Below are 72,089 nucleotides of genomic sequence, written 5' to 3'. Positions count from 1 at the left end.
ATAATGATAATATTAATTCAAAAATAATAATAATAATACTATTACTACTTCTACTATTACTACTACTACTAATACTTGTACTATAAGTACTACTCTACTACTAATAATACTACTACTAATTATAATAATAATAATATTAATACAAAAATAAAATGAATAATAATATTATTGCTATTACTACTTCTACTATTACTACTACTGATACTACTACTGCTACTACCACTGTAATGTTATTACCACTACTACTACGACTACTACTAATAATAATATCAACAATTTAAAAAAAGACACTGCATTTCGAGGAGATGGCGTTTCAGAGTGATGATTCAACGAGCCCATACAGGCTTGATCAGAATTGATCGCAAGTATTCTAATCAATATCTTTCTTTTGATTTCAAACTCATGTCAAGGTAAGGTTTAATCGATTAGGGTCAATGACGAATCTATACCAGACGCGACAATGGTATATGTACCTGTATTTGGTATTATTTTACAGCGTGTTTCAATCAAGGTGCCGCAAGACATGACTAGCTGTACCAACACTTTATTTTAGAATAACATCAATTTCATGAAAACAGTATTAGAAATCACGTGCATGTCTTATTATCAGAGACTAATTCGAGTACAGTCTGTTTGGTTGTCTGTATCTGCAGATGGGGGCGTCTATGGCGTCAATGTGCCCATAAAATCATATGGTTGTCATCTCGCGCTTTTTGTTCGCTCACAAGGGATAGGATTCAGGCCGCAAGGAGTCTGTATATTGTCACATTGGGCGTCCTAATGGGAGCACAATATATTTTATGCAGTGAATATATTTATGTAATGTATTGTTGTATCGAAATTGTTGCCAAAGTAAAGTGTTTTTTTTTTCTTGCTCGCAAATTTAAGAATGTGCTAGTGCATACAAAATATTTTTACCGTTATTGAAGTGTCACTTTCGTCTTGCACGCTCTCAAAACGTTAATATTTGGGGCAAACTGCGCCAGCCCCCGCCCCCCCCCCCTTTTTTTGCGGAAATGTGCCCCGTACGCCTAACATGCACACGTAATTCATGGTTGCTAGAGTGATACGTAGCGACTGTTCTGAGAATTTGGGATTGAACGGTGACGTGAAACTTTTTATTTATTAAAAGAGTCCCGCGATTTTAATAAATGGATTGAAAAACGCAGCTCTATTAAAATGCCATAATGTAATACAAATATTTGAGAACATTAGATAAAGAAAAGACACGCTACTCGATTTGTATTTTTAAAGCCCCTATCAGGGATCTGCGAACCCTCTAAAAAAACTTATGTCAAAATGTATCTGTAGCAGCAAGATGAGTTCTTGAAAGTATGTGCACCATTTCAGATCAAAAGAAACGGAAGTCCTCATTTTGTACATAACAAACGGGGTGAATCAAACACTTCCAGTTGCGAAATTCAAATTTGATTTAAAAGAAATTACTGTAATTTTGCTAATAATGATTACTTGCCTCCATACTCCAATGAAAGTTTCAATTCTGATTTTTAACAACAGTTAGACCCCACTACAAGTTTTAAAATGTTCACCCTCCAACGCCCTTATAAAAAAAAACATCCAGAGTATGAATTTTATGCCAAATATTATGTCATATTATTTAGTGCATGAGCAATAAAACTTTTTAAAGCCTAAAGTGGTATTAAACGGGTTTCTTAAACTTTCATGGCAATGGTATGTTCTGCAATTAAAATTCGTTACAGCTGTAACCTGCTGTTCGCTATATAAAAATAATTATATTTACAAACGATTTAGATATGATGGAGGAGAAGCAGGAAGGCAATTTTATAAGCCGCTAATTTGAAGAAAAAAAATAGTTATTGTAAATAATTTTCTCCACTGGAACTCAAAAGGAAGGGCCGTTTCGCAGCATAAGGGTATTAAGATTGAATTTTTATTCTGGTATCAATTTCATCTCAAATATTTTAACCCCCCTTTTGGGGTTGAGTCTCGACAATCGAAGGAAAGCAGGTACCTTGTTTACAACTTGAGTTTAATTAGTCATTCCTTATTTCGGAAAGCATGGTGATAATATTGTGTTTAAATATTTAATCTGTTTTTGAGTCAGCATTCCATAAGGGTCTTGATTATACCCCCAACCTGTCCTTGGTTTAAACAAAATAATTTTTGTCGTTAAATTAATAAATGAATGCATAAGCGTGTATGCACTTTAAGAATGTATGGTATAAAACATGCACAGGTTAACAAAAAAAGTGAAAAAGAAAGAGAGAGAGAGAGAGAGAGAGGGGGGGGGGGGTCGATGAAGAGGGGACGGTGAGGGGAGAGAGACAGATAGAAAAAAGATAAATCTAGATATATATAGAGAGGGAGCAAGAAAGAATTAGGGGTGTGGTGTCAGAGGAAGAGAGTGAAAGCGGGATAGAGAAGGAGAGAGAGAGAGGGAGAGAAGGAGAGAGAGAGGGAGAGAGAGAAAAATTAAAATATAAGGGAGTGGGTGGATGGGGGTATAGAGAGAAGGGGAGGGGTGGATGGGGAGATAGAGAGAGAGGAGGGGAGGGAAGGATGAATTTGGCCCCTCTTTACACAGATTGATAAATAAAGAGATAATAATAGATTGGAGAGAGAGGGAGAGAGAGAGAGAGAGAGAGAGAGAGAAACAGAGACACAGACAGACAGAGATAATGATAGATTGTATAGAGAGAGAGAGAGAGAGAGAGAGAGAGAGAGAGAGAGAGAGATTGGGGGGGGGGGTGGGATGAGGGGTGACTTTAGACCCTCTCAACACGGCTATCCCAGACAAAGGAGGGTTAGAAGTTTGACAAAGGGGCGTGCGCCTGTTCTCAGCAAGGTCTCGATGAGGCGTGACCTCTTTTGTTTCCCTCCACTCCCGCCTCCGTCTACATTGCATGTGTATTCATTATAATTTCAAATCCAAATTTTCTCCATGTGCAATCGAAATCATGGGAAAATGTGTATTGACATTAAGGCGAAAGCAATGTATCATCTATAGATTTTGTTTTAGGTGTCTGTTTAAATCAGACAATGGGAGAAATAATTTCCTGTTTGGATTTCAAGTCAGTTCGATTCAATTTGCCTATTAAATTCAAGTCAATTCCAATTTCGTTTACAAAACAACAATATTTACGAAATACATTAAATGAAAACATACAATTATGTCAAACATATGAATGTGAAATAGCATTAATGTAATATTATGAATAGCCATGGGCACAGCAGCCAGTCAGAATATAAAGTAATTTAAGATTAATTAGTATTTTCATGAAATACATGCCCGCTTCACATAAGCCAATGTTATTTAATTTGTTACTGTGTTAAGTTCTTGCACAGTGAATCTAAGATGTTATATTTTTGAATGGATATATTATATATATTAAAACATAATATTGTTTGGTATTGTGTTGGTTCGGTAGCTAATGTATTTATATATATATAGTTTGTTTACGTTAATCATGGTAAGTTCATCATTATGTTCAAATTTTTTCAGATAAAGGTAGAAATTGCTTTGACCCTTGCCCAAATCACCCTAAAGGCAACTTAATTCGCTGGATTTTCTAAAAAAAAATGTTCATTTTGATACTGTGTTCTGTTTATGGAATATCATGAGAAACAGCAGCTTAAAGCCTCTCTAAAGAGTGTTGGGAGCCTCAATAATTTGATGGCAAGATTTCACTTAAACTGTATCATAATAATATGAGGTTGTCATTTAAAACACATTTCTCCAAGGATTTTCAAAACAAAAATGTTTAAAGTCGAATATTGATGAAAGAATACAACATATAGGTTACCTGAGAACACCAGAAAACCCAAATTATGTCTTCTTTTATCAATATTTGTCTTCAACACATTTTTTTTTTTGGGGGGGGGGGGGTGAAATCTTTGCAAAAGTTTATCTTCAATGACATCCTCTTTCACATTATGATACAAATTTAAGTGAAATTTTGCCATCAATTTTTTGGCGAATTTAGGGCTCCAAACACTTTAGAGGGACTTAAACTATTTCCGATTAAAAAAAAATCTTTCAGTAGTAAGATAGCTTGTTTGGAACATCAAAATATGTACACGGTAAGGAAACCTTGCTGAAATCAATGGACGTGGTAGAATGACACTTTCTCACGATCATGTTTATGTGACTGTCGCTACGTTGTCAAAAGATTTTGTTGTTGTTGCTATTTTCCTCAAACCATGTTTGATTTATTTATCCTCTGATTACTCCGGACCGTATGTATTCTACTTTTCTTGAATAAAGAAACTATATCAACAACACCTTTATTGAACAATATGAGACCATCATTATGTTTTGCAGAGAGTCGGACTATACTGTTTCAATATCCATACCTCTACGTAACTCATTAATCGCTTATCATACCCCCCCCCTCCCCCCAACAACAAAACTGGTTTGTCAGGCAGTACCATTTTCGTTTGATACTGTGACAATCGAAAAAGTGAAAAAGAAAAATGCAGACTACTTAGATGTTCATTTTCTTTTTACTTGAATCAGGAAGTTTCATTCTAACTCCCTGCTTGAACCGTTTAAGTTTTGCCAAATCATAATCATCGTATGTTTAAATTGAATAAGTAAAGTGCGGTGTGATTAATGAAATCATTTAAAACCTAGTTAATGTACACGTGGGACTTAAATGATAATAACGATGAAATAAATTAGCGCAATTTCTTGTAATAATTAATGAAATAAAGATGTCGACTTTTTACATTGTAGTCTACTGTCTCTATTTTTTAAAAGTCTTCAAGATTCAATTTTTTTTAAATAATAATAATTACAAAAACACAATTCTAAATAAGCGCAGTGATGACTAGTTATGAATGTTTGTTCTGTGAACATGCGACCACAGCAAAAAATTGCCTTCAATTCCGTCTCCTCCTTTTATAATTAATGCTTTGTCCATGTTTAATTACTCGGTGTTTATCTTCTCACCTCTGATATAGTATTGAGGTTTGTGTCGTGTCATTTTCAGAACTTAGATTCAGGCTGTACATTGAAACAAGGCAAATGCCAGCATGCAGTGCATAATGTGGAAACAATAATAATAAACAGTTTCAATTTCAGTTTCATCATCACTGGCGTATCCAGACCTCGACCTCCGGAGGGAGGGGGGGGGGGGCCGGGGGGGGGGGGGGGGCAAATTTTAGGAAAAAAATTGTGTAGTCTTCACCTCCCTGGTTTTAGTAAGGAGGCACCTGGTTAGTGCGTTACAGGAAGGTGGACATTATTATCATCCGAAAGAAGTTCGAAGAAGGAAGGAAAAAGTAAGTCATTTGTGAATATGTATACACACTTCCGTGATTCTCTTGATTTATAGTCTGTTTTCCTCTGTCCTGGTCGAAAATTCTGTCAGGATAGACAAATTGCCCCTTCCCCCTCATTCAAATACGCTAGTACATCGTCTTCAGGTATTACATTTGAAAGAAAACTTCGATTAGAAACCTCGACTCTAAAACCTGTTGGGCAGTAATAATTATATACTCGTATAGTCTTTGTATTTTTAGGTAAACTTTTGATTTTGGTTAGATATATAGAAACTTGTACATTTGAGATTACTTACATTAAATTGATAAGTATAGAGTGGTCACGACAACATATTATTTTTAAGGTAATTAGTTTTTTAGATAATTAGTGAATAATGACGTTTTATCAAATGCCTTACTCCTCGTCAAAAAAAACCAACCTTGTAAATTCATTTCTAGTCTAAACTACTATCCCCCAGGTGACTCGGACAACTATAACCCCCTCTCTTTCTTTCTTTATCTCACTGTCATGGATGTAATAAATTCATTTTCACTTCTAATTAAAATTCATTGCAAACTAATGACTTCAAACGGGTCATCTGGTCTATGGGAAAGGAGATAGGGAGGGAGAGAGGAGAGGGGGAGAGAGAGAGAGAGAGAGAGAGAGAGAGAGGGGGGGGGGAAGACAGAGGAGAGAGAGAGAGAGAGAGAGAACGAAAAAAAAAAACTCAATTACAAAATGAACATGAAATAATTATTTCCCACACAGTAAATAAGTCAATAGCCACAATGTCACCCCCAAAAATAATTCTTATCAGAAGTGATACCATTTTATTTCCAACTTAATCTTCGCATCACAAAATAATTCACTTCGAATAACAAATAATGGGTCACAAAAATCAAATTATAAAAATAACCGTAAAGAGCTAATTCTAATTGCGTAGATATGACTTATGTCCTAAGGGACAAAAAAGGAAATATTAATATATTATAAACGAACCAGTAACGTAAATAAAAAGTGTAAACATAAACTGTGTCATTACCAAAGCAATTATCATTTATTTTCGTCAAATTTGTTTGTGCTTCTCTACAAATACACAAGACATGATTTCCAAAGTCCTTTACCTTTAACTGAAAAACGTTTATATTCGTTTAAAGAGCAGACTCGCAGCGCAAGCAGGCTTTAAAACGACGAATAAATTTGCTTTCAAAATTATACGGGTATATTCATCTCCTTCATCGTAAAAAATACTCTCGTACCATTTGAATTTTTTATAATGATCATTTTTATATTGGTTGGTCTTTCCTATCTAAAGTATAATCTAGGAGTATGACAAAGAAATAAATAAAGAAAAATACAAAACAATTCTGAAAACAAGGTGAACGATAAAAGAAAACATTCATCGTCTAGAATTGGTGACGAATTGCAACGTTGCATATTACTGAACCATTTTTTTCTTCAAAGAATATAATGTTACAACTTCCGATCAATGCTTTGTTTTCATTTGATCAACGTTTCGTTTAATTTTGATTGTCTAAGTTGACCAGATCTTTGTATACATAGTACTGATGTGGAGTGTGTGGAATGTGCATAACGTGCATAACGAGAGTAACTATCACAACAATGACAAATATGATCTCTAGTAAATACCAAATGAAATAGTTTGTTGAAATATGCAACAAAGAAAGCTAGCTCCTAAGCATTTAACTAATATACATCTCACCTAGTAAAGGAGTATTCATAATTCGTACTATAATTTATTACATTTTCAAACGTATGTCGTCGGAAATAACTGACCTATTTTGTGATAGAAAGAAACACTCCTTTCTTTCATTATCCGCTGTGTGAAGCGAATAAAATCAGAACGACGGATTGTCACATTAGCAAACACAAATATTTCGCCTCTCTTAAGATGCACGGATTAAGAATTAAACTTACATGATCATGTACTAAATTGCCTTTACACAAAGGCTAGAAAAAATACTGCCGTATAGGCATTCCTTTACACAATGATTGTCGGCACATGCGCAACATTAAGACATGAGACAAGATCAGGCATCTAGCCTTTTTTTTCTTCTCTATATCACGTAATAATTTTCATAAGATTTCGACTAAACCGAAGTCAAAGACCTACAGGTGTTTGACGTTAGCATCAAAATGAATAAGTCATAAGTTGAGTCGTAATATAATGGAAAAAAATACATTAAATGTGCTCCATACTATAAACAAGAAAGCAGTAATACCAATGGGCAAACCTTCCTGGTATTTGATCTTACGAAATATCTTTTGAAATAAAAAACGAAACATCCAAAATATAAGTAACGCCGTGAACTGCATACAACATGTAGTCCTTGGGTCTCCCCTCAATACTTACTCACCAGAACAAAAATCAAACATAACTTAATAACAATCAATCACTTTAAATATTCACATGTAGATTTTCAAAAAAAGAAAGAGAAGAAGAGGTACCACTGCACTTCGTGCGTTTTTATGATAACTACTCTCTGAGAAATGGGAGGTACTTTGCTTTGTGAACAGCTATGTTTACCGTTTGGAAAAGAATACTTCTTCCTGTGTGTCATGTAATGCATTTGGTGCATAACATGAATAATTATCACATAATTTTGAAGAGCACATAAACAGTACATCGTTAGACCCTTTTCGAAATGTATTCAAATTCATACCCGTTTACCTATCGACGAGCTATTACATTCATCTGTTATATCTCCATAGTCAGAATGCATCTTGCATATATTGTCGCTAGGTAGGACAAACAATATGGCTTGCCCTACCTAGCAACACATAAAGTATACAATTCACATTCTGACTATTGAAATACAATTATTTGTAACAGGTGAATGAAGTATGCGTAACAAGGCACTTATTGACAAAGATGTAATAAGCATTAAATTTGATTACATTGCGAAATGGTCTATTGGATTACATTAGGAAAATGACCTTCTGGCTTCACAATTTGGAACAAAATGATCTCTATTTGCTCAAACACAAATTGTATCTACGAACGTGCTTCTTGTGCTCTGGTGCATGATTTTTGGAATTTATGAACAAATTATCCATTCATGAACAGCTTTTAGCTATAACTTACTTAAAGTAGGCTTTAGAAACATCATTTGAATTGTATTCCATCAGTTGCTTTAAATCTGCAAAGTTGAACGTTAGATCTATGATTTTATCTCCTAATTCAGAAATAATAAAATAAACAAAAGATATTATCCTCAAGAATATTCAATAAGACAACTTTCTTCATCTTCTTAGTTATACCATAGTACTGCTTAATATGACTGTGATAAAATTGATTCATGTAATTGTATATATATATATATATATATATATGTGTATATATATATATACAAATATATAACATAAAATCTAGTAAATCTCTTTAATAATATATGAAAAACAGACAATTATAAAGATTGATTCCCTGGATATGATATATCTTTTTCAAACATAAGCCTATCAAAATCAGTTCATGAGAAAAAATTATACAATAAACAGTGAATTCACAAATCAAGTTTATAAGCGAAAGTTAAATTGTGGCCTCAACAATTTGGAGAAAGTCAAAATTTTAAACAAGCACTTGCTTCTGTTTTCCCCATGTTTGTTTGGTTTTGTTTCTGGTTGTTTTGGTATTTTCGAAAATCAAATTCTGAGCAGTACTCAGGAACTTGACATTAGTGTAATGTTTGCCAACCACATAGGGAACTATTTATTCCATTGTCATTTCATTATCATGGCAAATCTAAATTCCATGATAACACTTCTTACCTTTTGATTATCAAATAATAGAAATTAAAAACCAAAATGCTTGCCGGTGGTAAAGCTCTCATAGTTATTACCAGTGCATAATGAACGGTTACTAAAGTGACAGACTCAAGCAATTAACATAACTGATACAGTAATCTAAATGACGACCTAAGCAATCTCAGAACAAAACAGAACATAACGGAACAAATACAAACAACAACTAAAACCAAACAATGGAAATGTCACATTCCCATCATCAAGGTATAATCTTTTAAAGTCTTGGTGGTAAAACATATTAAGCTGTGACAAAGACCTTAATTCCCACCTATTTTAATTCTTCAATTCATTCAAGAAACCATTTTTGTTGTTACAATAATGCAATTCTGTCATTTCTGTCTTCAAAGGAATCAATCTATTCAACATTTCTCAAAATAGAAAAATCTCCTCATCAAAACATAATGATAATAATAATAACAAAGTATGTAAACAATAAATCACAGAGACAAATAAACAAATACATGAAACTTCATAAGTAAAAACTGGGAAAAAGAAAAAGATATAACATATACTTGTACATCGTACTCTAAATTTTGACCTACCGGTAATGAAACAAATTGGAAAATAATCATGACACCATTAACCTTTACAATTTACAAAAACTATGAATTAAGAGATTAGATTACAAATCATAACATATTAAACACTAATGAAGAAGGGAGAGATAGAGAGAGAGAGAGAGAGCTAGTGAGAAAGAAGTACGAGTGATTAAATATCAAGATTAGATGTATACATATATCATAACATACTAAATACAGAAGGAGAGAAAGATAAAGAGACAGAGCTAGAAAGAAAGAAGTACAGGTGAAAAAATATCAAGGCAATAATATTATAGGGAGAGAAAGAGAAAGAGAGAGAGAGAGAGAGAGAGAGAGAGAGAGTGAGTGTGTGCGTGTGAGAGAGAGAGAGAGGGGGGGGGGGAGGGGGTACATGAAAGAGAGTGAGGTAGAGAGTATGGTACAGAGGGGAGAAAGGGGATATCAGGAAAAAAAGAGAAGAGAGACACAAAAAGAATGAGAAAAAGAGAATATACAAAAAGAAAGAGAAAGAGAGATAGAAATGGGGGGGGGGGGGGAATAACATAAAGAATGAGGAAATCTGTACTACATGTTAACAAAAATCAAATTATGCACAGAATAACCAATACAAATTAAATCATTTACATTTCAGGTGGGAAAACAATGTAATAATTAAATTTAAGATTAAGATCTTTCTACAAAAACATTCTATTTTCCCCTAAAAACCTTACTTACATGAACTTTCATAATTGATAAAGACAGTCAGCATGGTTTTATGTATAATAAGTGTAGTTACCACAGGTAATTAAGTAGATTTCATATTAATGGCACAATTTCATTGTGCTATCATTTCTAATTCACAAGAGGACAAGTAAAAGATGAACATTCTTGAAATTAAGATTATCTAAATGTAAAATTCAATATCAATATGACCAGAAAAAAAAATCTAACAATTATTCGCAATCAGCTATCCATAACATTCACCAAATTTCAAAATTAACAAGAGACCTTTCTCAGTGCAAATCTATGCAACACTATAAACTATGTTTTATAACACGTAAACAAGGAAACAAAAATACAGTACTGATTTCTAATCTCAGCATTCAAGATTGCCAGCAAAGCCTACGACACAAACATTTTAAACAAAATTCAAATCATCTCCACTGTCCAAAAACTATCAAAACATACAACCTCATAATGACCCTGCAAAACGCTTTACAAAAATCTTTTGGTAAAAACAAAATTCTTTAAAAGCCAACACATACTTATCGCATAATGAGAAAGAGAGCTTTTGGCTTAATATTTTGACAATTTATAAAAGAAGAAAATTGCCAAACACAACCAAGAAATAATTCTTCTCTGTAGATGATTCTGTAGAGAGAAAAAAATGAATCATTTTGCATTAGAACTGTGTTGAAAAAAAAAGAAGAAAAAAATCACCATTTTCCAGCGAATTAGTCCATACCACTCCTTAAAAAAAAGATGAAATAGTTGGCACAAGGATCTGGAATGATGGAAAGGTGAAAAGATCTTTTCACCGATTTCAAGAGAATTTGACCACAAAATATAGATTTGATATATTACATCTTTATACAAACTTTCTACGAATTGACACATGATTTTTCTTGGTTCCAGTGGAACAATAATGGTGACAAGACTCTAAAAAGGCAAGACTAGAAAAAGCACTTATCTTTCCCCTAATTCCCCCATGAAGCAAGACCTGCCTGCTACAAACATTACAAGTACAACCTATTATGAACTGTTCATTATATTACTGTAGAGCTAAACAAAAATCGTGATAAAAGTACTGCATTTAGTTAAATTTACAAATCCATGATCCTAACCCACGCTGAATATTGTTTTAATTCAAGAAGCCACATGACATTTCTTTCATCCAAAAAGTGGAATGTACTAGGAGTTCAACCTCGAAAAAATTATTGAAAATAATAGCTTTGTTTTATCATAACAAATCTCATCTTTGAAAGCCATATCATTGGAATTGAACAAAAACAAGTGGAGATCATCTGCTCAAAACAAAGCTGCAAAAGATCATAAAACCCGAATATACTGCAAGAAGTAGATAAAGTGATACTGATAGGAATAGCTTGCAGCTCATGAACAGCTTACGAAGGAAACATAGTACCAAAAATTGTTTGTTTTTCAGACCCCTTTTATACCATACTTACACTGAAGACCCACTCCAAACCGACCCAAAACAGACCGATTCTGGGCTAATGAGGTTATGTACTCTTGGTTTCGGTCTGTCTTCGGTCTGATGTCGGCCTTTAAGGTGGGACTAGGGTATTAGTGAGCTCTAAGTCAAAGTAAACAATTGATTTGAGGGTCTGTTTGTACCAAACCCCTTTCTATATCAAGCCTTGCTAACATGATCACAACGTGATCACAACAAACGTGATTTCTATAGGGCATACAAAAGGGTATCAAAAGGGCCCTTGAATTGACTTTTCAAAAATAAATGCTAAAGTATTTCCTCTAATATCATCATTAAAAATAGAGAAAACTTTCAAGACAAGAAAAAGGATCTGTCCCATCCCATTGCCTTCACCCTGGATCTCTGTAATAAAAGAACAGGGGGGGGGGGGGAAGGGGTGTTTCACAAAGCCTGTTTTGATGACAAATGACCCCCCCAAAATCAGTGACAGATCTGCTGATAACCAATCAGAAGCAAGGATTTCAGTAGCTTATAACACAGACTGTCGTTTGCCACTGATGACAAGTTTTGCGAAACGGGGCCCATGTCTTTGTGTCCACTCAGAACCACGTCATGTGGGCCGTGCTGTCCAGCATGGTCTGAGTAGCGGGCAGCCCTTGACCGTTCTCCCAGTAGTGCTGGCAGGACAGCGGTAGCTCGGTGTGGGTCAGGGCCAGCTGGAAACACTGCTGGTCAAAGAAGTAGCGCATGTCCGTCCCCATCACGCTCTCCAGGAAACGACGGAATACCAGGATGTGGCTGAAATACGGAGCGAAACAAATTTGAAATGCATCAGAGAATAATAGTTCTACAGTATATAAACAGTGAAACCTGTCTATAAAGACCACCCAAGGGAGACAAGAAAAGTGGTCTTTATAGACAGGTGGTCTCTTTGTAGAGGTTCCTTTACTAAAGCAGGTTTGACTGTATATAAATTATTGATTTCAGTATATTTTTGCACACATAAGTAAAGAATTTGGAATCTTTAGTTCCTATCAAATACAGATGACATCATGTACTTAAAATTTATTGGGAAGAATATAAAATTTCCTTGGTAATTTGCCACTTATGACTTAGTAGAATCTTGTTTCTCATTTTAAGAAGTTTACTTATCTTTGGGATTCCCTCAAATAAGAAGGCATTAGCTATGTAATAAATATGCTCTAATAAAATTATATCTAGTGTATATGTCAAATTTGATAGCAACAGATTTGAAAATTCTAGGACAGATATGTTCTTGGCTCCCCCACCCCCCCCCCCCCTCATCTCCCTGGAGTAATTAATGCAAGATGTATATGTGTGCGAATGGGTCAGTATATCATAACAGATAAACCTTGCACCCTTCAGTTGCGAGGAACAACCGACCTAGTTTGAACCTTAAATCCATTCACTTCTGGGACCTGTTTCACAAAGACTTTTTTCAATGACAACTGAAAAAAATCAGTGACTGATAACCAATCAGCAGCAAGGTTTTCAGTAGCTTATAACAAAAAATATCATTTGTCACTGATGACAAGTTTTGTGAAACGCCCCCCAGACCTCTCTCTTTCCCATAGGCTTGATACTGGGACCACTCCATTCCCGGACGCAATGGGTCAAGCTGGTCATCCCATTTACCTTGTAGGCGCCGTCCAGTCGGTCAGGAAGTCCTCAACGAAATGATGGATGGAATCCGGTTTGGGGATGGTCTCGTGTTTTGACCGGCCGTTCATCTCTTCCAGGGTCGGGATGGTCTTGTAGTGGTAGATGACCGGATGAAGGAAGTTGGAGAGGTGGGCATCTTCCGGCTCTCCCACCGCCCTGTCGGATCTGAAGACGTCCTTGCCAGCGCCTAGGTGTGAAAGGGAAGAGGTATTGTAAGACACATGCTCCGGCGACAATTGTTCTGCTGTAATTTTCTAACACTCATCAATTTCCCATCTTCAAACCTGCACTTAACACTATACCAGACCCTAACCCTGATCCCAACCTTTAAAAAAAAATAGGTAATCTGTAGAAAACAGAAATAGAAGAAAAATAGATGAAGAATAATCGAAATAAGTTAATACCTGATGAATAACTTACAGAAATAAGGAAACTGTATTTATAAATATTAAAAATGTACTTTATTGCACTCAGGTACATCTTACAGGGGTCTTCCAATCTGCATAGAGGCAGAAATGAAACAGCGCCATCTACTGATGAAGAAAAGGAACCTCTAGCAAAGTCATTCGAGGCATGATAATCAAGTTACACAAAAGAGAAAGGGTGTTAGAGGGAAAGGGAGACAGAGAGAGCGAGTGAGACAGGGAAAGAAAGAGAGAGAGAGAGCAGAGGAGATGGGAGAGAAAGAGAGAGAGTAGCGGAGATGGGAGAGAAAGAGAGAGAAAGAGAAAGAGAGAGAGAGAGAGAGGGGGTGGAGAGAGGGATAGAAAGAGAGGTAGACAGAGGGAAGAATCATTTTTCTCTGAATCACTTGAAAACTCACCTGAAAAGTTTTTGCCATACTCCATGATCAGCACCAGTACTTCTGTATGGTTGTGACCCGATGCTTTTTGTAACCATGGCAACATAAGAGTTGGGAATTCCTCCAGATATTCAAACTCCATGGTATCCCTGGAAAGAGTGTAAAGTGGTCAGATTTACTGTTTATTCTTTCAGGCAAAATATATAGCGTCTAGTTGCATTCAAACAATAACAAAGTAAAAATATTTTACATAAAATAACCTAATAACGTAAGCGCGATAGCTCAGTCGGTAGAGCAGTGGTCTCGTAATCCGGTGACCCGGGTTCGAAATCAAGGCGATGCGCTAGTGCCCTTTGAGAAGGCATTAATCCTCATTACCAGGTCCCTCGGAGAGGACCTAAAGCCGTCGGCTGTTTGGTTGCTTACTTACAAGCATTTATGCTTTCTTAGCAGTCAGGTAAAATAACCCCCACCACCACCAATCATTGATTGTGGGAAAATGTATGTGTTTGTCACTTTTTCAAAAAATAACGTAAAGTGCATATACAAAAAATATGTAAAACATTACATGAATTTAAACGAGGCATACCAAAAGCTACTTTTACAAAAAATGCAGTAACATATTCTACTTCAGAAATTACTGTTCATTCAATGTCACAACTTAAATGAGAGAGGAGAGAATACCATATACTTATCTGAAAATACTTTTAAAAACAAAAATGGAAAATTATGTGTGAAATTATTATTCTTCAGGTTACAGAGAGAGAAAGTCACCTCTTGCATTCCTCTGTGTATACTTTTATCGTAAATTTCAAGTTTATAAAAACGAGAAAGGTGAATACGATCTACCTATTTAATTATTTTTGAGGCACAATTTCCTCAGTTATCATGCTCTTTATGTTGATTAGTTCAAAGTCATAACCCCCCCCTCTCCTTAAAGCCTGTCTGTACTAGTTTGGCCAGGGGGATTAGTCCTCCCTGCAAGGTCACTGACAGGTGGTTATCTCATCAAATCAGCTCTAAATTAACATAAGAAAAAGAGGATAATTGGGGACCAACAGGCACTGATTAGCCATTGTTTGCTATATAGCGGGTAGCTATAAAAAGTGCAGTGGGACTTTGAGAAAAAGAGTTGGTGCATACTTATGAAGCAGTATGACATCAGACAAGACATAGAACATCTGATAGAGCCCCGACGCCTCGTTTAATCGTCTGACCACGCGATCTAAGAGCTCCATCATCGGCAGTCTTATTGAGGGCCAGGGGACGCTGTGGTATCGCCACTCCAGCAGATGATGTAACACTCGGGCTGTACAAGGAGAAAACATAACCATGACATGATTACATGCATAATCAACACTATCATAGTAGAATAAGGCCTTTTAAAAAGAGATTTTGCATTGTCCTTTAGGTGCGAATACATGGGTCGCTTGGACGGAAATCTTTTTCTTTTTTTCCTTCCTCTTTGGGCTGATATTTCTCAGTGTTTAATGCTATAATACATATTTTTTTTTATTCATTAAACATTTTTTTCCTGAAAAAGGTCGCAATACAACATCTCTTTTTTTAACGCCAAATAATGATGATAATATTCTGGATTTATATACTGCCTAATACCTTTAAAGGGGAAGTCCCCCCTGATATCAAGTTGGTTTTAATAGTGGCAGAACGAGAGTGAAACAGAATGATTGCCTGAGCTATAAAGAAAGGAATACTTTCTAAATTACTTTGAAAACATATTTAGAAGTTGCATCATCATGTGACATGCACTATACAAGAGAAGTATTATTGCTTTCGTTGATATTTATCATTATCATTGTCTCATTTACGGAGCACTAAATCTCAATCTCTACAATGCTGTGACAGAGTGAGTAAATGTAATACAAGGTGATGAAGCGGATCCTAATCAAATGATTGGGTGAAAGCGTACATGTGACCAGGCATTTATTTTGCCTAACACGACATTTTACTAATGACCAGTCGGTAGTAAAATGACCAGTCGGCAAAATAAATGCCTGGTCATGTGTACGCTTTCACCCAATCATTTGATTAGGATCCGCTGTGTATTATTTGTTTATTAACTTCATCATGAATCTACTTATCCCTTTTCATTTTTATTAATGAAGTGAATTCTATTTATATATTTAGTTATGATAAAGATGATCAATCGACTTCTTTAGAGAAAAATATAAATTTGTTGACTTTCTAGTTGAATACAAATGGAGAGCTGCTTGCCAGGAAATCCTAGAGTTACCAAATTGGTTCTGATCAATCATAACTTTTATTCATATTTGCTCATATTTCACTCATCTCTTCTCCTTTTTCTACTTCTATCAAAGGCATCGTTTATCAATGTTAAATCTGAGATGCATGGCTCTACCTGTTATCAGTGTCTGTGATATATGGTTTAATATTGAAGCCCTAAAAAAATTGCGCTTCAAAATAATCATGAAGTGCCTCAAAAAAGTAAAAAATCTTTGAGTGACCGGTTTTACCATACTCATTTTCCTCAATAGACTGTAGTGTTATAAAAACCGTTAGGAAACAATCATAAATATCTTGATAATCAGACAGACGATGTAAAAGTCATGGGATTCCTGACTGACCTAAAGGTTTTAAAAATTATGATTGCACCATGAGCTAAATCCAGGATTTTGTTTCAGAATCTGAGACAATGTTACCGAGTCACTTTTAAAGCCAACTTGATGCCAGGATGGCCTTCCCCATAAATGCAAGTGTATGAGATGAATCACTTTACTTGTATATCGAAATCCGTGGATGAACCCTCCGGCTGACTTCTTGAAGTCGATAGAATGAGTGTTGGTTCCTGCAAAGAACATCCCTCTGATCCCTGCAGCCTCGTAATTGGCCTTTACGAACGGGTACTTCTTGGTCCGTTTCTTCGACCCTGGTTGGGGTGCTGTAGAACTACAGAGATAAAAGGTGTAGGGTAAGGATTAGTGTAAGGGTTAATGTTACTGTTAGTTCGTTTCTTCGACCCTGGTTGGGGTGCTGTAGAACAGAAGGAAGAAAATTGGATGATCTGACATTTGTTCAAAAGGTTTATTATATGAATGATAGAGGGAAAGGTCAGGATTGCAATAGGATTTCAGACTAGGTTTAGAGTTCGGTTTAGGTTTGGTTTTAAGGTTAGTGTGAGGGTTAATGTTTCTGTTAGTGTTAGGGTTGGTGTTAGGGTTACTGTTAGGGTAAGCGTTAGTATTAGACTTAGCATTAACGTTAATTTTAGAATTAATTTTAGTTTCAGTGTTAGGATTAGTGTTAGTGTAAGGGTTAGTGTTAGGGTTAAGGTTATTATTAGGGTTAGTGTTGGGGTTAGTAAATTTTTCACAAAGCTATCTTGGATGTTAAAAACAATAATATTTTTCCTTTATTCTTCCTCTACTCATGCATTTGCCATATTTTTAGGGCTCTGAATTATAAATAATTGAACCAAACCACAAATGTGGTATGATTGTAGCGAAAGGGTTAAAGTACCATGAACTGACAGAATAATGGAAAGATCTTGGCAGAAACAGAGAAAGTCTTAGTAAACATAAACGACTTCTTCACATTTTCTAGTAATCTGATCCAAATTCCATGAAATGAGTATTATACACATACATGTACTGTACATGGACATTTCAATCAGTACAAAATAGGTATTATGAAAAAGATTACGCGCTCCAGTTTTCATCTAAAATACTTGACAATGGTTTGAAATGAAATTTTTCCTGAAAGAAAAAATAGGAAAACTTACTTTTCAAATATTGAGAAATCAAAAGTAAAACCAAGGCACCGGATCACTTTGTCATAAGGGTGTCGTAACGCAAAGTTATCGATCACAAGCTTGTCTGCAATCGTGAGATCCCCATCCTGGGGGATAAGCTGAAGGCGGCCATCTGACCGCTTGACCAGGGAGAGTTCCACCATGTCCGCCTCTAACAGACCGTCCAGAGACTTGAGCTGATAGGTGTCCAGTAACCCATTGTTGATAGCTCTGGATGGATAACAGATCAAATCGTGAGGAAAGTTTTATTAACATTTTAGTTCGGATGTGAAAATAATTTGAATTAGTTTAAATTGTTTATCCTCCTTCTCCTCCTCTCTTTCTTCTTCTCCTTCTTCTTTTGTACTTATTATCATTTCTATCATCAGTTTATTGTTCTTCTTATTATTATCATCATTATTTTCTTATTTCCATAAGCTTTCATACAGGAGCTGCCACATTCACACACAATGTGAGTTTAAGTTCACGACAATGTGGTAGTTAACTTGAATATCTGAAATTGATGATACTTGAGTACTCATATATCCAAGAAAACTTGTTACACTCAATTTTAGACTAAATATAAGACTGAATATTAGTAAAAAGGGTTCTGAATGCTGTGGAAAAGCACAATAGGTAAAGTAAAGTAGTTGTCAAGGAGATAATTATATTTTGAAATAATTCAGATATTTACTGCATCTTTCTGTGCTGTTAGGAAGACATCTCCTAATCCATGTTAAATCAATAAAACCTTCATGGCAAATTGAAAGAACATCAAATAGAAGTTTTCAGAAATATGAATAGATATATGATAAACTATACTGAGAGGAAATACTATTTCTAGATGCTATATAGTACATTAAAAGTTTGAGAATATAAAGTTAATGTGGTTTGATTAGCAAGTGGCGCTTGTAAAATGGTGACTGGCTGGAATGCTCCCAAGGGAGCGGAAAATGTGCATACATTGTGTGCGGGTAACCCTGAATCCGATGACCGGAGTAATAATATGTGCTGCGCCTAGAAACAAAGTTTTAGGCGCATTATAAAATGTGAGCTATTATTATTATTGTTATTAATGTCCAGTTAAACAGATCACTTGATTCTATTAGATATAACATACCTCAGATCACCCACATAGTGCGTCTCCCACGCCATTTTGACCCTTGATCTCCCCATGACGTGGATGACATTGGTCGAGCCGATGATGTGGTCTGCCGTCTCAAAGGCGGAGTTGCCCCGCCCGAGGATGAGGACGCTCTTTCCCTCAAAGTCATCGCGGTCCAGGGACATGTCCTCGTAGCCTTCCGTGTACTCCTGGCCCTGGAAGGTGGGAATGTTGGGTTTGTGCATCCCTGTACTAATGACCATGACTCTGTATAGACAAAAAATAGAAATGAGAGGGAAATTGCAGGTAAGTAATGATAACGATTACCATAATAATAATAATGATTATAATAATAACAATGATGATGATAATAACAATGATGATGATAATAATCACAATGATGATGATCATAATCACAATGATGATGATCATAATCACAATGATGATGATCATAATCACAATGATGATGATCATAATCACAATGATGATGATTATGATAATAATAACAATAATGATGATCATAATCACAATGATGATGATTATGATAATAACAATAATGATGATAATAATAACAATGATGATGATCATAATAACAATGATGATGATCATAATAACAATGATGATGATCATAATAACAATGATGATGATCTTAATAACAATGATGATGGTCATAATAACAATGATGATGGTCATAATAACAATGATGATGGTCATAATAACAATGATGATGATCATAATTTGTCTTTTATCCATTTAGAAACTCAATGTGAGATGAAATTGATGGTTGAGAGCCTGAGGGTATTAATCTTTATGGCTCTAAGTTGAAGAAATATAAATCCCTCAAAAAAAGTTTGAAAACTCAAGCTTGATAGAATATATCTCCCTGAATACGGCATAATCATCACTATGTTACGTATTATTAGAAATTATGTATATGTCTTTAAGATGATACTATAGGGCAATTCCACGGTAACGGAAGGACACTCAGACAAGATTTTTGAACTTCAGGTTCATACTAAAAGAACTGTTTTATTAGTATAAGATGTGAAACAGTACAGATATAATACCTATATAAGTGCCTTTAATTCTCCCAAAAAAAATTGTCATTATGGTTAAGTAGTTTAAGAATGTGCATATTAATTATCTCGGTAACGGAAGGACATAAAAATGGACATGGTTTTTCCAGTTAATTAGTGTTTATCCAAACTTTGTGAAGTTGATGAAGCTTTCCACTTGACTGAAACACATTTTGTTCCCCGTAGTTTAATACATACTAATAAAACATTTCTTTTAGTATGAACCTGAAGTTCAAAAATCTTGTCTGAGTGTCCTTCCGTTACCGTGGAATTGCCCTATATTTGTTATGATTTTGCAGCCATAAAATGAGCAGTACATCAAAATAAGGGGCTGGGATCAAAGTGACAAATTGCAAATAATCAAACTATTGTCATTCTGTATCTCTTATTTTTCTGCTTTCATAAAAATGAACGTATTGCAAAGGTCGGATTGTCCTTTAAGTATTTCAATATTACATGGAAGTGTTCAGGCAGAATGAGAGGAGAGAAGGTAAATTGGGCAACATTTGAATTAAGTACACGGATAAGAGAGCGAGTAAGACAGCAATAAAAATGGGCGAAAGAAATAAGAAAGAAAAGAGAAAATAAGAGAGAAAAGAGAAATAAGAAATAAAGACAAGAAAATAGAAATAGAGAAAAATGGAAAAGGTAGTGTGCAGGCAGAGTGGGAGAAAAGGGAGAGGGGTAGAATGAGCAACACTTCAATTAAGTACATGGATATGAGAGCGAGTAATACAGCAATAAAAGGGGCAAAATAAATTAAGAAAGAAAAGAAAAAAGAAAACGAGAAAGGAGAAAATAAGAAATAAAAAAAATAAGAAAACGAGAAATGGAAAAATAAATAGAGAAAAACGGAAAAGATAAAAGAGAGAAATAGAGTAAACAAGATGATTAGAAAATGAGAGGGAAGAGAAAGTGAAGAGGAAGAAAGAAAACAAGAAGATAGACGGAAAGAAGGGAGGGGTAAAAAGAGACTGGTTAGTCACAGAGACAGGTAAGGAAGCCGACGTTCATATTTTACGGTAACACTTTCAAGTATAAAGTCGACCTTCATTCGTAGCCTCTTCATGTGTACATCTATTACACGCACCCCGAGGACACGGGAGAAAGAAGAACGCTCCAGACGGAGTAATTGTTTGAAGCCGCATAAATTTTGTGAATAGCGCGGTGCTCAATTAAACTCGAAGCGTGCCCACAGCACCGGCAGGTGGCTGAGACGAGAGAGTTGTTTACTTCAAGATGATGCCCAGTGTTAAGAGATGTAGATGGTTTTTCGTAATCAGTATAAAGTGTAAGTGCAATCGGATGAGTAGCGTGTGGGCATACATGTCCTTTCTTCATCTCTCTGTCTGGTTCCCTTTCTAACTTTATTTTTTCAATACACTTACTCATTCTCTTTCTTACTCTTTCTCACTCTCTCTCTCTCTCTGTCTCTCACTCTGTCTCCCACTCTCTTTCTTCCTCTCTCTCTCTTTCCCGTTATGTTTCTTTTTCACTCTCTATTTCCCACTCTCTTCTTCATTCTCTCTCATTATCGTTTGTCCTCTCTCTCTCTCTCTCTCTCTCACTCTGTCTCTCACTCTTTCTTCCTCTCTCTCTCTCTTTCCCACTATGTTTCTTTTTCACTCTCTTCTTCATTCTCTCTCACTATCTTTCTTCCTCTCTCTCTCTCTCTCTCTCTCTCTCTCTTTCCCACTTTGTTTCTTCCTCACTCCCTCACTCAAGATGATGTCCAGTGCAAAGAGACGTAGATGCAATTGCTTAGAAATGTCCATGGAGAAGATCTGTCCTCCGTTTTTTGTAATCAGTAGGTGTAACTGCAATAGGATGAGTAACGTGTGGACATACGTGTAATCTTTTCATCTCTCTGTCTGGTTCCCTTTCTAACTTTATTTTTTTCCACACACTTATTCACTCTCTTTCCCATTCTGTTACTCTTACTCTTACTCTTTCTCACTCTCGTTCTCACTCTCATTCTCACTCTCCCTTTCCCACTTTGTTTCTTTCTCACTCCCTCTTTCTCACTCTCTTCTTCAATCTATCTCTCTCATTCTCAGTCTCTCTCTCCCCTCTCTTTCGTTCTTCCTCTCTCTCTTTCTCTTTCAACTGATCCCTCTTTCCCACTCTCTTCATCATTCTATCTATCTCATTCTCAGTCTCTCTCTCCCTCTCACTTTTTTAATCATTCTCTCCCACTATCCTTCTCTTTTTTTGTCTCTTCCCTCAACCTACCTTTTTTTACACTCTTTCTTTAAAGGATAGATAACAATAAAAAACCTGTACAGTATACATCCAAGTCAAATCTGCTTTTTAAAAGCTACCTGACAGAAAGAGCACTGGGTTTAAAAAAAAAAAAATCAATTTATGTTTCCCATAAGAACCTCTTAAAAAAAGGGAAATTGTATTTAAAAACACATTCAAGTGATTCTATTTGAATTTGTACAGAATAACTATTCATATATATACATATGGCCTCAAAACTACTGTTATGCAAAAGTTGTTCTACAAGGCCAATTTCAGGCTATATTTGAAGCTCTCCCCATTCTTCCTTTTTATACATGTACATAAAGATAATATTATACCTACAGGCCAACATCATATACTCAAACCGAATCGTTTGTTATGGCTATGAAAATGAAATAAATAATACATTTGTCAAGTACATGTATAACTGTATGTACATTTTAGAAATAGAATGAAAAATCACCTTCCTTTAAAACTCCTTTCCTTGTTTCTCTTGAGCTGTTTTAGTTTACACTTTACAGGGTTGCTTAATTACTGTAAACATATGGTTAAATTGATTGATTGATTTGTTATTCGCCAAGCTTCCGACATACAACAATATACAAGAATAACAGATAAAAATTAAGTCAGTGTGAACAGGATAGCCAAGAAAGCTTGAGAGCTTATTTCCAGCGGTGTCCGCAACATACAGTGTACATGTACATAAATTAGTAAGTTAGAATAGCAATATTTACAGACAGATAATTAAGGAAAAAAAATTATTAAAGATAATTTTGATGATAATAATAATAATAACAACATTAAACTGATAGAAATGATAATAAGTACAAGAAGAAGGAGAAGAAAAAAGAGGAGGAGAAGAAGGAGGAAGAGGAAAATAATGATGAATATGAATAGGTAGTATTGCTAACATCATGCCTACAAGTGTGTGTAAAATAAATTGTGTATGTACCTTCAGCTTTTCGAAATGTCTGACCTTTGCAATACGGTAGACCACCAAATTAATCACAAAGCTTTGTTTTTTATTTCTTCATGCATGAATATTATGCAGGCACGGCTGAACAAATTGATCAAATCTACCGCCAATATTGCATTTGGTAATTTCTTGGGTAAGGCTTGTTGATAACGAATGAAAAAAAAACAATCTCCAGCAAATGGCAATATCATTTGAATGGTACTGGCTGCCTGTATGGATGTACATGTAACCTTTCGGTAAATGTTGTGTGTTGTTTAGATGAATAAAGAATGGAGTGCATTGTACATGAACAGCAACACACAAAATGTTACATGTTTATTCTGGTGAAATATTTAATGTACATGTGTAAATCCATTCTTGCACTTTTTATCTAATATAGGTAGATATGTTGTAAAGGGTTGTGATTTACATGTATACCAGTGGTGATAGTGAGCACTAAAAAAAGAATAGGTTTTTTGTTTTCCCCTCAACCACGCCCCCCTTGAGTAAAAAAAAAAAAGAGGATTCGCGGGGAAAATATGGCATCTAACAACATTCCCCCCATTTTGAGTAAGAAAATTGGGACAAAATTGGGGGGGGGGGGGGGGGGGGAAATAGGGCAAAATAGGGAAGAATAGAGAAAATAAGAGGGAAATCGGGAAAATCAGGATAAAATAGGGAAGGAAAAAAAATTGGTAAAAAAAAAAAAAAAAAAAAATCTGGATTTTTTTTTTTTTTTTAATCGGGAAGAAAAAAAAAATTGGGGAAAAAAATTGGGAAACCAATTTAAATCAGGTTTTTATCAGGCCTGGTATACGTAGGTTAGGTTACTCATTATATACGATTGTCACCCTCTGGCTATAGACTTATACATGTACCACAATCTAACCCCCCCCCCCCCCCCCCCCCCCACCCCTTGCCTCTCTCTCCCTTTCTCTCACTCTTTCATCTCCCCTATCTCTCCTTTTCTCTCTCTCTCTCTCTCTCTCCCTCTATTTCACTCTTTCTTTCTCTCTAGTCTCTATCCTCATCCTGAAATCTCTTTCTCTTTAACTATCTTGCATTCACCTTCCCTATAACTCTCTCTGTCTCTCTCCCTCTCACTAACTCTCTCCCTTGTGTTCAACATCTACAGAGCAATGCTCTTAAACTATCTTCTTTAATGCTATGAAATAAAACAACCTGCAAATCTATCAAATCTGAAAACACCATATGGCACAGTATTTGTTTGTGTGTTCTGGTTTCTATAACTTACGTTGAAAAGCAAGGTTTTATGTAAGATGGATTGTATCTCTCTCTCTCTCTTTCAGCCATATTACATTGCATCAAAACAGGCAATAGAAGCCACACATCAATTACCATGCACCTCTCCCGCTCTTGCAATCAACTGGAGGCTATTGGTATGATCAAACTTCCAGGGAAAGAATCATTTGGCTTGGGATGGACAAAGTACATGTGCATGTATCTACTCAATGTTGCACTAATCAAACTCACTTTGCCCCAACATTTATGAAACAGTCATTTTGACAATGACCCAGAAAGAAAAGGTCAAATGTACACAGAAGTGGTTAGGATGGATTCCTATGCTCATTGAGTACCATGCTGTGTTATATCCTATTAACAATAATTGTCAAATTTGGGTATGGGGGAAAAAGTAGATTTGAATATTTCAATATTTATTTATTTATTTATTTATTTATTTATTTATTTATTTATTTAAAAATATTTATACAGGATGCCAATATCAACCAAGGCTGTTTTTCATATTGGTCCTGTATGCTGCCACTTTCAGTATTTTGAATGCTCAATTTCAAGTTTAGAATTCCTGACATCAAATGACACATGGCCAAGCAACACATACACATTTTTACTCTGTTTTTCACTCTTTAGAGCTCACGTTAGTGATCGCTCAATTTATATTTTAGAGAGAGAGAGAGAGAGAGAGAGAGAATAACCTGTTCTTATCGAACAAAACACAGAGTAACATAGAAAACATCAACTCAAGAAAGTAATGGAAAATGCACAAATCAAATGAAATATAACGATATGCGGCTTCCTATTGCCTGTTTTGATGCACTGTATTAAATATTGTTGAAAAATCACTTTTCAATGTATAAGTTATACAAACCAGAACACACAAACAAATACTGTACCATATGGTATTCTCAGATTTGATAGATTTGCAGGTTGTTTTATTTCATAGCATTAAGGAAGATAGAAAAACCAAAAATTTGAATTTTACCCTAAATAAAGGGTTCCTTTTTTTTTTGCATATATCTACCTTGGTTGCAGGGGACTACATATAAACATGCATGGGTACAATGAACAAATAGGATATGGATAACATTGAAAAATACACACACCTGGGGCAAAATAAGTTTATGTAATTTCAAATCTTTATTATATTCATCACATTTTGTTTCACTATTTTGGGGGAGATATCTCTACAAACTCATTTATTTGGGTTTTTATAACTTGTTCCATTATTGTTTAATATCTTAATGTACTTATGTATATTCTAGAAGTGAAAGATTTTTCATGTTATTTATAGTACCTTTTGCAAATGTATGTGTTCTTGTAATGTGTTCTTGTAATGTGTTCTTGTAATGTAATTTTTATGGAAATGAATAAACTTAATTGAATTAATTGAATAATAATAATTAAACACAAAAAAGTTTATTTTCTTTCATCCTTGATAAAAGGTTCTTCTATATGTCTACCCTAATTGCAAAAGGCAACATGAAATGGGTACAATGAACAAAAACAAAAAACAATGGCAACAATGGAAAATGCACATTATCAAATGAATAATGATATTAAACCTGAAACAAGAAAACATGGAATTTTATCCTTGAAAGTACATTTTTTCTTTCTTCACATACCTGCACTGGTAGCCGTTGCCATGTTGGTCTTGCATAGTGAAGTACTGCCCACTCAGGTTGGGCGGTTCGTGTCGTGCTATATCCGAGATCTCGGTGTTATACTGGACATTGAGGCCAAGTTTGGTTGTGTAATCATTCAGGTACTTGACGTAGGTGTCTGCATCAGGGAAGAACTCCTTGGAGTAGTGCCTGGGAGAGGATCAAGAAATGACAGTTATCTTTCTTTAAAGGTATCGTTTAACCATGTTAAATCTGAAATGCATGGCCGTAAGTGTTATCTGTGTCTGTGGTATGGTGTAATTTTGAAGCCCTAGAAAAATTGCACTTCAAAATGGTCATGAAGTGCCTTAAAAAAGTAAAACATTTTGAGTGACCAGTTTTACCATACCGGTACTCATTTCCCCCAATGGACCAGAGTGTTGTTTTAAAGTCGCATATGCATCCAATATGTTCATTTGAACCCTGGCAAATTCATGACCCCATATCAAAACTTTGCATTACCTTTAACTACTCTTTTTCTGAAATAAATAACAAAGGTATTGACCAATAATAATAAAGCAATTGATTGGGCAGCATTCAAAGGAACCTAATTTTTCATCCCAAACAATAACCATATGTTACATGTATGCTTCATGTACCTGCCATTTCTAAAATGTGCAGTACTTTCCACATCAAACATTTTCTTGGACAATTTTCAAAAGGGAAAGATTCATCTCTTTTTTTCCTTCAATTTCTTAGAAATTAGCTGAACTTCAAAATATTACATAAGGAAGATACATGTACTGTTCTCTTACTTCATGAGTATTAAAATTGTCATCATATATAACATATTTTCTTGAATAGATTTTTACACAGGAGATTTTCAGATCTTTTTCTATTTCTTCCAAATTAGTAGAACTTGAGAAGACAAGGAAATAACTTAACCTAAATCAAAACCCTTTACTAAATAGATATTAGATAAAAAGTGAAAGAATGGATTTACATTAAATATTTCAGCTGATATGTACATTTACTATACTTCATGAGTAAACTCTTATCACCCCTGAAGTAAGGGATTCTACACCAGATTTTCTTTAGCAAATTTTTCAAAAGGAAATACTTGTCTATTTTTTCTTTCTTTTTTTCTCACAGAAAATTAGCAGAACTTGATAAAAACGAAAGGAAAATGTACTTACTTCATGAGTAAACTTTCATCGTCACTGAGAAGAGAATTCCAGTCATGTCTCATATTGAACTCTTTGTTCGTCTTTCCTGTGTGTCTCTTGTTGATGCTGATCAGCTTCCGATGGCGGGGGTAGGTGTTGAAAAATGACCCGCTCATGTTTGCCTTCTCAAAAATGACATAATTGCGCCCCGCCCTCTCCAAGAAGAACCCCATCTGCAAGCCGGAGGGACCCGCCCCAACGACGCAGTAGTTCCATTTTTGCGCCGACGATTCTTCGGTGAGATACGCTGGGATGAGGAAGGTACATAATAGAAATGGGAGAATCATCTGAAGAAAAGCCATGATGATGTTCACCGGCAAGCAGCCAGCTAGAATGAAATCAATTTGTTAAATCCTGGAGAGATATATATAACCGTTTGGTTACGACCATATGTTTGAAATCTCTCTGGTGTCCTAGAAGAATACCAGCAAGACTGATCACAATCCACAGTATGATGAATGGCTGTGAGTATTGATATCTCGTGCAAGGATCCAGGCAAGTTCTTTATTGTATCAAATCAAAATGGAATATGATGCATGTTCTACCACGGGTATATTCTCTCTCTTGGGGAAATGTAATAAAGCCAGGGAGAGCGAGAGTGAGAGAGGGAGGGAGAGAGAGAGAGTTGTTGCCATTGAATGTTTCCCCAAGTCGAAAATCAAATCAAACCTCCTGCATAGATGGGTAGCAGTGTACCAGATCGAAACAACCAGAGACACTGCGCATGTCTCTGTGCGACTGTGCGTGTGTGTTTGGAGAGCGATTTGTTTTACCTGCTCCTGTGAGCGTGAAATGACTGTTTGTCGAAGCGCCGCACAGCTGTGCGTCGGTGGACTCCCCTCTCCTCAATTATGGATGCAGCGGAGCGTCCAAGCACCGTCCTCCTCGGCAAGCCTTGCGTAAACTCTCCCCCGCCGGGATGCGCTCCTCCTGTATACTCCGACACTGTTTTAAACCCGAGACGGAGCGATGATGAATAATTGATGACGAGTGGGTGAGGATGACATCTCAATGCAACCTGCCGTGGGGGACGTTACCGGACGACTCGGATCAGGAAAGACGACACCGCTCGTTGTCAGTCCATGCATGCACTGATTTTGTGCGCAATTACATGTAATCCTCCGCGTACCAGAAGCAGGGCTACATGATCCGTTTACAGATTAATGACTTGTGTTTTTACCACTCGCTACACTCGACGGCACATGCTGTCTTGTAGGTGTCAATTTTAAATTGAGACGTCTTTGGGTTCGTCCATTAATACTGATGACTAGATGCACTGCATGTATGTAGTGTAAACCTGTAAGAAAAATTCGAAATCAAAGATTTAATCATTTTTCTCAAACATGAGGATCACTGAGACATACTTGCAGTTATCATTTGAGAAATATGATGTCCTCTAATTTCATCATAAGGTGAGGAATTAACACTTGAAATGGAACTCGAAAAGAAAAAAAATCTGAATGAATATAAATCAGAAGAACATAAAACATGAATTATAAATTATCCTTTAAATTGAATCTTACAGTAGAAGAAAAAACACACTCCTTTTTGTAATACATCTAGTTAATTGAACCACATTGTTTTTAAAACAAAATATGTAATTTGCCAATAATTTCATAGGCTTCAAAGTGGAAGCGCAGGCCTGCATTCTAAATACAATCATATGTGAACATGGGTTGCATTGCAATATTTACACAAAATGAAATTTGAAAGCAATCATGAAACATTCAATGCTTTAATACTCATTTAAGTGTCAATATACAGTAGACAGTAAAAAGGAAAAGGCCGTAACCCCAAATTCCAAATAAAAAAAAAAGAATGCACATACTATAATGGTTCTTTTAAAATATATTGAATATACAATTAATCAATCTCAACAATATTTGCATTACCATTCATGAATTCAATTTTCCCCCCAATAATATAGCTAGACACAGTCAATGCCCAACAGCAAAGGATGTTATTTCAGCATCAGGATGTGTCTATATAAAAACTATTAATTAATTTTGCATAGCTCTACTGAGTATTGAACAGGAAATGGTCATCGCTTCGAGATATTTTTTTGTAAATATGGGAAGGTTTTGGGGAAGAAGGGTGAATTCCTCAGTGTATTCTGCCCACGACCAGTATATGAAAATAAGCACCTGCTTTAATGTTTGATGAGGGGAGGTGTGAAGTGGCACAGCCTTGTCCCATAGGTAATGTCTGCAGAGGGGTACCCCCTTTCACACAAGAAAAACTAAATGTACATAATCTGATAAATGATAAGTCTGCAGTTCTCTACATATATATACATGTATATATTTATATATGTGAATGATTGGTCTATAATTTTTTTTTCAATGTGAACAAGCCACCACGATTTAAAAAAAGAAGATATTTGTTATCATTTTCTCTCAGTTCAAATACATGCATACAATTACATGAACAAATCATTCATATTAAACACAATTGTACATATTCTTCATAACAAAACTAGATGAACTGTACATTGATATTTTAGCTTTTATAAATTGCAATAATAAAAGGAACATTTTCATAAACTGTTTAGAAAACATTTTCATATTTATATATATGATCAAAGAACATATTTGAGAATAAAGAATGCTTTAGCAGCCATGCATGAAGTCGTTCGTCTATGGCTGATCTTCAACGAAACAGAGTTTAGTCTTTTGTCCATTCCGTTTGTTGCTACGGAAGGCAGCCAGTGAAAACGAATTTGTTTAATGTAATTATGGAAATGCAAGCATCACTTTAAACAAACAGAACTTTCCTATTCCTTGCTCTTTTTCCCTGATTGAGGTGTCATATTAAAGGGCAAAAACTGAACTTTCTAGAATATGATTTTCTCTTTGAATTCAGATACCGTCAGCCAAATTACTTTTTGATTCCCTCTCTTCAACTTAATTTTAATCACTCATGCGTGAAAAATGTATCATAAGAGTTGCATCAAATGAAAGAGGAGGGTCTAAGCTTTACAAATATGGGTCATTTATAAATTATAATTGTGATTAAGTTAGGATAAAACATCGATAATTCTCGGTTTCGTTTTTTCTGGGACGCACTGTGTAGAATTACTTTTAATCTTCTTGAAGACCTGGAGAATCTCTTCCACTGAAAGCTGTCCCAATCATTGTTTTTCTTAACACTGTCACCTTGCAAAACTGTCAGCAGGATATTATGCACAACTGACCATTATACCTTTCCTGTTTTGTAAATACTGATAAGGTATCAGTTCTTGCAAGGATGATCTTCATACAAGGTTCATCATTAAATACAGATGGTTCTCTACATGACTTATACATGTACAATCATAATTGAAATAAACACCTTCCTATCAGGATATTATGGTACGAGGCCATTGTGAAAAACATAGCGATTACCTAAAGCAATGAAAACATTCTTAGGGCAATGTTTTATTTAAGAACCTAATAAAGGGTTGAACTTCAAATAGTGCAAGAACTTTGCATGCAGCTCCACATTTCCATTACAATGAATTGAAGTCCATCCTGATTTTAAGGTTGGATTTTATAATAATAGAAGCAGAAAAATATAGAAACAGCTCAGTAAAACCAATTTAAACCAATTAAAACAATTTAAAAATAAGAAAGTTATCAATTTTTAAAGGTCTGATTAATCAAAAACAAATTGGCAACTCTGTGATGTATCTTGAAACGTCCCTCTCATTTGTCCTACCGGTATACTAAAAAACTTCAAAAGTGCATGTTTTCCCTTAAAGGGAACCTCACCCCAAAGGATAAAGGAGGTATTCTGAAAATGAGGTGTATTACTGTCCTATGATGTATAAAATTCCTTACGAAAATGTACAAGAGATATCAATACAGATATTCTTGGCATGATGTGATACCTTTTAGTATGACATGGGCGCAGCCATTTTCTTGAAAATGTGATGTACCAGTTGAAGTTGTACATGTACATGTACCGGTATATCATGCACCAAGCTTTTAAGTACCGGTAGTAGGAAAGACTTTTAAAATCAATAAAAAAAAAAAACTTTACTTTACAATGAGGAAAAATCATAGCTGAGAAGATGGGAATTAAATTTGGTGAAAAATATATATCAGGGGAACAATTGTAACTACATGTAGTTCATTTTAAAAAAATACTAAAATATAGCAATTGACAAATCTATTTCATTTATCAAAAACTTTCTCCACAGAAAACCACCAACTTATTTATGCAATTTGCGTTTTGGCAATTGTAGTACAAAAGATAACAGCAGGTGAATGAAATGCTTCATCACCACACACACCTGGGAATGAAGCATCCATAAATTTGAATACATTTACTTGATTAATGACTTCACATACGTATGTAGTACATGTACGTCAAGATATCAAGAAAATGGTGATGCCCATGTCATGCTGAGAAACTTTACATTATTCTTGCTTTTGCAAATTGCACACTTTTTTTTCCAAATGATTGTTTTTATACATTTCACTGAAGTGTTTAGAGCCAGGAGGGCACAAACTCACAGACTTTAAAACCGAGTTAATGCCCTTTTGACTTTATATGATATCTTTATTCAACCTTCATCCTTTTTGTATGCCCCTTTCTATCATGTACATCAATGGATCATTAAAATCATTCTGTGTGTATATGCCCCTTTCTTTCATACATGTACATGTACATGCAAAATCAAACTCAACTCAACTCAACTCAACTCAACCCAACCCAACTCAACTCAACTCAACTCAACTCAACTCAACTCAACTCAACTCAAAATATTGCAAATCATTGTATCATTTACATGTATACCTGAGATATGTCTGTTTTGGGCCAGAAGGGCGTAAACACATATGTACACGTACGTTAATACAGAGTTAATGCCCTCATGGCTCTCAAAAGAAATAGTGGGTTTTTTACACAAAATGTATTCACCATAAATTTCTCGCTGACGCAGAAAGCTCCTTGGAAAGAATCAAAGTATAAAACGCTGTTGAAGGAAGAGGCGAGCCTCTTCAAATTACAGCATCGCCTAATCTTTGATTTCCTGCGGCCGGCCGCTCTCTGCCACGGCTATTGCTCTCAGACAGAAGTGTTATCGCCATGGATACCATCGATCGCTCGTCTGTGTGAATAACTGACATTTCCTAATGGTATGTCAACACGGTGTGAACACGATCGACGTAGTCCGATATGCTTTCGCAAATCTGTTCGGCGCTCATGTTTCAAGACACGAGTGATAGGTTGGTTTTAACGTATCTATTAAAGCTAAAGTGTACAGCGCTTGAGGATCTGTAGTTTCAAACCGATACTGTGTTAGGAGGATGAGAGAAATCCTGAAAGGATGTTAACCCAGCATGTATTTACATTATACCACAACCGGAACTACATGTAGTTGGGCTCATTTCCTCTCCAATTCTGTGAAGATTAAAGCTTCATGTAAAAACAAGGGAAATGCTCTCGGCGGTCTCGCCTGCATAACGCAATTCAATATGATAAACCTGAACGTCAATGACGTAGCACTCATCCGCATCTCGCAACAACAAATATTGTAAATTTTATGTGGTACACTTTTGAACTGGTCAAAAAATAAAAATTTGATGCCCTGGAAGGGACATAATTTCATTTCATTTGCATAAAGTACCATAAATATTCAATGGAGCAAAATCTCAAAATTCTGTGTAGATGTTTAGTGTTTCAAATTTAGCTCTACCAGATAAGGCACACCAAGTCAAAATCAGTCAAGAAATGAGGGAGAAGCAACTTTTGTTATTTTTGGAATAAATTTGCATAAATTACCATAATTAATTAGTGGAGAACAATTTCAAAATTCGGTGTAGAAGTTTAGTGTACCAAAGTTAGCTCTACCAGTTAAAGCAAACCAAATCAAAATCGGTCGAGAAATGAAGGAGAAGAAGCATTTTTCGTGATTTCGAATAAATTTGCATAAATTAGCATAGATAATAAAATTCACGATTCTGTGTAGAAGTTTTAAATCCCCCTCCTAGCCCTATCATATAAAACAATCAGAATCAAAATCGGTTGAAAAATAACGAAGAAGAAGCATTTTTCGATTTTTCAAGTTTTCGATGATGATGTTACAACATAGTCCAAGTCTGTTGACCTGAAATGACCTTTGACCTTGACTTTGTGATCTGAAATTCTACTCACATGATTGGGGATACTTGATTACTCTATAGTCAAAGTTTCATTGACTAAGAACTGATACTTTAAAAATTATATCAAAAATTCAAAAACTTAACCTTAGGTTAAGTTTTTGATGTTGACGCCGCCGCCGCCGCCGCCATTGCCGTCACCGGAAAAGCGGCGCCTATGTCTCGCTTTTTGCTACGCAGGCGAGACAAAAATTACTTTCAAATATAGCTGAATATAGAGGCGATCTATAAGATTTGGGGGAGTGAGGGACTATGATTTTATCTCTTTCTTTTTTGTTCCACAATAAAAATTCACTATTTGACAAACATTTTATGGCATTAGTATGTTTTTTTTTTTGTATTTCTCCTTGCAAACAAAAAGATTTTTTCATTAATCAATCACCAATTGGAAAACAATCACATGGCTTGCTGTCATTTTTTAATTGGGCCTAATTGTTTGACAATGCAGTTATTATGTACGCAATGTAATTATAGTAAATAAACAAACACAAGAATAATAGAACAAATTAGTAACCCCCCCCCCCCCCCCCCTGGATAAAACGACACCCTGTTATATCTTGACGTATGCAGGCAAGTGAATTTCAATATGAGTGGAACACATGTATTCATCCAATATTTTTTTCATCAGCCATAAGGCATCTAGAGGTGTAGTATTCTAGTACTTTCAACAATGTACCGGTACATACATGTACCAGGGAGATGACAGTCATACAGGGGTGTATGTGAATAACAGACAATGAGGCCAACTGCTGATAGAGAAAACGTCACAATCCTAATAACCAACACGAGAATGATTATGCATGAAGCTGATCATGCACTTCCTCAAGGGTCTATCATTTGCTCAAATTGCAATTCTCAAGAGAGGGATTGATACACGGCATAAAGTGTCATCGCCATGGTAACGCATCCTCATTGAGTATCATCATTTACAGGAGGGGTGTGCAGTTTCACAGATTTGCATTCTCCTGAATCCCATATGGAGAAGATATCACAAGAGGGTTATCTTGGAAGTGATTCCAGTCTCCTTCTTCGTTACACAAAGTGCATGATCTTGCTTTTGATTAAAATAAGGTCTTCTGCTCATTGTACTCTGGAGGTCATTCCATATCATGAGCAAATAATACAAGATTTAATATCTTCTTTGATTTTGCACACTTTTTAGAATTAATTTGTTCTAATTACATATTTTCAAAAGCATTCATTCTTAATAATAATAATATTCTGTGTTTATATAGCGCTCAATACATCTTTACCATGATGTGCCTGAAATCAATTGTTTTTCTACCACAAAGTACTTTACAAAATAGAGAATAATGAAGAAGAATTTCCAGAGGAAAAACAGAATATTTAAAAGACTGAACTTCTACAGACTTGCTGAGCTCGCATTTTTGGTTCCCTTATAGTAAAGGCCCTAGCCTTTCAAATAACCAGAATATTACAGTGTTAAATCCAGGAGAAACATTTGGAGCCGTCATACAGGTACTGTACCTTCTGCGAGACACACAGAAATTTACCCCAAGTTGTAAATCAAAGACTTTGACAAACAATGTCTCTTAAATATTAACTTTTCGTAAAAATCAACCATCTGCAGCCAAAGTGGTTTCCTCCTCCTATTTTCAGGTTTCATTTATTTGTCTTTTGTCATTTTGGAGTGCAAAAATAGAAATATTACTTTCTTATTATGTCTAATCATAAATAAGCATTGAAAATCTGAATACGAACAACGTAGAGAAATTTCAAATTCAATATGGATGTGTGGTTTTCATGAATTAACCACTTGCATACTTCTTGCATTGGGTTGCCCCTGTATGCTCTTGGAATCATAAAATTCAGTAGTCAACAGCTTAAAGGCCCACTGCACTACTTGTAGCTACTTGCGCCCTCTATATAACAAACAATGCCTAATCGGTGACCATTGGTCCCCCATGATCCTCTTTTTCTTATGTTAACTGAGAGCTGAGTTGATGAGATAACCACCTGTCCAGTGACCTTGCAGGGCAGTCTAATCCCTCCTGTAAACTACGGCAGATAAGCTTTAAACAATGCAGACACCAAACAACCATATGGTTATTACTCTTTTATTTCAGAGGCTAACGTAAACTGCTACGGTTTTCATTTCTGGAAATATACCGTATTGTACAGTCTGTAGCTAGAGAAGTAGAGGACTACCGTAATTAATGGTGTATAAACCGCACTTTTTTGCCGCCCAAAAAAATTCAAAGTCGGGGGTGCGTCTTATAAACGGTAACGTTTTAAAGTTTCGATTTATGCCCCTCCACACGGCGCTATGCCTGGCGATGTCTCCCAGCTCAGTAATAGGTGTGTTGACTCACCAGTCGGAAACTAGAACAACACTCAAAATTGTCTGTCATCTTGGTTTGAAAGTAATCTTTCTGATAGATCTCAATATGTAGTTTATAATAATAATTCCTCAATTTTTTTTATATAACAAATGGTGTACCACATGGTTCTATCCTAGGACCTAGGTACTCTATTGTTTTTGATTTACATTAATGATCTTACACATTCTTCTAAAAACGACATTGTTACTATTATTTGTGACAAGTTTACAAGCACAAATCAGCGCCTTTAACTGCACCTCGATGTTAAATAAAGGTCCTTCCCCGGGTGGTGCACCTTATACACGGAGATTTACAGTACCTCAACAGGAAGAGAATACATAATTGATCTCATTAATCATTACTCTACAGTACTATTCTCCTGCATACAAGTATATATATGAGGTAGCTGTTGGCCTAGTCTAATTATTATACACTAAGGTGTGAGAAATTAGTTTTTCTCTTACCTAAAACAAAGGAGCAAGTACCAGTCAAAACCCACGTCTGCTCTCCACAATGGCAAGATGGAAATGAGACTGACCATATGGGCCTATTATGCCTATAAATCACCACATTATTATCAGGAAGGCTACCACTGGTCATTCCAAAAGAGAGGGAGGAGACAAGAAAGTGAGAGAGGGGAATAGAGAGGAATAGGGAATTGTGCGTATCAGGACAATTAGGACAATTACCCCCTGGACAATCATACCCCCTGAGGACAATAACCCCCCCCCCCCCCCTCCCCTACCCGGGGAAAATTATCCCCTAAGTTAATGTAATTACCCCCATCCCTGAAAATTACCCCTTAGGACAATTGTCTAGTGCTTAATAATACATCTACAGGGGCATCTAAAATATATCAAAATTGTAAAGAATCACTATCCAGCCAATTTTCAAAATTTCCCAAAACTTTGTATTACCTTTAAGAGGCAGAAGGGCGGTAACGTTGCATTTAAGGATAGTGATACCCTTCTGGCTTAACATCTAGACAATACTGTGTATATCAATACAATGCAAACAAGCATTTCTTTAGAAATTCTGAATTCACGATAAAAAAATAATCACTGAAAACAATAAATTTTGCTATTTTAGGATATAATTCATTTGTGTGTATTTCATTATGTCCAAAAATGTATAACTTTCTTGTTCAATGGTATACCGTGAACAGGGATTCTGGGGAAAAATTAAATAGCACCTCTTTTAGTTCATCCACCAGGAGATTATCAATTTGGGAAATTGGGAAAAACTCCACCTCCATGTACATAGAGGCCCTATATCCTCCATGTGCAGTCTCTCATCAACATGACACCCTCAACTCAGCATGCTGATTCAAAAAGATTTTTGTTTCCTTTAGATGTTTTAACAATTATTTTTGGGCAGGTCCAAGCTATTTGGATTGTGACGTACGGGACATTTAGAGACTTTAAACAAGAAATAACAACAGATGAAATTATTTATATGGCTATCTTTTGGAATGAGTCTGTGGCTATTATGGGCTAGTTCATTTGTGGAAAGTTTTAGTTCTGACCAATTTTTTAATTAATGTAATTAATGTGCTGCGTGACGTACGGGACGCTGTGGCCCTTTTACTTTTTTTTTTTCATTTTTAGTTTTGTTTCATTTTATCTTGTCAGATATTTTCTCTAATTGGCAACAGCTTTGCCGCTTATAATCTCCCCATAAATGATAACTTTTCTATGCTCATCATGTATTTACTAATATTCATTCAATTCAATTCAATCAATGTATTTAATTGTCCAATGTCATTCAACATGGATATTTGGTTTGCTCACATGTTAAATAAAGGCTCAGAAAAAGTTGACAATGAACAGGAATATGATACCTAGCTTTCGGAAAGCTCTAAAATTAGAATTCTAACTAGACATACTAATCTACCCTCAAGATTGAAATACATATCCCACTCGTACTCTAATCCAAGAATAGCTACCATTAACAAAAATGTAATTACACCTACTCAGTCTCATCCCCACTTAAAACTCCCAAATGTAATCATGGCATACATGCTATAGAGGCACTTAATGAAAACGGAACAGGCATCTAGCCCCCATGGTCAGTGACGAGGAACTAATAAACGGTCTCGCCTGACCGGTAGTAATTAATGAGACGAGAGAGACATAAATAAATCTGATTTAATAAATATAATTATCTTGTTAAAGCTCCATGTGCCTGTATCCTTCATAATTGCTATGCTACTGCATCTCAATTTTCACGTACATGTACACATTCATTGCTGCTCAGAAAAGGAAACGGCTATATTATAATTGTAAAGCATATTATTAAAGATGCATAGAAGTGGGCTCTCATGGGGGATTCGACAGTCGACACTATTCTGGTGTTTACCAAATAACCGGTGTTATTGTCAATCAGGCGCCAGGATTAGCCATCAGTTTTTTATGACCAACAGGCTCCGCATTTTCCACCAGTCGTTCCCTTGGAAAATTTTATTATCTTGCATTTCCCTCACCTGAAGATCGACTCAGAGACTAATGATACTGTTTTCACACTGGCAATATTTTGCTTAACCCCGTACTCTAGGTGGGATTAAGGGGGGGGGGGTCTTAGCCCCACCTATAGTACGGGGTTAAGCCTATTCCACTTTGTGTTCGGACTGGCTTTTACCAAAGTGGGCTAAAGTTGGCTAACCCCACCTATAGTATGGGGTTAACTAACCCTGCAAAATAGCAGGGCTAACTCTGCAATTGTGGTTCTAACTCCTGCTAACCCCGCAATTGCGGTGCCGAGCAAATGAATGAGAACAGAAACGAAAAATAGTCCGGTACTACGCAATGGAGCGTATCGCATGCAGCTGGCCAGATGCGAAGTATGTCCAATCACAACATTCACGATATCCGGAGTTAACGAATTGCAGTGAGAATAGCATGGCTTTTCTTATTCCGGAATAGGCGCTAATACGGGACTAAAAACAGCGTGTGTGAAAACCCCCCCAAAATAGTCCGGGGTTAAGGATAGTACGGGGCTAAGCAAAGTAAGGGGTTAAGCAAAACCAGTGTGAAAATAGTATAAGGGCTATTTCTTGTGTGCCCAACTTGTACACCCATTAATGGTTAATTCCAGCAAGTCAGGTGTCAGTGAATTATTACCTACTGCACATGGAAACTGACAACCAGCTCCCTTTAAGGGGATTCGGTAACTTTGTCTCAGATTCTGAAACAAAATCCTGAATTTACCGGTAGCTCATGCTGCAATCAATAATTAGTTCAAAATCACTGGTAGTATTCTTTCAAATGCCGTTGGAATTAAACCTTTTAATTTTTTCAGCCTGCAAATGGGCCATAGTACCTTTAATTCTTAATCAAAATTTTAATTTATCAAGGGCCCCTTCATACAATGTCTGCTGTGTCCTATTTAATTCAATATCAAGTTTTCTGTGCATTTCTTTGCTAATTAACAGCATGCATTTTGAAAGGTCGTATTAGCAAAGCAACAATGCACACTTACAATGTACATGACTGTATGTCAATGCAATCGGTGTAAAATTAGACAGCAATGAACTGAACTATTATGTTTGTGCATCTAACCGACCTCTAGCTGGCACGCACATGCACATATACAAAGACTTGATGAACTGTGCAACGGTAAAAATGATGGATAATCAACGAACCATACATGTACATGTATATGATTTGCCACTCTTCGACCAGAAAACAAATTGGGATTAAATTACCTTGACAAACACTGCACATTTTTATGTACACGTACATGTTTTTTATCAGTGAGGATCTATACATTTCCATTTTGATATAATAATTTTAAAAAGTGCTGAGTTCATGTATCAGAATAAATCTATATGCATGGTTACTTCACAATCATCTATATACACAAAGTTGCTTGGTTCTGTGTCGCAAATTCCAGACAATACCAGTTGCAATATACATTACATACAGTGAAGTGTGTTAATCTTATTCAGTACATTGAAAGCAATATGATTTCTCTACATTAAAGTGACTTGGTAACATTGCCTCAGATTCGTAAACAAAATCCTGGATTTAGCTCATGCTGCAATCATGGTTATAAACCTTTAGGTCAGTCAGGAATCCCATGACTTTTACAAGGCGATCGCCTGTCTGGTTATCAAGAGGTTTTTTTTATAACACTACAGTATATTGGGGTAAATGAGTAAGGTATTAACCGGTCACTAAAATATTTTTAATTTTTTGAGGCACTTCATGATCATTTTTTAGGGCTTCAATATTACACCATAACACAGACACTGATAACACGTGCATGTAGGGCCATGCATCTCAGAAGTCAGTTACTCACTCAATAGCGTCTGAGAAACGAGTTTCCTTGCATAATTTGAATAGGACACTTTATACATTTCATGCTCAAGGTTCCTACAAAGTAGTGTTATTACCCTGGATTTAGCCTACCGGTAGCTGCCTTTAGGCGCTAAAAGCTTTTGAGGAATAAATGGTACATGATAGGCCTGTCTTCATCAGCCCAAGTTGCATTGCCAAATAGCTGCTATTTCTGATCCGAGAAATTAGCCCAATCACAAAATAGCGGGCTATTTGGCAGGTGAAGATGCAAATAGCGGGCTATTAGCTCAGAAAATCTTCCCTAGTTATCTTGGGCTAGTTTGCAAAATAGCCCGGTATTTGTGGTCCTTCTTCACTAGCCCAAAGACTCTGAAATATATCTTGATCCCGGCATGCACGACGATATCCTACTGTTTCCGGTTTCCGGCACTATGCACAAACGTTTCACAAGCAATCAGCGGTTAGCTAGAAAATGTGCATGTATTCACTGCTGTTACTCGTTTACAATTGCTGCGTGTGGAGTTTAAATTAGTCATGGTAAATTATTTATCTTTCTATCAAAGATATACCAGTTAATTCTTTGTTATTCCAGATTCTGTTTGATTATTTCAAGTGGTACGTGTTAGTGGTACATGTATATTTTCTAGTATTATGTCTCACTAGATAGTGTAAAGGGCAGGTCAGTATTTTAATAAAGTTTTGGAGGGAAGATACAATTTTCAAGGCTGTTGCAAGTACAGCAACGAGGACTAAAGAGATACACCAGAATCTTTCAACAAAACTCGCTAGCGCACTACACATGTGCGAACACCGCGCTAATTTCTCGCGCTAATTTCTCGGATGAAGACCTGATTTGTAACTTTGGCCTAATTCCGGATCCCAAAATAGCGGGCTATTTGGCTAACTCAGGCTGATGAAAACAGACCTAGTGTCATTTCATGTAGCATGCACCTCAAATCAAAACAAATTTCACGGATGCTTCTGAACTGAAACAAAACAAAAGTGGAAGCACCCATCAATACAAGTTTGAAGGAAATATTGATTCCCCAAAATAATCTCTTGTTCATTTAGGAATATCAAATAGTCATCTATCCTTCACTTCCTCTACATAGATAATATCAGCATAATGTTACATGACAGAGCAACTCAACTACTCTAGCGGATGTTTAGTCATGCCATGTCAAAGTGGACTTGAACTTGTAATCATTGGAAGTATGATAAGTATCTGTATTTTAATTTTATTCTTAAAGCTCCACTGTACTACTTGTAGCTACTTGCTCCCTCTATATAGCAAACAATGCCTTATCGGTGACCATTGGTCCCCCATGATCCACTTTTTCTTATGTTAACTGAGAGCTGATTTGATGAGATAACCACCTGTCCAGTGACCTTGCAGGGTGGTCTAATTCCTCCTGTAAACTAGTACAGATGGGGTTTAAAACTCTAAACGAAATTCATCATGTAGAGGTTTTGTGGTCAAATGGATATGTCACCGGACTGTGGATCACATGGTAAGCAGTTTGAGTCCCGCCGCAGCACAAATGTCCTTTGGCAAGGCATTAACCTACATTTGCCACTCTCCACCCAGGCGAAGTAAATGGGTGCCCGGTAGGAAAAAATTTCTCGAATGCTTAAGTGCACTATGGCGTCTCAGCAACAGCCGAGGTAACAATATGATACTTTGTATTCAGCACAGTAGAGTATGGAGTATATCATCTAGTAGCTACGCTATATAAAATGGACCTACAGTGTATAACCTATTATTATCATTTTTATTATTACCAATAGGCTTTGTTTATAGTGAGACGGAACACCTGCCACACCGACTCAGCTCCCCAATCAATAAGTCACTATCGATGAGCAGCTAATTAGCTTAGAGGTCAAGGTCATATACACAATCAATACGAGATGGAAAAAGAGTATTGTAGTGAGAGAGGAGAAAGGAAAGGGAGAGAGAAGGAGACAGAGACAGACAGACGAGATGCAGAGAAAGAGAATGGTAGAGAGAGGCAGACAAACAGATACAATTGTAATTTGTATTCTAGGCAACAGTCACAGAGACAGAGTGATATATACACGTACATGTACATACATTGTATTCATGTACCAAAACAGAAAGGCCAAGATCACATTGCATGCACAAATTAGGATACAAAGGTCAAATGTCTCATAATGGGTTTCATAAATAGATTGATCACTTGTGGCTTTTGTGAAATACATGTTTCATGAACTCCTTCTTCTTCCTCTGCTTGTCTTCTTCTTATTATACTCCTCATTTTTCCTCCTCCTCCTCCTCCTCCTCTTCTTCTTCTTCTTCTTCTTCTTCTTCTTCTCTTCTTCTTCTTCTTCTTCTTCTTCTTCTTCTTCTTCTTCTCCTCCTCCTCCTCCTGCTTCTCCTGCTCCTGCTCCTCCCCCTCCTCCTCTTCTTCTTCTTCTCCTAACTATGTTCAGTACTTCTTTTTAAAAATTTGGCATTGCCTGTGTTTGGTTTAGAATGGCTTACTACATGTACATGTATACATTGATCAATATTGCATCAAAAACACACTCAATACAAATAAGCTCGCACTCGCCTCACCTACCATCCCAGTATAGCTTCCTTAGTGAGCTGTCAAAGGGATTACCCAACCAAGTACCAAGCCAGTTGTACTTAGCACATGTGTAAGTGCAAGTGCATGTGAAAGATCTACAATTCTACATGCATGTACACCCATTTCCAATCTACATACAAATTATTTAACAAGTTTAAAACAAGACGATATCATGATGTAGTCTAACAACATGACATGACATTATGATTATTATATCATTGACATTTAACCTGACACTACCTACATGGATAGGGATGCAAAATGGCATTCACATTTTTACACGAGGCCAAGACTCCAAAGAGCAACGCTATACAGCTATATTGTGCGTACAACATGCAGGATCATGACTTGAAGGCCCATGCCGATATACCGTACCCATCTACAGGAACGGTTCCTCACTCACCCCGGCACTTCCCCGCAAACAAATCACAACAAATGCTTATCGCCACTCACGGCCCGAGGGTCGAGGTGTTGACAAGTACAAGAGAGCTATAAGAACTGGCAGTGGAATTAAATAGCACTGTTTTGCGAATAACATACAATACTCAATGTTAACACTTACTTTTACAAAGGCAACGTCTCCATGTAAATGACAAGAAGATGTATTAAAAACATGAGAATAGAACCAACCTTGACGTCGCGTCATCACACATGACCATGCATGCACACATGAGTTACGAAATCAACGATTTGTTGGCTTAGCTTCCGGGATCTATAACTGTAATGTAGATATGCAGTCTGTGTGTGTGCGCGTTAACGAGATAAGTATGATGCGGTGTCGATGTTGCTAATTAATTTCAGGGGTATAGTCTCCGGGGGGCGTTATTTTTTTATGCGGCACAGATTGGGGCATGGCGCGTGTTAAACCTATGGGAAGTACGTTCTTTCCCTTCTGAATAGTGTCTGCACGTACGTGAGACTAGTCATGTTTATAGCTAGCGCATTAGCGCTGCGAAGAAGTTTGTATATCCATCGCGAACTATTAGTTAAGTTTTATTGACTAATTATTGTGATGTTCTCCTTATTGACGTGCTGCCTCCTCTTCAGATTTCCAATTTGATTTTAATTGTTGATGTAATAATTTTCCATGCGGTAGTGGATTAAATGTAACACTATTAAAAACAGACCTCTACTACTTATACTGTCTAGTACGCACACGACCAGTATTAGTCTGTAAATCAAGACCCCTTTTAAAAAAAAGCCCCAATCTGTGCCGCATAAAAAAATAACGCCTCCGGGGTAGCCTACATGTACGTACCGGTACAATCACGAGATGAGATGAAGAGCGAACTTCAGTGGATTCTTTTTGAGCGCTTGAGCAAACAGAGAGAAAAACATGTCTACCACGGGCGTCAGAAAATGGTAGCTAGAGCCAGAGAAATCGTAATTGCTACCCGATGAAAGAGTAACGAGAAACTCTTCATAAATTTATTCCATTTGTAGGGATTTATTGTGAACTTCTTAAACTCTCCTTCATATCTAGGATTCATCCCTTCATGCTAATAGGTCATCCTTCATTCACATTCACCTTTTTCATCCACCATCCTTTCATCTATCTATCTCTCTCCCTGATTGGTTTCTGCATGACCAGATGCAGTCAAGCTTTAAGTATAATTTACATAACTGAATAGTCAATAATTATGTACCTTTTGTTTATGTTTGAATATTCAAGATACCTTGTGATGTTGATTTATACTTGTATGTGACCATATGAATATTAATTTGCATGGACTTTATGAGGAATGCTACATAGAATATGCAGCACATTAAAACCTGGTTAGGAGTAGCCAGTGGGTGCAGTATCAATCTGACAGCAGCTGGGAATTATGTGAGAACCGCAATCCTCATTCGGAGATCCAGTTTGCGTGTAGTGGTCAAATAGTTAATTAACCTAGACTGTGCAAAAAAAAAGCCACGAGTAAACTGCCAAACAGAGCTGGGAAAATAACAATGATTTTTTTTTTTTTTTACTCATAATGGTCTATAATTTGTTTAATTAATCGTCCACAGGCCTAATATATTGATCCCTTAAATGTTTCATTTGCATTATTTAGAGCACAATGGAAATAGAGTGTATGTCTATACCTTATGCAAGATCAATGTATTATAGGTCACGAAATAATACACAATGCACACTGGCGTACTGATGGGGTGGGGGGGGGGGGGGGGGGTTGGCGGGGGCAGTTGCCCCCCCCCCAAATAAAATTCAAACGAGGTTTATTTTTAATTCAATACTGGTGATTTACAAATGTTGCTGAAATGACATGATTGTTTCTCACTTTTTTCTCACTTTTTTGTAAAATATACTTTTTATACGTTTGTTGGAAAATGACAAATTCACAATCAGGCTGAAAGTTTGCTCATTTAGGAGCCTAAATATCGGGGCCCGCGGAACAGCGGGGCTCGAGTTCCCCCTCACTTTTTTGAAAAAGTACGTTAAAGGTACTATGTCCCTTTTGCAGCCAACCTCAAATGCTGTAGAACTTTGCAGGAATGATGAACATGTCATGTATGTCCTATCTGTGAAATTTAAATGTTAGCAGTGTCCTCATATTCAAATTATGCAAGGAAACCCTTTTACTTGCTAGACTTCACTGTCAGACACTATTGAGTGACTGACTAGCTTTTTTTCTTCTTTGGTAATAACATACATGAAAAGAGTTGTAAAGGGTACATGAGCATTTGTCTACATCAATAACCCACTTCTTGTGATGGCCAAGATTAAACTGATTGAATCTGTGCGCAGCATAAAACGTATGACCATTCGGTACAATCATCTGAAAATCAAGACTATTACTTTTGGGCTCTATAGCCCTAAAGTCGATTTGACAACTAATAGTCATTATTTTCCCACTTAAAGACATTTTCAAGCCCCACCTTTTTTAGGGAAGTTCTAAATTAGTATTATCTTTCAAATGCAGTTGGAATTTAATTTTTTCATTTTTTTGGCCTGCAAATGGGACATAGTACCTTTAAAGAGAAATACTGAAAGAAAGAAATAAAGAAAGAATAGTGACCTGTCAGTGTCATAAATGAGGTATCAAAATCATGCTCATCTAGCCGTAGTTAATTCTTGTAGCTAACACCTTTGACAAAATGTTGTAAACAACATTTAATAATGTAATCGGCCTATAATTTGTTATGTATGGAGGGTCTTTCCCTTCCTTCTCATTCAAAGTAATAGTGATAAAAATGATATGGATAAACTCCCCATGACATAACCTTTATTTAAAGCATGTACCAAAATATTTCCGATACTTAACCATAACGTAATATAAAATTCAACTGTAAGGCCATCATTGCCAGGAGACTTGTTTAATTTTAGAGCCTTCAATACCTTTGAGCACTCATCTTTTGTTATTTTTTTTCACATGCATTCCTTCCATTTTCACTTAATTTTTTAACATATTTGAAAAACAAAGTTTCCGTGTCCTCATCAAAAACACTTAACTTTTCTTCATAAAGATTTGTATAAAAGTTTCTAATCATCGCCCAAATTATGTTGCTATCATATTAAACACTTTCATTCTCATCATACAACTCCCTTACTACGGTTTTCTTCTTATTTGTCTTTAGCAGTTGCTCGAAACACTCCTTGTTTCCCCCCCTTTCTCGTATACCACGCAGCTTGTGACCTAATCTTTAAACCTTCTATAGATTCCTCATGCAATTTCTGTCATTGTTTTTCTTTTCCTCCGTTTCTTCCAAATTCAATGAAAACCTAACTAATTAACTTTCCAGCTTTTTTACTTCATTTTCTAGCCTTTGAATATTCTGTTTCTGTTCTTTTGCCCATCCCTTCGAAAATTTAATTGCGTATGCCCTCATTTTCATTTTCAAATAATCCCAAAATAACAGTTTCTTGTCAAATGTATTTTCCCAATCTCTTTTAATCAAATTGATTTCATTTACCATACCTTCTGAACAAAGACTATTATTAAATTTCCAATATGACCTTCCTTGCATAAACTTCTTCTTTACAAACTGAACTCCCAGAATGATTCCAGCATGATCAGGAGTGATAAACGGCATTATTTCGCAAAATAGATACAGCTTGTTCCAATTGATTTGAAATAAACCAATAGTCTAACCGACTTTGAACCATGGGTGTCTTTTGCCTAAACGTGTATGCTTTAAATCCGGATTATTTTTCCTCCATACGTCAACTCTAATTTCCTTCAAACATCTCTTAATTATTTACAAAGGTTGAACTAACTACTCTCCCATGAATTCAATTTTCATCAAATATAACATTAAAGTCTCCTCCTAGAATGATCGACTAATTCAAATAATATAATGCAAGAGTCTATTTTTTCCAAGATAATTTTTTGTTGCTGAACATTTCCCCTTGTTGAGAAGAACACAGTTTCCTATTAAGAGCCTAATATCCCAAAGTACACCTTTTAATAAAATAAAACGACCATCCACATCTTTGACCTTCTTCCACTCGCTTCGCTCTACCTGATTGTGAAACACTCCACTTTGAAAAACGTTCCGCAGGGCCTGCAAGTAACATGTAAGAGTGGTGGTGATGCAGATTTTACTTCTGACTCCAAACATTTTTTCTCATTACGCCACTGCCCCTGGAAGGTGAGCCCCCTGGAATGCCCCCCCCCCCCCACACCCCCAATCCCAAACTGCTTCCGGCTCGCCAGTTCAGAATAGTATAAATTTAATCCAAAATTCAACTGCCAGCATTCCTGTTCAATTCATATTGACATTGGTACATTCAAGGGGCCAGATTCCTGAAGGTACGTAATTTGTTTCAAATGAGTAAATGATAGCTAATCATGGCCTACGTTACTTTTAATTATAGCTCTGCTCTTTTCTTCATCTGGTTGTTCATTTAGCTGTTAGTTTTAATTGCTCTACAAAACAAAGTTGCCACAAACTTTGGAAATAGGTGAGAGGAGAGATGATATGGTACTCGGTTGTATAATATTTTAAACAGAAACTTATTTTTCACATATAATGTACTCATAAAAATACAGGGTCAACGTCAAATTTCTAATCTTTAGCAATCGTCTCAATTAATTAAAATATTGCTTCAGACCATGATTTACGTCATTAAACAAAAATATAGTGATCTGCCAGTGTCACAAATAAGGTTTCAAAATATGGTCATGTGACCGAAAGTAAATGCCTAAAAACCCCTGAAAAAAACTGTTTCTTCAATTTCACCCAAAGCTCGCTCGCAATTTAGGTTGATATATTTTTTTATTGAAGATCTGTTCAGGCTTTCATGAAAAGGATTGTGTTTTCCTTTTCATAAGCTGTAATTTTTCGTAATGCGTCCTCACAAATATTTAACCTTTTGGTCGCTCGTTCGCAAATAAATATTTAGACCATCACACCCAACCAGAGGGGGGGTTGAACCCCCCCCCCTTTTACTTCTTTTATGTGTGTGTTTCGGAGGATCCCCCCCCCCCTTTGTTTGTTTTTTAATTACAAAATAATAATAATAATTTTTTTTAAATTGTGGTAATAGGTGACCCCAAAAAGCTGACCTCCGCCCCCCCCCCCCCAAACGAAACGAAATATCGATCGGCCAATTTTTCAAATTTTGGGACACACACACAAAAATGTGCTCTAACCCCCATGGAAATGTATTGTTGACACGTAGTGCAGTGATCTTTTTACATTATTGTTTGTTTTTCAGGTACGAACCACGCTTGATTCTAAAGAAAAGGCTGAGTTTCATGACTATATCTATGTTTGATTGTGTTTGTTTTGTTTTCTCTCAACTCGAAATTCTTTTATTGAATTTGTCTTTTAGTGTGAATTTATATGTTTATTTGTTGAACCTATATACATGTTATTTTACCATGTAAATACTACGAATTTTCCTTGTTAAATGGACAATAAAATTAATATGAAACTTACGAACCTTGTGAACCTTAGAGGGGCTCAACCCTCCACCGCACCCCTCCTAATAGAAAATAATTCGATACCTTTTTTGTGGATGTTGTATATTAAAAGTCTCCACATGTTTTTGTTTCTATCGCAAAATTGATTTTGTTCCTCTGACATTTTTACCTATTAGGCTTTTACCTCTGGCATTTTAACCTGGCACCACACATACTTGTGGTTAATATGATGGCGATGACAATGATCACGATGCTGACAGCTAGAATTATTAGACGCTTACCAGTTGTTTCATGTTGTTGAATAACAATTGTAGTATTTTATAAAATACCATATTGTAAGTAAAGATTACACCAACTGATTGGGTGATATTTTGCCTTTAAAATTATGCAATTAACTTATTATTGATGGATCGCCTTTTTTTAATAAATCAGCTATAAACTCCCACACGCGAATTAAGGTATTGTTTTTATTAACTTTTTCGTCAGTTGCAGCGCATTCCAATTCGACATCGAGTATTGAGAACGCGATATCTCCGGAATTCTTTGACGATAAACTGTCTAGTTGCAGCAATTTGTAGTTTCAAATTTTGCTGTCCATTTGGCTATAATTGAGCTTTAAGTTAATAAATTTGTGTAGAATATGAGAAATCGTATAGATCGAATATCACTTTCCAAATATTTTTTTTTAATCTCCGCGAACTTGAGTCACCCCATCATTCATTGTACTGTATAACTTTTCTATATAAAAACTTTTTCAAGTGGTTAACTCAAAGCTACCACGAACACTATACACCATTTTTATGTGAACAAAGTTCAATGAATACTGCATTCATGTTGACATGAATGTGCTCAAACAATCGCACTGTCCGTAAAAAACAACCGATTAAGTTTGCACGTACAATAGGGTGTAACTTCGTGGATACAAAAATGCCGTTTCACATTTCAAATCCAAAGAGTGTGGGTGCTAAAAGTCTCTCCTTGGATTACTATAAAGACAATAGATATTTAGATAGTTACAATCGATAATTACAGTAGCAAACTCAGAATTGAAAAATCTCTTTGCAGATTAATGTAGTAGAGTAATCAAGTATCATAGAAACACGTCATAGATAATTTATGATGATCAATTTTATTTGACATAGATGCAAGAAATAGAATATCTTTAATCATTCCTAATTAGTCGAGGGTGGATTGTCTTCGTGGTCGTCTGGTCTTTCGAACCAGACACGCTTCAGCGGTTGTCCAAGAATTCTGTTGCGGCGTAGAACGCTTCCATTGGACCGGTGTCTGAATGATGATCTGGGTTCTTTAATTTGTATTGTTCAGACCAGGCGCGTACGCAAGATTTTTTCAAGGGGGGGGGGGGGGGGGGGGGGGGGGTTAACATTTATAAATCGGGCCGAAAATTTCGCAACGACTCAGCCAGCCGCTGAATAAGCGGGGGGGGGGGGGGGGGGGCGGGGGATGGGTAAGAGGACACTTTTTTTTTTTTGGTCTCGAAATTTGAAAATTTGACATTTTGCTACGTTGGGGGGGGGGGGGAGGTCAGCTTTTTTAGGTCAGCCATGGGAATAATTAAAAAAAAAAAAAAAAAAGAGAAGAAAAAAACCAAAGGGGGGGGGGCGGTTTTTTTTTTTTTAGAGGGGTTTATACACATAAAAATACCAAAGGGGGGGGTTTAACCCCCCAAACACCCCCCTGCGTACGCGCCTGGTTCAGACATCCAGTTACAGTTGCTGGGTAACTCACACTATGAATATGACGGACAAAGAAAGCGGACAAAATATACAGTTCCTCAGGTAGACAAAGGAACATCCCTTCACTGCTATTATGTAAAAATGTGTAGAACAGGTGAATATGCATGTGACACCTGTTCTACACATTTTTACATCATAGCAGTGAATGGATGTTCCTTTGTCTACCTGAGGAACTGTATATTTTGTCCGCTTTCTTTGTTTGTCATGTTCATAGTGTCAGTGGCGTAATGAGCAAAACATATTGGGGGGGGGGGGCAGACAACATCAGCATCACTACCAGGCGGCATAATGGGCACGTTTTTGTTTGTTATCAGGGATGAGTTCAATGTTTGTTTCTCTCTTGACATGGTCCAAGATTCTGCTTTAGCATCATACATTGCACTTTGGTGTGATGGTCTGAATATACTTATTTGCGAGCGAGCGAAGCGACCGATCAAATTTTAAAGATTTATGAGGTCGCAGTGCGAAAAACTACATCTTATAAAGAGGGGGAAAACGTGGGATTTTAAGCACAATCTAATTATGAAAGACTGAAAAGATATTTGATAAGAAACATAGTTATATCAACCTCAAATACGAGCGGGCGTAGCGAGCGAGCCGTATGCGAACTTAATCGAAAAACTGCTCTTAGTTGCTTTAAGTTATGAGCACATTTTATATTGAAAGGAAAAAGGGGCAATTATCAGAAGGAGAATGGCACTGATTAAGAAGGATAAATGGCACTTGTCAAAATAACAGAGACACTTGTCAGAGATGAAAAGGGGCAATTTTACAAAGATAAGAGGGGGCATCTCTCAAATTTGAATAAAGGCACTCACTGGAGAGGAAAAAGGGCACTTATGATAATAAAAAGAAGCACTTGTCAAAATATAAGGGACACCTCTCAGATTTGAATAGGACAATTATCAGTAAAGGGGTACTTATCAGAGTTGGTAAGAGGCACTTAGAGAATGTGAAACGGGCACGTATCTAAAAAAAATTAAAGGCGCTTATCTGAAGTAAAAGACGGCACCTTTCCTATGTAAAAAGGGGTACTTAAGGTGTTGTTTTTTTTTGCCTGGCTATAAATTTGGGAATTTATCGTTTTCCATCAAACGCTGGAAAAAAAAAAACGAAAATCATGTCATTTCACCAACATTTGTACTGGTATTGAATTATAGGGGAAAAAAGTTTGAATTTTATTCCCCCCCCCCCCCATCAGTACGCCAGTGGCTAGGTTTCATGTTCCTGGTCCATGATCTAGCCCAAACTCATTCAGTAAAAACATGCACCGGGTATGCAGCAAAAAGGCTTAGAAAGACACGTACAGGGCTGCATCCCCGAAAAAAAAAATATAGCATTAATCGAATATAACAAGATACATGATCATATAACAAAAAGAGATAACTATTCTTCCATGCACTTATCGAGTCACCACACAAGTCCCGTCCACTGCTCTTCACAGGCTCTAGCACAGCAGTTTACTGCTTCCAGGTCATATTGGGTGCATGGCTCTGGCAGGAGTGGGCAGACTAGCACTGGTGTTGTGTCGTCTGTTCCTGGCCGCATTCACATGATGTTTGTTCGTCTCTTAAACACCACCTCTGCATTAATTAGGACTCTGCATCGTCCGTAACCAGTTCTTAGGCGGTTGATGCAATAGCCAAGAAGGCCAGGTCTCGCTGGAGCCGGATGCAAGGAATTCATTTGGGCTGAAAGGGGGTTTATGTGGAGTGGTCTGGAGGTGGATAGACCACAAACGAGATAACTAACAAAGAAATACATAGGTAAGTTTTAATTAGTTATGGAGGTAAATATGAATAAAAACAAAGAATCAAATTGTATAGCATGTTAACTTTAAAGTAGTGACAACAAATGATTTGAAATAAAGTATCAGAGAGTTGAGTATTAAATTCCAGACAGGTTATGAGAAGATGAATGGATAACTGTCTATATGAATAACATATGAGAGAAAAAAATACTAGTATTATTTAAAGAAGCTGAATTATGTAATTACTTGTAAAAAATATTGATATATCCTTGTATAATTATGAAGATGGCACTTTAATGAGGTTTTGAAAGCTGAGAGAGTAGGGCTATTTATTACATTGCATGGTAGCATTTTCCTATATCGTTGGCAGTTCTTGTAATAATCGTTTCGCAAAAGGTACAAATTACATCTTCTTGTTAAGGTCATATCTACTTGCTGGTGAAATTCTTTGACTGACATTTATTATATTGTTGACAATCTTATAGAACATTATAAATGGTTTTGTAAATGTTTTTTTTTATTAAAAGTCGACTCGCAGCCCGAAGGCTGAATTGTGTGACTTTTTACCTGGTTACCTGGTTACCTGGTTGCCGCCGTCAGTTGCTGGCGATTGGCGATCACATCTGCACATCTTCTTGTTGTCTTTCTCCATTTGTTTCTATCCTGTGCTAATCTTTTGGCTTCTGAGTATGTGAGACCTGTCCATTCTTTGATGTTATCAAACCATTGCTTTCTCTGTCTGCCTCTCTTTCTTTTCCCTTCTACTTGGCTTTCTATTATTTGTGCTGCTAAGGGGCTCCCACTGCCACGCAGAATGTGTCCAAAGTAACCCATTTTGAGGCGGGCCACTTTTCCAAGGAGATCTCTTTCTGCGTTTAGTTTTTGTAAGACACTGAGGTTGGTTCTTTTGTCCTTCCAGCTGATTTTGAGCATTCTCCTCCAAACCACATTTCTGCTGCCATGATGCGATTTTCATCGGCTTTGAGCAGTGTCCAGCTTTCAGCACCATAAAGTAAAGCACTCCAAACCAGGGTTTTAACCAGTTTTATTTTCAGGCCCATTGAGATGTTCCTGTCATTCCAAAGTACATGCAGGTCAACCATTCTCTTCTTTGCTACAGCTATTCTGATCTTTATATCACTGGTACAGCTGGCATCGCTGTTCTTTGTAGATCCAAGATATTTGAAGCTTTCCACATCTTTGACTGTTTCCCCGTCGATCTGTATGCTGCATGTAGGTTTTACCAGCAACTAGGAGTTTAGTCTTTTTGACATTTAGATGTAGGTTGAGTTTCTTGCCGGCAAGGTTTACTGCATGTGTGAGACTTTCAATTCCATCTTTGGAAGATTCGATAAGTGCTGTGTCGTCAGCATATCTAAGATTTGAGATGTTTTTGCCACCAAATTTAATGCCATAGTGTGCAACATCTGCTTCCCTCATTCCACTTTCTGTGTATGTGACGAAGAGGTATGGTGATAAGATGCAGCCTTGTCTTGCACCTTTTCCTATCTCAAACTCTTCAGTGTGTTCACCATCCCAACGGATTCTAGCTCTTTGGTTTACATAGAGAGATTGGATTAAAGTGACGAGGTGTTTTGGGAAACCCATATCTAAGAAGTTGGAGAAAAGTTTGTTGTGGCTTACAGAATCAAACGCCTTTGAATAGTCTATGAACATAATAAAAGCTTGTTGATCCATGGCAATCACCTTTTCAAGTAAAACTTGCAAACATACAAGCATGTCCCTGGTCCCTCTGCCTTTTCTGTAGGCAGTCTGGTCTTCTGGTTGCTCTTGTTGTAACTTTTGTTTCATTCTGTTAACAATTATCACGAGTAAGATTTTGCTGGTGTGACTGATACGGGCAATAGTCCTGTAATTGTGACTTTTTACAACTTGATAAAAACATAAAAATACAGTAAATACATATGAAATCAAAAATTACATTATATCAATTCAAAATTCGTTTAAGTTCATAATAAAAATATAAAATATAAAGATATATATATATAAATATGTACATTCAATAATATTTCCCCTCTGATATTCATTGATATTAACGGGTCGTGTTTGTTTGTAACCAGACCGGCTATTTAAATAGTTGCAATAGATTGTATAAGTGAATAATTGCGTGATTTTTTACAGATTAAACAGATCAGTAAAATACAGTGATAAGCATTGAAAATTTACTTCAATTTGAAAGAAAATAATTTAAGATTTACAATAGCAAAATATGGATATATTTTTAATATTCATGGGTTTTATACGGATCATGTGCTGATCGGCTTGTAGACAGGGCCAGCTATTTAAAATGGTTACAATAGTTAAAAATTAATAGAGAGTGACGGATAAAATAGGAGAGAAGGGGGAAATGAGAAAGAGAAAAAGTAAGAGAGAGAATAGGAGAGAGAGAGAGAGAGAGAGAGGAGAGAGAGTGCTAGAAACAGAGGAGAGAATGGAAGAGGAGAAGAAATTTAGCAGTCACGATTGATACAGCAATTATTTGTCAATCAACTATATAGAGTTCATTAAGAAGTGTAATATTGTTTTACAAACTGGTAAAAAATTCAAATTATGTTAAGAAGTGAAAAGCGAAAAGTGTAACTATGTATGATGATGATACAGTTACATGTCATTCAATAGATCGACCAAGAATGGAATTGGGCTTCTGTTGTACCTATCAGTGCTGCATCTGATTGCAGGATAAGGAGCAACCCTTCTCAGAGAATATCTAGTCTGGCGTGGGCGTGGCAACCAATTCCTGAAATAAGGTGAATTTATTAGTGATTTAGCAAATCTCTTGCAAATTTCCCGCCTTCTAGTGTCTAGAGTTTGGAGATTGGTCATTTGTAGCGCATTTTCGTATGTCAAGTACAATGATCACAGTACAATTTTGGGTGCACGTTTCTGGATCCTTTCAATATGGGCATTTTGTTGGTTTGTTAAGCCTGGATGCCACACTGGTTCAGCATATTCAACAAGAGGCCTGACATAGCCTGATAATACACATAGTAAGTTTTTCATGGTAATTGGAATAGTTTCAGGGTTCTTAGCATGTACGTGCGCCTATTTGCGTTACGCACCATGTTATGGACATGGCTGTTCCATTTCGGATCTGACTGTAGTAGTATCCCCAGGGATTTGATTGAGTGCACCTCATCAAGGGTCCCCAAGACTTACATTAATTGGAGGGAGTTGAGTTTTTCCAAAGTGTACTCTCATTACATGATATTTACCGGCATTAAGCTGCATGGCGTTGTTTTTGCACCATGTGTTGAGTTCAGATAGGGTTTTTTGGATTTCAGTAGCCGCATCCTGTGGTCTCGCCTCCGCCAATGTCATATCATCAACATAATGTCCAATGTTCCAATTTTGAGGATGCCAATGCGTCGTTGATGAGGACTAGGAACAAGATTGGGCCTAAGCGTGTCCCCTGTGGGCCGCCCACGTTCACTGGAGCCCACGTAGACATGACACCTTGGTAGCGAACACATTGGGTGCGATCAGTCAGAGAGTTAGAAATCCAAGGTACAAGTGAGGGACAAAACACAAGGTCGATGAGCTTTGAGATGACTACTGTTGCTACTGTATGATCAACTTTATCAATTGCCTTAGAAAAGTCCGTTGTGACTAGAGTTGATGTGGTACCTAGTTTGTCGGCATGCTTCGTTAGAAAGTTTACAATATCTACAAGACAAATGTTTAAATGTCTCTTTTTGTATAGTATTTGTTGTGGTCTTTAAAAAAAAGGATTCCAGCATATCAACAATGAAAAGGTGGGGGCAAGACGGGGAAACGTTTGTACGTATTACAATTGATCATTACGTCGATAGATTACGACGTATCTTTTGCTATAAACACATTTTCTAAAGGTATTTTCAAAAATCAGAATTTTTAAAATCTAGAGATATTTATTTGAAAAGAACCAGAACTAGAAACGGTTAACCAGGTAAGACTGAACAAGGTTGAAATACTGGTGTCTCAAGAATAAAATAAAATAACTGTAGGGAATAGCTCGCCTTTGCGCTAATCTCGAAAATACTCATTGGTCTAGTGTTCATTCCGAAAATGAAATTAATTGTTCATATGAAATGTTCTCTAGTATGTTAAACAACCAAGCAAAAGGTCAAACATGGTTATAAGAAAACGCCCAAACTCCCTTGGATTTCTTAGTCTATATTGCGATCAATAAGAATTACCTCTATTATAAATATAAAATAAAAGGCACTGAGCAATCGAGGAGAAAATATACATCCACAAAAACATTTTGACTCGGATTATTCGAATAGAAAAAAGAAATTACTTTGTAATTCAATTGAAACTTTTCAAAAATGATATGCAAAACACTTGGAAGGTAATTAAACAAGCAATGAACCTAGTTAATAATAAATCTGATGTAAATGAAATCAAATTTGATAATGAGATTGTTGAAGACCCTAAAGACACACTGTGAATAAGTTGGGCAATATTTTCCAACACATTGCCCAACGTTGTGCCATAGTCAACCCAACCATCTTTTGAGCAAATTGTTTCGAATTTTGCCCAACAGCTGGTCAAGATTTTCCCAACAAGTAAGCTACCGTAGTCAGGCAGTTGAAGGGTCATATCTTTGGCCAAATGTTGGTCAAAATACGAAAAAGGTATGCACGTGTGAAGTAGGGTTTACCAATACCACTGGGCAAAATATTGTCCAATAGATGGTTGTGTTGACTTTTTGCACAACGTTGGGCAAATTGTTGGACAAATATTGCCCAACCTTTTCACAGTGTACAGTTAATATTTGTAATGCTTAAATTTCTTTAATAGGTGATAAATTTGCTAAAAACACCTTCATACACAAATTTTGTGGAGTTTTTAGGCTCTCACAATCCAATTTTATTTTCCTTGTTCCAACTGATAGGCAATACATTAGGAAAACTGTTTCTAATCTGAAAGATAAGAAAAGTTCAGAATATGATGGAATTAATAATGTCATACTAAATTCCATTATTCCCTTTAATGTAGATCCATTGGTTCACATCTTTAATAATCACTTCAACATGGTCAATGTCCTATCAAAATAGCAAAAATTATTCCGTTTAAAAAAAAGGGTTATAGACTAGATGTTGGTAACTACCGCCCGATTTCTTTATTACCTTCATTTTCTAAAGTTTTGGAAAGAATAATCTATATTCGGATTATCTCCTTTTTGAAGAAATATGATGAATTTTCAAACTTCCAATTTGGTTTTGGAAAAAAAGCACAGTACCATTTATGCCTTAATGTCTTTTGTTGAGAAAGTTGCCCGCGCAATTTATACATCTTCATACACTGTAGATATATTCCTGGACTTCTCCAAGGCCTTTGACACGATCAATCACGAAATTTTTCTTTACTAACTATCTTACTATATGGTGTACGTGGAAAGGCCTTAGAGTGGTTCAGGAGTTACCTCTCTAACAGACAGCAATATGTACACTTAAACGAGCATGTATCTGAATTATCCAATATTAGTTGTGGTATCCCACAAGGTACTCTGCTAGGCCCGCTACTCTTTATTCTTAATATAAATGATTTTTGTAAATCATGTAACTCCCTGTCGTTTAGTTTATTTGCAGATAGATAATACTAATTTATTTTTTCTCACACAAAAATCCAAACGTCCTGGTTGATAAAATCGATGCCGAGTTATTACATATATTGCAATGGATACGATCAAATAAATTGTCACTCAATTTAAACAAAAAAGAACTACATACTATTTAGTAACTCCTTGGATTCATTACCCTCTGACATTATTTTTAAAAATACCCCTTTGAAACATGTTCCTCTTACCAAATTCTCTAATGGGTATAACAGTCGATGATAAACTATCTTGGAAACCACACATTGATAATGTGTAAAATCATTTCGCGCAATATTGGTGTTATTAATAGTAAGACTAAATTTGAACTTACCACAATCATCATTATTCATGCTGTATTCTTCATTGATTTTACCGTATTTTAATTACGGTCTTCTAGTTTGGGGCAATACACATCATACATTGTTGAAAAGAGTTCTATTGCTGCAAAAGAGAGTTATTCGTATCATCTGTAATGCCCCTATACAATCCCATACTGAATCTTCTGTTTTTTTTAAATATCATCTTAAAAATTAGGGATTAGTACTTATTTCAGCTCGGTCAATTTATGTTTAATTACAATAGTGGTATACTGCCTTCTGTGTTTAATGATGTGTTTCTTAAAAAAACATGCTGTTCATAAATACCCCACTCGACAATCCGATGAGTTTCACTTACCTCTTTTGAGAACATGTTCTGCACAGAACACGTTTATTTTTGAAGGCCCTAAATTTTGGAATACTCTGCATAACGATTTGAAAACTTCCCCTTCACTAATTGCTTTTTAAAAAGAGTTAAAATTTTCCTTATTACAATCGTATTATATTTAGAAATTTATTGTGGTAGAACCCATTTTTTTCCTTCTCTTTTCTTCTGCCCATCTCTCAAAGTCCATACTACTTGCCATCATGTTCTAGCTCTTTTGTTTCAGCTATCTTAAGGATTTAGTGCGCTCCCTATTTCGTGCTCGATCTCTACAATTTTCCTTTTCTCTCCTCTCCTTCCCTCCAAACGCAGCCCACATTTTTCTTCTTTATTCTGTTCTTTCTTCGTCATGTAATTGTTTACGTCTTCTTGTTTCCAGTCATTACGTGTTTTAATAACTGTTGTCTCTGTTGGCCGTTATTCTTCTTTTATTGTTTATGTATTCTATACTCTTTTCACACTCATTATTATCTGAGGAGTCCTCAATTTACAAGCTCTGCTTTTCAGTGGACCTCTCCATTTCCTCAAAATATGAATGCAGTTACATTTATAATACAATTTTTGTCTTTCTCAAATATATTAATTACTGTTAAGATTTGTTTATTACAAATGTATCTATGTTTTGTATACATTTTACATTGTGTTCGTTATTATGTATTGTATTTTGTTGGAAAATAAAAATAAATAAAAATGAATTGAAATTAAGGTTATTAATATACTTAACTGCGATAAAGTCGAATGCATTTTTAGGTTAAACAGGTGAACTATTTAGATCTGAATAATTGTCAAGATAATCTTATATCCGTTGTTCTTCTTTATTGCAGCCATGGGGAAGTCAAGAAACATCTGTGTATTAACTTCAACTTTAGTGTTAGTTGCCTTGGCAATTCTAGATCAAGTTGGCGACTATCAGTATTTGAGATCACCCGTTACATCGAGGTATAATTTCCTGGTGAGTCCGCAACACAGTATCGTCCCTTAAAATTGAACTTTATCTTTTATTTTGTTGTTAGGGGGTGGTTTATTGCTGCATTAGAATGATGACAATGATGATAGTAGAAATATTAGTAGATAATAGTAGAAATAGTAGTAGTAGTAGTAGTAGTAGTAGTAGTAGTAGGAGTAGTAGTAAAAGTATAATAATAGGGTGACCACATTTCGTGGAGATTAAAAAAAGATATTAGGAATCTGATATTTGATCCATGATTTCTCATATATTCTACACAAATATAATTATTTGAATTATTAACAAATGGACAGCAACATTTTAGACTAAATATTGGTGCAACTAAAACATTTATTGTGAAAGGATTCCGTCGATATTGCGATCTTAAAATACGATGTCGGATCCGGGGTTTACTGCTGATTTATCCAAAAATGCGATCCCCAAACTATAAAATAACTGCATAATTTGCAAAGCAAAATATCATTCAATTATTGTTTGGTATAACGTATTACTTGTGATGACATCTGCTCTCAAAATGCTCGCTTGTGGATTTATTGCTAGGAATGAAGTTGTGATTGAAACTTTAATATCCATATGTATATAACGGGTTAGTACATTGCATGGCCTGGTATAATTAGGTTGTTCCTCTTTATCACTCATAGGCGAATCAGTTTAAGGTTCAGCCTGCTCCGGTACCTCTCATGCGGTCATTCTCGGATCAGAGCAACCAACATTCTTTATGTCCAAGCAGAACAGCTCGCAAGTTTCCTCGCTTCGCTTATCCCTCAGTTCAACCAATCAACTGGACAAACCACATGGACATTACCAACAACACTCTCACAACATTCGAGCTGATAAATCCCAAGGAAACTTACTTCATATGTGACGAACTCGAGTTGCATATATACGCACGAAACGGACGTAACGAGTCCAAACAATATGGCGGTGACTTATTTCGAGCAAAGATTTTCACCACAAATTCAACTTACTCCGCTAGTTCGTCAACTGACGGTGAGATTGTTGATAATGGGAATGGAACATATAATGCCTATTTTACACTTAAATGGACAGGCGTTATCAGTATATCTGTTTCTTTGATTTATTCAAGTGAAGCTACATATGTTTTGGATCGTATACGCACTGAAAACCAGCCAAGAATAGTGTACTATGGCGCATTCGTGTCCGAAAACAAAACCCAAAAGGAAGGTTTTTGCAATATTCAACTAAGAATACCTATGGTAAGTCCTGTTTCTTTTTCTTTCTTTCTTTTTTTTTTTTTTGGAGGGGGGGGGGGGGACATTCTGATGGTACTAATATAAAGCAAGCGACATTCGAGTAAGATATACTTTTTCTAGTAATGTCAATTAACATGTTTAATCTATTCCGTGTCGATCGAGAAAATAATAAACAGACAGTCCTTCCCAGACCGGGAGAGGGTGGAGAAGAAAAACATTAATCAATGAAATCTAACAAATCTAGAATATTATGCCAGTTTAACACTTCAGAAACGAGATTCAATTAATGCCTTGAAAACTCCACTGACATTTAAAGACAATCATTAAAACAAGCCTCCACGAGTGACTCGAAGAGAGAATGTGAAGGCGAGCGTTTTCGGTCTAATTAGGGCTGTGACGTAAGAGGGAAGACACGATCCCATCATAATATTATGCAGTGCGCTCGCCGCAGTTATTGTGTTTTTTTCTGTGGATATCAGCGTACGTGTTTTTATCACGGGGGGGGGGGGGTACTTAGAGTTGGTATACTCATTTTCGAAAATAGACTCTAGTATTATGAAAACCGTTAAGAAAACGCAAAATTTGATTCCAATTTCCAATCATAAATATCTTGATAATCAGACAGGCGATCAGCTTGTATAAGTCATGGTTTTTTTGAATGACCTAAGGTTTATAATAATCATTGCAGCATTTAAAGAGTTTCAAGATGTGTTCGGTCTTTATAGCTCTTTGGTGTCACGAGACTAACAGACGCCATGAAGTTAAATTTCTGTAGACAGAACAAAAATAAACAACTGAAAGGTAAAAGTTCCAAGCCTATTTCAAAGGGGGGGGGGTGCGTAATTAACAAGCGAACCCAAGCAAATTTGCCAACAAAATATGAATTTTCCCTGATTAAGTTTTCAGATTTAATAACAACATTGCGCTATACTCGGGCCCACTTAGCAAATTTGAGATGTTACAAAAATTGGTCCTCCGGCCCTCCCCCTCCGCCCCCCCCCCCCAATCGCTCCACTGATCGAATTTTGGGAAGACTGTTGAGAAAAAATGTAACATATTATAATATGTATTTCACATTAAAACTTGTCGGTGAATTTGGTGCTGTAAAATCTCAATATCAGTTGTAAACAAACAAATTATGATGCAGGGTATGCCCTGTGTATTATTGAAGCAAATATCTGAAATAAACCTTTTTTAATCAAGTTTTTTGCCAGAAGGCAAAGTCATGCATCACTTCTTTTTGGATTTGTTTTTGTAAACCAATATTGCTCTTCCTAATTTTCCCCGAAACACTGCCAATCGTGTCTTCAATGCCTTTTACTTGATCTTACATTTTAAATTTATAAAACATAAAAGAATCATTTACTCTATACTCATTTTCCAAAATAGACTCTAGTATTATAAAAACCGTTAAGAAAACGCAAAATTTGATTTCAATTTCCAATCATAAATATCTTGATAATCAGACAGGCGATCAGCCTGTACAAGTCATGGGGTTCCTGAATAACCTAAAGGAGGCGGTGTTTTAGTAATTTAACCCCCATAAGGTCCACGATCCCTCTGTAGCGTTTTAAGGAGATGTGGGGGGGGGGGGGGATGCACCGTCCATCCAACATCCATGGTTATATTCTTTCTTTTTTTTTGGACAGAAGGAGAAGGAATTTTGTGACTTTACCGATGAAACGACTGGTTCCCCATGGTTTTGTGAGAAGCCAGTTGGCTTCGGTTGTAGTGACTGGAAGAAACACAGGATTGACGGGGGAAAAAGTGAACAACAAGCTATACAAGTGACGAATGCGACGGAAAGGGAAGCATTTAAAGTGTAAGATATTCCATTTCATTTATAGCTCAATTTTGAACATGTTAAGGAACCTTATCAATAAAAAGTTGGAACTATATATAGTTACTGTACATATGGCTCCGTCATCGATGACTTACTTATATAGAACGAAAACACTAATTTATTGTGTACAAAGGTTATTCAGAGGATGTTCTTTCTCAGGAAAACTAAAAAATTGAATGTCGACGATTCGATTTTAATCCTATCCAGACCTGCAAGTCTCTTGTCCAAAGCTTTTTGCTTTTCAAATTGATTTGTGAGTACAGCAATCTGTCACAAGAAAACAAAAGGAGGATTGAACGATCGAGATACACGTGACTGGTGATTAATAAGACACCGCTCCTCCCATAACTAAGGGAGCGGGTGATAACAAAAGTCATTTGCGGACTTGCCATCAGGAACGATCTGACGCACCCTTTAAATGACTGTTTTACTTTTAAGAGATCAAGGCCCCGTTGCATAAAACTTACCACTGATGTGTAACTTTACCCCTCCCCCCCCTCCCTTGAGCGCCAGGGGAGGGGGCCCATCTAAAAAAAAAGTCAAATTAACGTGTTTTTACACGTTTTTGGTCCCAGGGGAGGGGACTCGGGCCCCCGGACCCCCTGGATCCGTCACTGGTTACCATTGATGGCAAAGTTATCATCAATGGTAAGTAATTTTGTGCAAAGGGGCCCAGGGCCCCGTTTTAAATATTACTAACGACCTTCTTGCGATTGATATTAATCGCGATTGATTTGAATGGTTCCAGGACAATCGCCCCCGGCAAATTACCCCCCTGTTCATTAGCGGGGAAGTCCATTCTGATAACAAGTTTGTTTTAATAAAAGCTGAAAACAGAGAAACAAGTTGATCATATTTTGAGCTAAATTAGATTAGAAATAGGAAAGTTGCGAAGTTTTGAAGTTGTCATCAGTGAAACACAAATTGGCAACTTTATGACGCATCATGCGAGCTCTTTCCTAAGTTGCCCTCCACAACAAATTTCATAAACTTATTAGTTATTCATGACGGAATAAATTAGTTTCATCAGGGGTTCTATACAAACATATTTGCAAACAATTTTTTTTTAGGGTGAATGTATGATTGAACATTTTCTTAAGAAAGAATACAGATTTTTGAAGTTGCTCTTTTCTAAGTTGCCCTCTACAACAAATTTCATTTACTTTCATTTTATTAGTTATTTATGACGGAATAAATTAGTTTCATCAGGGGTTCTACACAAACATATTTGCAAAAAATTTTTTTTTTAGGGTGAATGTATGATTGAACATTTTTTTAAGAAAGAGTACAGATTTTTGAAGTTGCTCTTTTCTAAGTTGCCTTCTACAACAAATTTCATAAACTTTCATTTTATTAGTTATTTATGACGGAATAAATTAGTTTCATCAGGGGTTCTATACAAAAATATTTGCAAACAATTTTTTTTTTAGGGTGAATGTATGATTGAACATTTTCTTAAGAAAGAATACAGATTTTTGAAGTTGCTCTTTTCTAAGTTGCCCTCTACAACAAATTTCATAAACTTTCATTTTATTAGTTATTTATGACGGAATAAATTTGTTTCATCAGGGGTTCTATACAAACATATCTGCAAACCATTTTTTTTTTAGGGTGAATGTATGATTAAACATTTTCTTAATAAGAAAGAATACAGATTTTTGAAGTTTTTTTGTACAAGGCAAATGTGTATCCCGACACAGCCATAAGGCGAAGAAGGCAAGGAATCTATGTTCAAAGAAAGTTTTATCCTTAACCATTCACATTTATACGTTTTTTTCTCAGGGTGGAGCTCGCTCTAATGAAAAATATGGCTGTTATGAAAAAAATAGTTCATTATAACATACTGTAGTACAGAATATGACACACTTTTTTGTGTACGTCAATAGACAACTAGTACTTTGACGTATACAACAAACAATTTGCAGTCATTATCATTGATTATGATGTAATGTATTCGATCATAACTTACGTGGACACTGGACAAGTTCATGAAACATGTGGGTCTCGTGACTGGGTGCATTTGTCAACACAATTTTTAATACAGTTCATTAAAGTTTATGTGATCTATAATGTTTTAATAAGTGTGTTTTGATACCTGGACAATTGCTTCACGAGGAGAAACTGAAATTAACAGCTGAGATCTCCTAATTGAACGCCAGCCCAAAACGATGATGCTTGAAATGTTGACAGATGAGTTATGATAATTCAACTATTCCCTTTATTTAACAGACTGTAAAAACGTGCATGATAACCATTTCATTGTCAAAATACTATTTTCTACAATTAAGAATAATTTTGTGTGAGTTTTTGGAAGCCTATTCAACAAAACTGTAGAGATAACAGCTGCTATTGTAGTTGAGTATCGGGTAGGGGTGAAATCGGCCGTCTCCCTCCCCTTTGCGGCCTAAAACGGGGAAAGAGAGACGGAGAGCAAGGGACAAAAGGGAGAAAGAAAGAGAAAGAGAAGAAAAGAAGAACAAAAGAGAAAATATAAAGAGATAAAAAAGAAATAAAATTGTCGAATTGCTTAAACTCGACAGCGTCCTGGGGCTCTGCCGCTGGACCTCCCTTGGAAAAAATCTTGATCCACCTCTGTATTGCAACATTTGGTAATATGTTGTATATTTTATACAAATGAAATTGGCAAATGCGCAAACTTCTTTCCGAATTATGTTGCACCTGCCGGATCCGATGCAGGTTCATGTACATGTACCTTGGAAATGGATTTTTGCTTATCATAATTGCCTTCTGAAAAGTTGTTTGTAGTCTTGATAGAAAATTGAGAAAATGATAAATTTCTCATCAAGGATATTACTGTTATTATGCTGTACAGTCAACTTTGATTGAGGTAATAATAAGCTCGCGAAAGACTGTAAAAGGGCCTTGTCAGTTACAAGAGAGGTGTGATTTTAGCATTCTATATTTGTCATTACGGCAAACATGTTTGAATTACGGTAGTTTAGATTGACATAAAAGAAATGCGCGACACTGAAAACCTTAAAAGGCTTTCAACTGGGAAAGATAATAGCCACACGTTTACGAAACAAATAATATAACAACAAAAACTTTGTTTGAGGTAATAAATAATAAGCTCGCGAAAGACTGAAAAAGGGCCTTGTCCTTTACAAGAGAGGTGTGATTTTAGCATTCTATAATTGTCCTTACGGCAAACATGTTTGAATTACGGTAGTTTACATTGACATAAAAGAAATGCGCGACACTGAAAACCTTAAAAGGCTTTCAACTGGGAATGATAATAGCACACGTTTACGAAACAAATAATACAGCAACAAAAACTGTTAAAATTATAAAAAGAACAGGTGTCCTACTTGTCCTAAATACATAATAGCCTTAGCCGTGTTTGTTTTGTCACCAGTCGTCCCGAGTGTCCACTACCTACATTCTTTTATAAGCCTACAACTACCACATCCACATCAAGGTTTTTAGGAATATTCATCCAGGGACCCGGGGGTGTTTAACAAAGATCCTAAGTCGAACTTAAAGAGGCATGTTCCCCGTATTCCAGAGGGCGTTCAAAATACGTACCCGCTGGCGGACGGTGCTAGCTGCCTATTGACACCAACAGAATACGGCTCTTACGCAGATGGCATGTTCCGAATGCCCGGACAATACCGATTATCGCATACATGTGCCGAAGTAATGCCAATAGCAGTTCGGCTCTAAGATTCGGCTGCTGTTTCCGCCCACTTTCGTGACGTCGCGATCGTCAGCGATCAGCTGGCTTGGCGAAGGCCGGCCAGGCCGCGCGTACTTTGATTGACAGCTGTATGCAAATTAGAAGTCGATCTTCGGAACCAAGATGGCGATGACTAGAGCAGCGATAACTACACTGGCGGGAACGTGCCACTTTAACTCTTAGTTAGACTTAAACATTATGGAGAGCCATTTGTAGCCTCCAAATAAAATATAAACAAAAGCGAAAATTCGAGTATTTTAGACTTTTTATAAATTCCACGTCAAGAACATGAAATCTCCTTGATAACAGAAATAAGAATGATTTGAATCAACATTTTATGCCTTTTAAGATAACTTTTACAAAGTATTGTCAAAGATAACAACGGCTTTCCATAATTGTTAAGTCCGACTGTGTAAATATATGTGTATCGCAATACCATGTAACACGACGAATTTCCATTGTTAATAATAATAATAATAATAACATTAACAAAAATAATAATAATCAGACTATCAGTGATAATAATGCAATACATTATCGATACTTGTAAAATCCTATCGTCATTCCACCTCACTTGATATACATGTATATCAATTTCGATGCATGGCTACATCTTTGTTTTTATTGTTAATTGTTTGTTTTTGTTTTCTGTCAGCTCAAACAATTATTTTATTAATTTTTGTATGAGTGTATATTATGTTATATATATGTGTATCGCAATATCGTGTAACACGACGAATTTCCATTGTTAAAAGGGCAATAAATATGAACCTTATGAACTTAGGATTTACCCCCGGACCTTTGTATAATTCGAAGCACACATTCATGGAGTAAGGCATGGAACTGTTTTGTGAACTCTTTCAAATCCGCCAGAGGTTTTTTCAAGCCGTAATTATTGCATTCAAATTTACTCCTAGAAAGCTGGAATTTCGAAATTAGGTCGGTACTTCTTTATAATAAGATCAATAGTTTTGTGGTGGGCATTGCATTCTGTGTGCCTACATTTAATTAATGAAACTACACCAAATGAATATAATAATTATTGCATTGCCGGATGTAGGAGCGCGTAGGAGCGCGGGGCACAAGGCAACATTTATCTATATTTGCCACACTCGACCCAGGTGAGGTTAATGGGTACCTGGCAGGAATGATTTCCTTGAATGCTAGAGCGCCATATAATATGGCAGTCATTGCTTAAGCCAGGGTTACAAGTCTAAGGTGACACAGTACATGAGCGCTATTTGCAAGAACCCACTATTCGCAAATGTAATTGTTGGGAAGGTACATAATTATCACGTGTCAGTGATGGAAATTTTGTTACCACAGAAGAAGTTGTCATCTGACTACAGGCGCGGATCCAGGATTGCTTAGGGGGGGGGGGGGCAAATTTGAAATTATGCGAGCCAAATATTGGTACGTAACGGTGACACCGGCAGTGGAGAAATGAGCAAAAACGTTTGGGGACGGGGGGAAGGGGGGGGGGGGGTAGACAAAAACAATCCGCATCATCCCACTCTTACATGCAGGCCCCGCTGAACGTTTCTCTAAGTAGGTGAGTGGGGGGGGGGGGTAGGTATTTACGATCAGGTAGAGCGTTGCGTAAATTGGCGTGGGGTCTAGGGGCGAAGCCCCTGCGCCGTCAAGGGGTGGAGCCCGCAGATAATCAGCGGGTATAGGCATTTAATAACGGTCAGATGAGTATATTTTGATACCTTATTTGTGACACTGGTAGGACAAAAATCGGTTTGGGGCCAGGGGGCGGAGCCCCCAGAAGCTCAGATGTTTTATACATTAAATTACCGTCAGATGAGCATATTTTGATACCTTATTTGTGGGTTACCTTTTTTGTGGGTTCAGGGGCTTAGCCCCCTGAAACTCACGGGTTATGGGCAAAAGATTACAGTCAGATGAGCATCCAGGGGGCCGCCTTAGGGCCATTGGTTTGGTTCAGGGGGCAGAGCTCCGGAAGCTCAGGGGTTAAGACATTTAATAACGGGCAGATGAGCATAATGATACCTTATTTGTGACACTGGCAGGTCACTAATTGGCGTGGGGTCCACGTGGCCACGTGGCCCCAAGAAGCTCAGGGGTTTTAGGCATTTTATAACGGTCAGATAAGCATGCAGGGGCCGCCTTAGGGCCCCTGGTGGGGTCGAGGGGGCGGAGCCCCCAAAAGCTCAGGGGTTTTAGGCATTTAATTACAGTCAGATGAACATATTTTGAAACCTTATTTGTGACACTGGCATGTCACGAATTGGCACATATATGGAAACGTTTGCTTGTCTCATAAAAGAAGTTGACCACAAACTGACTCCCACATGGTGTTGAGTGCTCAGGGGTCACGGGCCACTGGTTTTATCGGGCAGGTAGTTCCATTATGTGATTGGGTAAATTAACTATTACAAAATGAGGGGACACATTACATTGTACAATGGGGACACACATTGTTTTTATTGTGCAGAACATTCTCTTTTATTTACTTACTTATTGCATGAAACTATAAAACCAAAATGCATTTTGTATTCTAACACTTGGAGTACAAAGAATAATAACAGGTGAATGAAATGCATAAACACTACAAACACCTGGGGAGGAAGCATTCATAAATTTGAATAATTTAGTTGATAAACAGCTCCGCATGTGGACGTTTCGTGGAGAAGCAATGGATTCTTAAAACAACACGAACTTAACAACACGAACCCATTTAACAGAATGTCGGAACGTAAATTAAATTTGGCGCGGTTAGAAAATGCATCTTTCTACGTACCCTACGACTTTAATGGTACGATCCAGTAAATTAAAACAGTAAAATGGCTCTTATTTTAAAATTACTCGTTAAATAAAACCCAAAACTTCAGTGATATCAGAGAAAATATGTTATATCTCACTAATAATTAAAAAAGATGTATAAACATTGTGAAAGTGTAGCATTTTATGATAAAAGACACTGATTTGGCGAAGATGACGTCATTAGTGCGCTTGCATCAGGAAATTCAGACGCCGATAAGTTATTGGTCAAGCCTTTTTGTTTCATTTATTCCGACAAAATTATACAATCAATCAAAAACAAGTTTGATAACAGAAGAAAGCTCACGATTAGTATTTTCATTAACCGCTTGCCCCAAAGTCGCTTGACCACAGTGAAACGAGTGAGAGCTTGCGAGAGCGGTCAAAGTGTGATTGAAACTCGCTATTTGCTCTTCTCAACGCAAAGAGAGACGACATTGAGCTGGATGAATGTATTTTTTCCGACAAAATTACAGAAAATTTGCGCATGGTCTTTTTACATTATACTTTATGAAATGTTACCCGAGTGACTTCCGGGCGCCCCAATGCTGGAAAGAAACGCACATTTTAGAAAACTTCACTTTTTCATGGAAAGATGCTTATTTGTTCTATGAAGTCAGATTGAGCGGATGATACGTTTCCATATGGACACTTATTGGCGTGAGGTTCAGATTGCCGAGACCACAGAAGCTCAGGGGTTTTAAGCATTAAATTACCGTCAGATTAGCATCCAGCCGTGCGCCTTAGGGCCTTAGGTGGGGTCCAGGGGGCAGAGCCATCGGAAGTCAAGGGGTTTTAGGCATTTAATTACGGTCAGATTAGCATATTTTAATTCCTTTGATATCTTACCCCTTTTATCTCCTTCCTTTTTTCCTTATTTTTTTCCTTTTTTTTCCCCCTTTTTTTTCCCCTTTTTTTTTCCCTTCATTTTTTTCCTTCTTTTTTTCCCCTTCTTTTTCCCCCTTATTTTTGTTGCCATTGTACTGGTGCTTGCGCTAATTGATTCAGGTCCTCCCACCTTCCTGGGTATACTAACGCCGAAGTCGAATTGATGCCACGTACGTGTGCAAATCAGTCGGATAAAGCTTAATTTATTTAATCATCGCATAATTTCGAACTTACTAGTGAGTAATTAATGCAAAGGCTAATTTTATCGAACACTCTCATACATTTACAGGTCAAAAACACAGCTCACTGGTCCGGTAAAGTCTGTTACAGTGATCCGAGGGAACGCGACACAAGCCCTGATGTCCACTGATGATCTACCCGTGTGTTCACTAGGCTACAACAGCAAGCAACCAGAAATTGCGGGATATTACGATCAGGGTAATTGGTTTTCACCTACCTGTCGGGTTCATCGATTCCGAGATGTTGCTCAAATAAAGAAATGTTTCAGTAATAGACAATTATTCTTCTTGGGAGATTCTACTATACGTCAGCTACACGAGTATTATCTGAAAACGCTGAACTTATCAATGTCTTTCTTAGGAGAAAAGGGGACTGGCTATACAGGACCCGTTTCGGGTAAAGATTCGAAGAACAATATAACAACATTATTTGCTTTTCACAAATACCCTGTTGGCAAAAAAGTTTGGACTTATGACAAAGATTTGGAATACATTGCTACAAGAATCGGCAAGATTGCAAGCTCTGGGTCTCCTGTCGTCGTAGTTTCTGTTTGGGCACATTTTGAGTCTGCTCCTCCTCTGTTTTACGAGAAAAGGGTGCGAGGAATAGTAGCGGCCATGGGAAGATTGCTAGATAGGAACAAACGCGCTGTGGTGTTATTCAAGGGCGGCAACACACGACAATACACGACTTTCGGCCAACATACGTCTTGCAGTGACTGGTACGCGAGAGGCAATGAAGAGCGCATGCGTAATATTATCTTCCAGGATAGCAGGATTGGTTTTATCGATGCTTGGGATATGACGCATGCGCAATTGCAAGCTGATAATGTGCACCCAACGGGGTTCCATATCGTGAACATAAATGACAAACTCCTTACGTTGTTAGGCTGTTCCTAAATAATGGAGTCGTTGTGGTCGATATCATACCATTGAACCCTGGGGTGTCAGTCAAATATAAATACTGTAAGCATGCGTGACAAAGAAAATGCGTATAATACCCCCTTCCCATACACGGATTTTCCTTACGAGTCCTTACAGATCGCCAACTCGTAGTCAATCGCAAGCATCCGTAAATAACTCGCTGGTATCCGTAAATATCTCGTCACAACTCGCAACAACTCGCAGACACTCGTAAGGCAATTTTTTGACATGTCAAAAATCTTCTTACGATTGTCCACGGATTTATTTTTCCGTAAATAGCTCGTACATAGCTCGTAACAATCCGTAAGTATCGTAGACCGCTCGCAACAATACGTAACGATCCCTAAACTGCCCTCAAGAATCCGTAAATGACTCGTAAGAAATTATGTTAACGATTTGTTAGGTTTAGTTTACGATTTGTTCACGGATTACTTACGGATTAATACGAGTGCCTACGTGTTGTTTACGAATTCATTCGGGTCCTGTTACGATGGCTTTACGAATCATTACGGGTTATTACGAGCCCTTTATGTATAATTACGAGTACTTTACGAATAGATACGTATACTTTACGTATTCTTACAAATTGTTTACGATTTGGGAAAAGGTATAAAAGCTGCAAACTCGAACATTTCATTTTCAGTTGTTATTATTTGGTTAAAAATCGTAAGGACTCGTAAAAACTCGTAACTAACTCGTAGGTCGTAACTATTCGTAACAACACGTAAACCGGTCGTAGCTAACACGTTTAGTTGCTCGTAGTTATCCGTGACAACTCGTAATAATTTGTGGAATTTTGCCATAACAAATCGTAATAACTCGTAATAATCTGTAATAAACCGTAAATAGCTCGTTATTAAACTCGTAACAACTCTAAAATCGATCGTAAAAGTGGCCAAATCGTTAGGATACGTGGAAGATCTGTGAATTTGCGGGATCCGTAAGGACTCGTAAGAAAAATCCGTGTATGTGAAGGGGGTATAAAGGGTTGTTATT

The 72,089-nt window shown here is 36.6% G+C and overlaps 2 protein-coding genes across 3 annotated transcripts; one reads left to right on the top strand and one right to left on the bottom strand.

Moving 5' to 3' along the window:
* Positions 1–12,249: 12,249 nt before the first annotated feature.
* Positions 12,250–43,666, bottom strand: LOC115923503 (FAD-dependent oxidoreductase domain-containing protein 2-like). 2 transcript variants are annotated; one of them, XM_030984310.1, is made up of 10 exons: positions 43,419–43,666; positions 27,453–28,779; positions 26,278–26,466; positions 19,136–19,387; positions 18,007–18,246; positions 17,005–17,174; positions 15,390–15,555; positions 14,268–14,395; positions 13,418–13,631; positions 12,250–12,559 (listed from the first exon to the last, which is right to left on the bottom strand). In XM_030984310.1, exons 2-10 carry the CDS (start codon positions 27,782–27,784, stop codon positions 12,361–12,363), a joined length of 1,890 nt encoding a protein of 629 aa, XP_030840170.1. In that variant the 5' UTR covers positions 27,785–28,779; positions 43,419–43,666; the 3' UTR covers positions 12,250–12,360. The 2 variants fall into 2 exon arrangements, with proteins under 2 accessions (XP_030840170.1, XP_030840171.1); XM_030984311.1 differs by having other exon boundaries at positions 43,487–43,666.
* Positions 43,667–60,156: 16,490 nt separating this feature from the next.
* LOC105441205 (NXPE family member 3-like) lies at positions 60,157–71,069 on the top strand. The gene is made up of 3 exons (XM_030985114.1): positions 60,157–60,718; positions 62,365–62,537; positions 70,220–71,069. Exons 1-3 carry the CDS (start codon positions 60,182–60,184, stop codon positions 71,067–71,069), a joined length of 1,560 nt encoding a protein of 519 aa, XP_030840974.1. The 5' UTR covers positions 60,157–60,181.
* The last annotated feature ends 1,020 nt before the right edge of the window (positions 71,070–72,089 follow it).

The sequence above is a fragment of the Strongylocentrotus purpuratus genome, unplaced genomic scaffold, assembly GCF_000002235.5.
Source record: "Strongylocentrotus purpuratus isolate Spur 01 unplaced genomic scaffold, Spur_5.0 spur5_scaffold_14, whole genome shotgun sequence".
In the NCBI taxonomy this organism is placed as follows: Eukaryota; Metazoa; Echinodermata; class Echinoidea; order Camarodonta; family Strongylocentrotidae; genus Strongylocentrotus; species Strongylocentrotus purpuratus.
Note: the sequence above shows the minus strand (reverse complement) of the source record. Positions and strands in the feature narration are given on the sequence as shown.

What these genes read in the sequence shown, in the direction of transcription:
- LOC105441205 (XM_030985114.1), top strand. Translation starts at nt 60,182, where the DNA reads ATGCGGTCATTCTCGGATCAGAGCAACCAACATTCTTTATGTCCAAGC. An exon ending in TTCAACTAAGAATACCTATG is followed by an intron (nt 60,719 to 62,364) that starts GTAAGTCCTGTT and finishes TTTTTTGGACAG; the next exon opens with AAGGAGAAGGAATTTTGTGA. An exon ending in GAAAGGGAAGCATTTAAAGT is followed by an intron (nt 62,538 to 70,219) that starts GTAAGATATTCC and finishes ATACATTTACAG; the next exon opens with GTCAAAAACACAGCTCACTG.
- LOC115923503 (XM_030984310.1), bottom strand. Translation starts at nt 27,784, where the DNA reads ATGGCTTTTCTTCAGATGATTCTCCCATTTCTATTATGTACCTTCCTC. An exon ending in CACTATGTGGGTGATCTGAG is followed by an intron (nt 18,247 to 19,135) that starts GTATGTTATATC and finishes TTATCCATCCAG; the next exon opens with AGCTATCAACAATGGGTTAC. An exon ending in GACTGGACGGCGCCTACAAG is followed by an intron (nt 12,560 to 13,417) that starts GTAAATGGGATG and finishes TCCGTATTTCAG; the next exon opens with CCACATCCTGGTATTCCGTC.